The sequence below is a fragment of the Ambystoma mexicanum genome, unplaced genomic scaffold (genome assembly GCF_040938575.1).
Source record: "Ambystoma mexicanum isolate Mex_15411 unplaced genomic scaffold, UKY_AmexF1_1 Mex_scaf20, whole genome shotgun sequence".
Taxonomy (NCBI): domain Eukaryota; kingdom Metazoa; phylum Chordata; class Amphibia; order Caudata; family Ambystomatidae; genus Ambystoma; species Ambystoma mexicanum.
This window is the reverse complement of record NW_027182434.1, coordinates 573,365-642,334: the sequence shown is the minus strand read 5'-3', so window position 1 is coordinate 642,334 and position 68,970 is coordinate 573,365. Positions and strand designations below refer to the sequence as shown.

General features: G+C 51.3%; 14 non-coding genes across 14 annotated transcripts; all 14 read left to right on the top strand.

Moving 5' to 3' along the window:
• Positions 1-632: 632 nt before the first annotated feature.
• On the top strand, positions 633-704 carry TRNAD-GUC (transfer RNA aspartic acid (anticodon GUC)). The gene has a single exon. It is a non-coding gene; the product is annotated as a tRNA-Asp (tRNA).
• An 8,676-nt stretch (positions 705-9,380) lies between these two features.
• TRNAD-GUC (transfer RNA aspartic acid (anticodon GUC)) lies at positions 9,381-9,452 on the top strand. The gene has a single exon. It is a non-coding gene; the product is annotated as a tRNA-Asp (tRNA).
• Positions 9,453-16,663: 7,211 nt separating this feature from the next.
• On the top strand, positions 16,664-16,735 carry TRNAD-GUC (transfer RNA aspartic acid (anticodon GUC)). Its single transcript has one exon. It is a non-coding gene; the product is annotated as a tRNA-Asp (tRNA).
• A 10,123-nt stretch (positions 16,736-26,858) lies between these two features.
• On the top strand, positions 26,859-26,930 carry TRNAD-GUC (transfer RNA aspartic acid (anticodon GUC)). Its single transcript has one exon. It is a non-coding gene; the product is annotated as a tRNA-Asp (tRNA).
• A 4,305-nt stretch (positions 26,931-31,235) lies between these two features.
• On the top strand, positions 31,236-31,307 carry TRNAD-GUC (transfer RNA aspartic acid (anticodon GUC)). Its single transcript has one exon. It is a non-coding gene; the product is annotated as a tRNA-Asp (tRNA).
• A 1,395-nt stretch (positions 31,308-32,702) lies between these two features.
• On the top strand, positions 32,703-32,774 carry TRNAD-GUC (transfer RNA aspartic acid (anticodon GUC)). Its single transcript has one exon. It is a non-coding gene; the product is annotated as a tRNA-Asp (tRNA).
• Positions 32,775-37,078: 4,304 nt separating this feature from the next.
• TRNAD-GUC (transfer RNA aspartic acid (anticodon GUC)) lies at positions 37,079-37,150 on the top strand. Its single transcript has one exon. It is a non-coding gene; the product is annotated as a tRNA-Asp (tRNA).
• Positions 37,151-42,914: 5,764 nt separating this feature from the next.
• TRNAD-GUC (transfer RNA aspartic acid (anticodon GUC)) lies at positions 42,915-42,986 on the top strand. Its single transcript has one exon. It is a non-coding gene; the product is annotated as a tRNA-Asp (tRNA).
• A 1,395-nt stretch (positions 42,987-44,381) lies between these two features.
• Positions 44,382-44,453, top strand: TRNAD-GUC (transfer RNA aspartic acid (anticodon GUC)). The gene has a single exon. It is a non-coding gene; the product is annotated as a tRNA-Asp (tRNA).
• A 4,304-nt stretch (positions 44,454-48,757) lies between these two features.
• Positions 48,758-48,829, top strand: TRNAD-GUC (transfer RNA aspartic acid (anticodon GUC)). The gene has a single exon. It is a non-coding gene; the product is annotated as a tRNA-Asp (tRNA).
• A 1,396-nt stretch (positions 48,830-50,225) lies between these two features.
• Positions 50,226-50,297, top strand: TRNAD-GUC (transfer RNA aspartic acid (anticodon GUC)). Its single transcript has one exon. It is a non-coding gene; the product is annotated as a tRNA-Asp (tRNA).
• Positions 50,298-53,143: 2,846 nt separating this feature from the next.
• TRNAD-GUC (transfer RNA aspartic acid (anticodon GUC)) lies at positions 53,144-53,215 on the top strand. Its single transcript has one exon. It is a non-coding gene; the product is annotated as a tRNA-Asp (tRNA).
• Positions 53,216-64,814: 11,599 nt separating this feature from the next.
• Positions 64,815-64,886, top strand: TRNAD-GUC (transfer RNA aspartic acid (anticodon GUC)). The gene has a single exon. It is a non-coding gene; the product is annotated as a tRNA-Asp (tRNA).
• A 2,855-nt stretch (positions 64,887-67,741) lies between these two features.
• TRNAD-GUC (transfer RNA aspartic acid (anticodon GUC)) lies at positions 67,742-67,813 on the top strand. The gene has a single exon. It is a non-coding gene; the product is annotated as a tRNA-Asp (tRNA).
• Positions 67,814-68,970: the final 1,157 nt, after the last annotated feature.

The window sequence follows — 68,970 nt, the reverse complement described above, 5'->3', positions numbered from 1 at the left end:
CCAGGAAAAGTGGCAGCGGTGGGATTTGAACCCACGCCTCCGAAGAGACTGGAGCCTTAATCCAGCACCTTAGACCGCTCGGCCACGCTACCTCCCTGCTAGTCGCCGAAAGCGGAACTTGACCCGTTGCCCGGCCCGCTTTAGTGCTTTGCCTTTTCTCCTTGGAAAGTCTGGAGACAGGCAGTGGAAGGGCAGGCAAACTGTCAGGTGCGCAGAGGAGGGGAGACCATGAGGCAAGGTGGGAGATGGGGGCAAGAAGTGAGAAAAAAACTAATCGCAAGCTAGGGCAGGATTCGGAAAGTGAAGCCGAAAAGGGGCTTAGCATGCAGCCCAGGGGTTTCTTTGACTGTCCTAAGCCCACAGGGACTTTGCCGTCCTCAGCTCATGAGACTTGAGATGGGTAGCTTGATTTGCTGAGGAAATGCGGGATGACAGATTCAACTCTGGAGTCAAACATAGCCCGGAACTATCGCCTTAAACTGAGTTTTAAGCCTGGTGCCGATAAAAAGAAAGAAATTAGCCTTAGATCGGGCAAGCCGTTTGACGGGGGAAAATGAGACCCCCTAGGCCATCTAGGTGGTCGCTGGATGCTGTGCAGACATCAGCAGCTGTTCATTTCATGCCCTCACGTCTCCTCGTTAGTATAGTGGTCAGTATCCCCGCCTGTCACGCGGGAGACCGGGGTTCAATTCCCCGACGGGGAGGTTAAACCTTTTCTGGATTTTTTTTAGTTCTTGACAAATATTCTTGAAGATTAGGCTGAGTCAAGTAGGGAATGGGTGCCAAGAACTGACTCTTTAAGAAAAAAGCACCGGCAACGCTAGTCATCGTACAATATTTGTGCACAATTGCTTACATTAGGCGGCCGGTCCACTTTATTGAGTCCCCCTCAGCACCATTTAGTGCTCCTGTTGTCTGCGAAGTCCAAATTGTAACCCTGAATCAGTTCCTCTTCTGACCCTTTGTATCATGTTACATGACGAGTAATGATCACCTGTTAGCTTTATCCCTAATTATAACTCTCACTCTTTCCCTGCATCTAACCCTAGCTCTAATCCCATCATTAACCTCGGTCCGGGCACACGCGTGAACCCTTACTCTCATCTCAGCCTCTCCTGGTGATACAACACACCTGGGATCGTTTGCTCCCTGTGGGCTGTGGGAAATTTGCTACCAGCACGCCCTGGAAGTGGGGCTCATTCCGCTGCAACGGGAGGTCTTCCCAGGACGCGTCACAGCTCAACGCAAGAGCTCCTGGGTTTCGAAGGCTCTTGCAGCAAGCCTTCACAAAGCAGCAGGGAGCGCCGTTCCAGATGGGAAACTTGAGACTGGATGTCCAGAAAAGCAAGACGTCAGAAGCGAAACCTTTTTCCTGCAGGGTGTGGCATACCATCCGCTTGCTCATTGCGACAGAGCTGGCACTAATGAAGGAAGAGGTCAACGTTACGTTCTTCTTTAAAATGCAAGGCCAGGAAAAGTGGCAGCGGTGGGATTTGAACCCACGCCTCCGAAGAGACTGGAGCCTTAATCCAGCACCTTAGACCGCTCGGCCACGCTACCTCCCTGCTAGTCGCCGAAAGCGGAACTTGACCCGTTGCCCGGCCCGCTTTAGTGCTTTGCCTTTTCTCCTTGGAAAGTCTGGAGACAGGCAGTGGAAGGGCAGGCAAACTGTCAGGTGCGCAGAGGAGGGGAGACCATGAGGCAAGGTGGGAGTTGGGGGCAAGAAGTGAGAAAAAAACTAATCGCAAGCTAGGGCAGGATTCGGAAAGTGAAGCCGAAAAGGGGCTTAGCATGCAGCCCAGGGGTTTCTTTGACTGTCCTAAGCCCACAGGGACTTTGCCGTCCTCAGCTCATGAGACTTGAGATGGGTAGCTTGATTTGCTGAGGAAATGCGGGATGACAGATTCAACTCTGGAGTCAAACATAGCCCGGAACTATCGCCTTAAACTGAGTTTTAAGCCTGGTGCCGATAAAAAGAAAGAAATTAGCCTTAGATCGGGCAAGCCGTTTGACGGGGGAAAATGAGACCCCCTAGGCCATCTAGGTGGTCGCTGGATGCTGTGCAGACATCAGCAGCTGTTCATTTCATGCCCTCACGTCTCCTCGTTAGTATAGTGGTCAGTATCCCCGCCTGTCACGCGGGAGACCGGGGAGGTTCAACCTTTTCTGGATTTTTTTTAGTTCTTGACAAATATTCTTGAAGATTAGGCTGAGTCAAGTAGGGAATGGGTGCCAAGAACTGACTCTTTAAGAAAAAAGCACCGGCAACGCTAGTCATCGTACAATATTTGTGCACAATTGCTTACATTAGGCGGCCGGTCCACTTTATTGAGTCCCCCTCAGCACCATTTAGTGCTCCTGTTGTCTGCGAAGTCCAAATTGTAACCCTGAATCAGTTCCTCTTCTGACCCTTTGTATCATGTTACATGACGAGTAATGATCACCTGTTAGCTTTATCCCTAATTATAACTCTCACTCTTTCCCTGCATCTAACCCTAGCTCTAATCCCATCATTAACCTCGGTCCGGGCACACGCGTGAACCCTTACTCTCATCTCAGCCTCTCCTGGTGATACATCACACCTGGGATCGTTTGCTCCCTGTGGGCTGTGGGAAATTTGCTACCAGCACGCCCTGGAAGTGGGGCTCATTCCGCTGCAACGGGAGGTCTTCCCAGGACGCGTCACAGCTCAACGCAAGAGCTCCTGGGTTTCGAAGGCTCTTGCAGCAAGCCTTCACAAAGCAGCAGGGAGCGCCGTTCCAGATGGGAAACTTGAGACTGGATGTCCAGAAAAGCAAGACGTCAGAAGCGAAACCTTTTTCCTGCAGGGTGTGGCATACCATCCGCTTGCTCATTGCGACAGAGCTGGCACTAATGAAGGAAGAGGTCAACGTTACGTTCTTCTTTAAAATGCAAGGCCAGGAAAAGTGGCAGCGGTGGGATTTGAACCCACGCCTCCGAAGAGACTGGAGCCTTAATCCAGCACCTTAGACCGCTCGGCCACGCTACCTCCCTGCTAGTCGCCGAAAGCGGAACTTGACCCGTTGCCCGGCCCGCTTTAGTGCTTTGCCTTTTCTCCTTGGAAAGTCTGGAGACAGGCAGTGGAAGGGCAGGCAAACTGTCAGGTGCGCAGAGGAGGGGAGACCATGAGGCAAGGTGGGAGTTGGGGGCAAGAAGTGAGAAAAAAACTAATCGCAAGCTAGGGCAGGATTCGGAAAGTGAAGCCGAAAAGGGGCTTAGCATGCAGCCCAGGGGTTTCTTTGACTGTCCTAAGCCCACAGGGACTTTGCCGTCCTCAGCTCATGAGACTTGAGATGGGTAGCTTGATTTGCTGAGGAAATGCGGGATGACAGATTCAACTCTGGAGTCAAACATAGCCCGGAACTATCGCCTTAAACTGAGTTTTAAGCCTGGTGCCGATAAAAAGAAAGAAATTAGCCTTAGATCGGGCAAGCCGTTTGACGGGGGAAAATGAGACCCCCTAGGCCATCTAGGTGGTCGCTGGATGCTGTGCAGACATCAGCAGCTGTTCATTTCATGCCCTCACGTCTCCTCGTTAGTATAGTGGTCAGTATCCCCGCCTGTCACGCGGGAGACCGGCCCCGACGGGGAGGTTAAACCTTTTCTGGATTTTTTTTAGTTCTTGACAAATATTCTTGAAGATTAGGCTGAGTCAAGTAGGGAATGGGTGCCAAGAACTGACTCTTTAAGAAAAAAGCACCGGCAACGCTAGTCATCGTACAATATTTGTGCACAATTGCTTACATTAGGCGGCCGGTCCACTTTATTGAGTCCCCCTCAGCACCATTTAGTGCTCCTGTTGTCTGCGAAGTCCAAATTGTAACCCTGAATCAGTTCCTCTTCTGACCCTTTGTATCATGTTACATGACGAGTACTGATCACCTGTTAGCTTTATCCCTAATTATAACTCTCACTCTTTCCCTGCATCTAACCCTAGCTCTAATCCCATCATTAACCTCGGTCCGGGCACACGCGTGAACCCTTACTCTCATCTCAGCCTCTCCTGGTGATACATCACACCTGGGATCGTTTGCTCCCTGTGGGCTGTGGGAAATTTGCTACCAGCACGCCCTGGAAGTGGGGCTCATTCCGCTGCAACGGGAGGTCTTCCCAGGACGCGTCACAGCTCAACGCAAGAGCTCCTGGGTTTCGAAGGCTCTTGCAGCAAGTCTTCACAAAGCAGCAGGGAGCGCCGTTCCAGATGGGAAACTTGAGACTGGATGTCCAGAAAAGCAAGACGTCAGAAGCGAAACCTTTTTCCTGCAGGGTGTGGCATACCATCCGCTTGCTCATTGCGACAGAGGTGGCACTAATGAAGGAAGAGGTCAACGTTACGTTCTTCTTTAAAATGCAAGGCCAGGAAAAGTGGCAGCGGTGGGATTTGAACCCACGCCTCCGAAGAGACTGGAGCCTTAATCCAGCGCCTTAGACCGCTCGGCCACGCTACCTCCCTGCTAGTCGCCGAAAGCGGAACTTGACCCGTTGCCCGGCCCGCTTTAGTGCTTTGCCTTTTCTCCTTGGAAAGTCTGGAGACAGGCAGTGGAAGGGCAGGCAAACTGTCAGGTGCGCAGAGGAGGGGAGACCATGAGGCAAGGTGGGAGATGGGGGCAAGAAGTGAGAAAAAAACTAATCGCAAGCTAGGGCAGGATTCGGAAAGTGAAGCCGAAAAGGGGCTTAGCATGCAGCCCAGGGGTTTCTTTGACTGTCCTAAGCCCACAGGGACTTTGCCGTCCTCAGCTCATGAGACTTGAGATGGGTAGCTTGATTTGCTGAGGAAATGCGGGATGACAGATTCAACTCTGGAGTCAAACATAGCCCGGAACTATCGCCTTAAACTGAGTTTTAAGCCTGGTGCCGATAAAAAGAAAGAAATTAGCCTTAGATCGGGCAAGCCGTTTGACGGGGGAAAATGAGACCCCCTAGGCCATCTAGGTGGTCGCTGGATGCTGTGCAGACATCAGCAGCTGTTCATTTCATGCCCTCACGTCTCCTCGTTAGTATAGTGGTCAGTATCCCCGCCTGTCACGCGGGAGACCGGCCCCGACGGGGAGGTTAAACCTTTTCTGGATTTTTTTTAGTTCTTGACAAATATTCTTGAAGATTAGGCTGAGTCAAGTAGGGAATGGGTGCCAAGAACTGACTCTTTAAGAAAAAAGCACCGGCAACGCTAGTCATCGTACAATATTTGTGCACAATTGCTTACATTAGGCGGCCGGTCCACTTTATTGAGTCCCCCTCAGCACCATTTAGTGCTCCTGTTGTCTGCGAAGTCCAAATTGTAACCCTGAATCAGTTCCTCTTCTGACCCTTTGTATCATGTTACATGACGAGTAATGATCACCTGTTAGCTTTATCCCTAATTATAACTCTCACTCTTTCCCTGCATCTAACCCTAGCTCTAATCCCATCATTAACCTCGGTCCGGGCACACGCGTGAACCCTTACTCTCATCTCAGCCTCTCCTGGTGATACATCACACCTGGGATCGTTTGCTCCCTGTGGGCTGTGGGAAATTTGCTACCAGCACGCCCTGGAAGTGGGGCTCATTCCGCTGCAACGGGAGGTCTTCCCAGGACGCGTCACAGCTCAACGCAAGAGCTCCTGGGTTTCGAAGGCTCTTGCAGCAAGTCTTCACAAAGCAGCAGGGAGCGCCGTTCCAGATGGGAAACTTGAGACTGGATGTCCAGAAAAGCAAGACGTCAGAAGCGAAACCTTTTTCCTGCAGGGTGTGGCATACCATCCGCTTGCTCATTGCGACAGAGGTGGCACTAATGAAGGAAGAGGTCAACGTTACGTTCTTCTTTAAAATGCAAGGCCAGGAAAAGTGGCAGCGGTGGGATTTGAACCCACGCCTCCGAAGAGACTGGAGCCTTAATCCAGCGCCTTAGACCGCTCGGCCACGCTACCTCCCTGCTAGTCGCCGAAAGCGGAACTTGACCCGTTGCCCGGCCCGCTTTAGTGCTTTGCCTTTTCTCCTTGGAAAGTCTGGAGACAGGCAGTGGAAGGGCAGGCAAACTGTCAGGTGCGCAGAGGAGGGGAGACCATGAGGCAAGGTGGGAGATGGGGGCAAGAAGTGAGAAAAAAACTAATCGCAAGCTAGGGCAGGATTCGGAAAGTGAAGCCGAAAAGGGGCTTAGCATGCAGCCCAGGGGTTTCTTTGACTGTCCTAAGCCCACAGGGACTTTGCCGTCCTCAGCTCATGAGACTTGAGATGGGTAGCTTGATTTGCTGAGGAAATGCGGGATGACAGATTCAACTCTGGAGTCAAACATAGCCCGGAACTATCGCCTTAAACTGAGTTTTAAGCCTGGTGCCGATAAAAAGAAAGAAATTAGCCTTAGATCGGGCAAGCCGTTTGACGGGGGAAAATGAGACCCCCTAGGCCATCTAGGTGGTCGCTGGATGCTGTGCAGACATCAGCAGCTGTTCATTTCATGCCCTCACGTCTCCTCGTTAGTATAGTGGTCAGTATCCCCGCCTGTCACGCGGGAGACCGGGGTTCCCCGACGGGGAGGTTAAACCTTTTCTGGATTTTTTTTAGTTCTTGACAAATATTCTTGAAGATTAGGCTGAGTCAAGTAGGGAATGGGTGCCAAGAACTGACTCTTTAAGAAAAAAGCACCGGCAACGCTAGTCATCGTACAATATTTGTGCACAATTGCTTACATTAGGCGGCCGGTCCACTTTATTGAGTCCCCCTCAGCACCATTTAGTGCTCCTGTTGTCTGCGAAGTCCAAATTGTAACCCTGAATCAGTTCCTCTTCTGACCCTTTGTATCATGTTACATGACGAGTAATGATCACCTGTTAGCTTTATCCCTAATTATAACTCTCACTCTTTCCCTGCATCTAACCCTAGCTCTAATCCCATCATTAACCTCGGTCCGGGCACACGCGTGAACCCTTACTCTCATCTCAGCCTCTCCTGGTGATACATCACACCTGGGATCGTTTGCTCCCTGTGGGCTGTGGGAAATTTGCTACCAGCACGCCCTGGAAGTGGGGCTCATTCCGCTGCAACGGGAGGTCTTCCCAGGACGCGTCACAGCTCAACGCAAGAGCTCCTGGGTTTCGAAGGCTCTTGCAGCAAGTCTTCACAAAGCAGCAGGGAGCGCCGTTCCAGATGGGAAACTTGAGACTGGATGTCCAGAAAAGCAAGACGTCAGAAGCGAAACCTTTTTCCTGCAGGGTGTGGCATACCATCCGCTTGCTCATTGCGACAGAGGTGGCACTAATGAAGGAAGAGGTCAACGTTACGTTCTTCTTTAAAATTCAAGGCCAGGAAAAGTGGCAGCGGTGGGATTTGAACCCACGCCTCCGAAGAGACTGGAGCCTTAATCCAGCGCCTTAGACCGCTCGGCCACGCTACCTCCCTGCTAGTCGCCGAAAGCGGAACTTGACCCGTTGCCCGGCCCGCTTTAGTGCTTTGCCTTTTCTCCTTGGAAAGTCTGGAGACAGGCAGTGGAAGGGCAGGCAAACTGTCAGGTGCGCAGAGGAGGGGAGACCATGAGGCAAGGTGGGAGATGGGGGCAAGAAGTGAGGAAAAAACTAATCGCAAGCTAGGGCAGGATTCGGAAAGTGAAGCCGAAAAGGGGCTTAGCATGCAGCCCAGGGGTTTCTTTGACTGTCCTAAGCCCACAGGGACTTTGCCGTCCTCAGCTCATGAGACTTGAGATGGGTAGCTTGATTTGCTGAGGAAATGCGGGATGACAGATTCAACTCTGGAGTCAAACATAGCCCGGAACTATCGCCTTAAACTGAGTTTTAAGCCTGGTGCCGATAAAAAGAAAGAAATTAGCCTTAGATCGGGCAAGCCGTTTGACGGGGGAAAATGAGACCCCCTAGGCCATCTAGGTGGTCGCTGGATGCTGTGCAGACATCAGCAGCTGTTCATTTCATGCCCTCACGTCTCCTCGTTAGTATAGTGGTCAGTATCCCCGCCTGTCACGCGGGAGACCGGGAGGTTAAACCTTTTCTGGATTTTTTTTAGTTCTTGACAAATATTCTTGAAGATTAGGCTGAGTCAAGTAGGGAATGGGTGCCAAGAACTGACTCTTTAAGAAAAAAGCACCGGCAACGCTAGTCATCGTACAATATTTGTGCACAATTGCTTACATTAGGCGGCCGGTCCACTTTATTGAGTCCCCCTCAGCACCATTTAGTGCTCCTGTTGTCTGCGAAGTCCAAATTGTAACCCTGAATCAGTTCCTCTTCTGACCCTTTGTATCATGTTACATGACGAGTAATGATCACCTGTTAGCTTTATCCCTAATTATAACTCTCACTCTTTCCCTGCATCTAACCCTAGCTCTAATCCCATCATTAACCTCGGTCCGGGCACACGCGTGAACCCTTACTCTCATCTCAGCCTCTCCTGGTGATACATCACACCTGGGATCGTTTGCTCCCTGTGGGCTGTGGGAAATTTGCTACCAGCACGCCCTGGAAGTGGGGCTCATTCCGCTGCAACGGGAGGTCTTCCCAGGACGCGTCACAGCTCAACGCAAGAGCTCCTGGGTTTCGAAGGCTCTTGCAGCAAGCCTTCACAAAGCAGCAGGGAGCGCCGTTCCAGATGGGAAACTTGAGACTGGATGTCCAGAAAAGCAAGACGTCAGAAGCGAAACCTTTTTCCTGCAGGGTGTGGCATACCATCCGCTTGCTCATTGCGACAGAGGTGGCACTAATGAAGGAAGAGGTCAACGTTACGTTCTTCTTTAAAATGCAAGGCCAGGAAAAGTGGCAGCGGTGGGATTTGAACCCACGCCTCCGAAGAGACTGGAGCCTTAATCCAGCACCTTAGACCGCTCGGCCACGCTACCTCCCTGCTAGTCGCCGAAAGCGGAACTTGACCCGTTGCCCGGCCCGCTTTAGTGCTTTGCCTTTTCTCCTTGGAAAGTCTGGAGACAGGCAGTGGAAGGGCAGGCAAACTGTCAGGTGCGCAGAGGAGGGGAGACCATGAGGCAAGGTGGGAGATGGGGGCAAGAAGTGAGAAAAAAACTAATCGCAAGCTAGGGCAGGATTCGGAAAGTGAAGCCGAAAAGGGGCTTAGCATGCAGCCCAGGGGTTTCTTTGACTGTCCTAAGCCCACAGGGACTTTGCCGTCCTCAGCTCATGAGACTTGAGATGGGTAGCTTGATTTGCTGAGGAAATGCGGGATGACAGATTCAACTCTGGAGTCAAACATAGCCCGGAACTATCGCCTTAAACTGAGTTTTAAGCCTGGTGCCGATAAAAAGAAAGAAATTAGCCTTAGATCGGGCAAGCCGTTTGACGGGGGAAAATGAGACCCCCTAGGCCATCTAGGTGGTCGCTGGATGCTGTGCAGACATCAGCAGCTGTTCATTTCATGCCCTCACGTCTCCTCGTTAGTATAGTGGTCAGTATCCCCGCCTGTCACGCGGGAGACCGGGGTTCAATTCCCCGACGGGGAGGTTAAACCTTTTCTGGATTTTTTTTAGTTCTTGACAAATATTCTTGAAGATTAGGCTGAGTCAAGTAGGGAATGGGTGCCAAGAACTGACTCTTTAAGAAAAAAGCACCGGCAACGCTAGTCATCGTACAATATTTGTGCACAATTGCTTACATTAGGCGGCCGGTCCACTTTATTGAGTCCCCCTCAGCACCATTTAGTGCTCCTGTTGTCTGCGAAGTCCAAATTGTAACCCTGAATCAGTTCCTCTTCTGACCCTTTGTATCATGTTACATGACGAGTAATGATCACCTGTTAGCTTTATCCCTAATTATAACTCTCACTCTTTCCCTGCATCTAACCCTAGCTCTAATCCCATCATTAACCTCGGTCCGGGCACACGCGTGAACCCTTACTCTCATCTCAGCCTCTCCTGGTGATACAACACACCTGGGATCGTTTGCTCCCTGTGGGCTGTGGGAAATTTGCTACCAGCACGCCCTGGAAGTGGGGCTCATTCCGCTGCAACGGGAGGTCTTCCCAGGACGCGTCACAGCTCAACGCAAGAGCTCCTGGGTTTCGAAGGCTCTTGCAGCAAGCCTTCACAAAGCAGCAGGGAGCGCCGTTCCAGATGGGAAACTTGAGACTGGATGTCCAGAAAAGCAAGACGTCAGAAGCGAAACCTTTTTCCTGCAGGGTGTGGCATACCATCCGCTTGCTCATTGCGACAGAGCTGGCACTAATGAAGGAAGAGGTCAACGTTACGTTCTTCTTTAAAATGCAAGGCCAGGAAAAGTGGCAGCGGTGGGATTTGAACCCACGCCTCCGAAGAGACTGGAGCCTTAATCCAGCACCTTAGACCGCTCGGCCACGCTACCTCCCTGCTAGTCGCCGAAAGCGGAACTTGACCCGTTGCCCGGCCCGCTTTAGTGCTTTGCCTTTTCTCCTTGGAAAGTCTGGAGACAGGCAGTGGAAGGGCAGGCAAACTGTCAGGTGCGCAGAGGAGGGGAGACCATGAGGCAAGGTGGGAGTTGGGGGCAAGAAGTGAGAAAAAAACTAATCGCAAGCTAGGGCAGGATTCGGAAAGTGAAGCCGAAAAGGGGCTTAGCATGCAGCCCAGGGGTTTCTTTGACTGTCCTAAGCCCACAGGGACTTTGCCGTCCTCAGCTCATGAGACTTGAGATGGGTAGCTTGATTTGCTGAGGAAATGCGGGATGACAGATTCAACTCTGGAGTCAAACATAGCCCGGAACTATCGCCTTAAACTGAGTTTTAAGCCTGGTGCCGATAAAAAGAAAGAAATTAGCCTTAGATCGGGCAAGCCGTTTGACGGGGGAAAATGAGACCCCCTAGGCCATCTAGGTGGTCGCTGGATGCTGTGCAGACATCAGCAGCTGTTCATTTCATGCCCTCACGTCTCCTCGTTAGTATAGTGGTCAGTATCCCCGCCTGTCACGCGGGAGACCGGGGAGGTTAAACCTTTTCTGGATTTTTTTTAGTTCTTGACAAATATTCTTGAAGATTAGGCTGAGTCAAGTAGGGAATGGGTGCCAAGAACTGACTCTTTAAGAAAAAAGCACCGGCAACGCTAGTCATCGTACAATATTTGTGCACAATTGCTTACATTAGGCGGCCGGTCCACTTTATTGAGTCCCCCTCAGCACCATTTAGTGCTCCTGTTGTCTGCGAAGTCCAAATTGTAACCCTGAATCAGTTCCTCTTCTGACCCTTTGTATCATGTTACATGACGAGTAATGATCACCTGTTAGCTTTATCCCTAATTATAACTCTCACTCTTTCCCTGCATCTAACCCTAGCTCTAATCCCATCATTAACCTCGGTCCGGGCACACGCGTGAACCCTTACTCTCATCTCAGCCTCTCCTGGTGATACATCACACCTGGGATCGTTTGCTCCCTGTGGGCTGTGGGAAATTTGCTACCAGCACGCCCTGGAAGTGGGGCTCATTCCGCTGCAACGGGAGGTCTTCCCAGGACGCGTCACAGCTCAACGCAAGAGCTCCTGGGTTTCGAAGGCTCTTGCAGCAAGCCTTCACAAAGCAGCAGGGAGCGCCGTTCCAGATGGGAAACTTGAGACTGGATGTCCAGAAAAGCAAGACGTCAGAAGCGAAACCTTTTTCCTGCAGGGTGTGGCATACCATCCGCTTGCTCATTGCGACAGAGCTGGCACTAATGAAGGAAGAGGTCAACGTTACGTTCTTCTTTAAAATGCAAGGCCAGGAAAAGTGGCAGCGGTGGGATTTGAACCCACGCCTCCGAAGAGACTGGAGCCTTAATCCAGCACCTTAGACCGCTCGGCCACGCTACCTCCCTGCTAGTCGCCGAAAGCGGAACTTGACCCGTTGCCCGGCCCGCTTTAGTGCTTTGCCTTTTCTCCTTGGAAAGTCTGGAGACAGGCAGTGGAAGGGCAGGCAAACTGTCAGGTGCGCAGAGGAGGGGAGACCATGAGGCAAGGTGGGAGTTGGGGGCAAGAAGTGAGAAAAAAACTAATCGCAAGCTAGGGCAGGATTCGGAAAGTGAAGCCGAAAAGGGGCTTAGCATGCAGCCCAGGGGTTTCTTTGACTGTCCTAAGCCCACAGGGACTTTGCCGTCCTCAGCTCATGAGACTTGAGATGGGTAGCTTGATTTGCTGAGGAAATGCGGGATGACAGATTCAACTCTGGAGTCAAACATAGCCCGGAACTATCGCCTTAAACTGAGTTTTAAGCCTGGTGCCGATAAAAAGAAAGAAATTAGCCTTAGATCGGGCAAGCCGTTTGACGGGGGAAAATGAGACCCCCTAGGCCATCTAGGTGGTCGCTGGATGCTGTGCAGACATCAGCAGCTGTTCATTTCATGCCCTCACGTCTCCTCGTTAGTATAGTGGTCAGTATCCCCGCCTGTCACGCGGGAGACCGGCCCCGACGGGGAGGTTAAACCTTTTCTGGATTTTTTTTAGTTCTTGACAAATATTCTTGAAGATTAGGCTGAGTCAAGTAGGGAATGGGTGCCAAGAACTGACTCTTTAAGAAAAAAGCACCGGCAACGCTAGTCATCGTACAATATTTGTGCACAATTGCTTACATTAGGCGGCCGGTCCACTTTATTGAGTCCCCCTCAGCACCATTTAGTGCTCCTGTTGTCTGCGAAGTCCAAATTGTAACCCTGAATCAGTTCCTCTTCTGACCCTTTGTATCATGTTACATGACGAGTACTGATCACCTGTTAGCTTTATCCCTAATTATAACTCTCACTCTTTCCCTGCATCTAACCCTAGCTCTAATCCCATCATTAACCTCGGTCCGGGCACACGCGTGAACCCTTACTCTCATCTCAGCCTCTCCTGGTGATACATCACACCTGGGATCGTTTGCTCCCTGTGGGCTGTGGGAAATTTGCTACCAGCACGCCCTGGAAGTGGGGCTCATTCCGCTGCAACGGGAGGTCTTCCCAGGACGCGTCACAGCTCAACGCAAGAGCTCCTGGGTTTCGAAGGCTCTTGCAGCAAGTCTTCACAAAGCAGCAGGGAGCGCCGTTCCAGATGGGAAACTTGAGACTGGATGTCCAGAAAAGCAAGACGTCAGAAGCGAAACCTTTTTCCTGCAGGGTGTGGCATACCATCCGCTTGCTCATTGCGACAGAGGTGGCACTAATGAAGGAAGAGGTCAACGTTACGTTCTTCTTTAAAATGCAAGGCCAGGAAAAGTGGCAGCGGTGGGATTTGAACCCACGCCTCCGAAGAGACTGGAGCCTTAATCCAGCGCCTTAGACCGCTCGGCCACGCTACCTCCCTGCTAGTCGCCGAAAGCGGAACTTGACCCGTTGCCCGGCCCGCTTTAGTGCTTTGCCTTTTCTCCTTGGAAAGTCTGGAGACAGGCAGTGGAAGGGCAGGCAAACTGTCAGGTGCGCAGAGGAGGGGAGACCATGAGGCAAGGTGGGAGATGGGGGCAAGAAGTGAGAAAAAAACTAATCGCAAGCTAGGGCAGGATTCGGAAAGTGAAGCCGAAAAGGGGCTTAGCATGCAGCCCAGGGGTTTCTTTGACTGTCCTAAGCCCACAGGGACTTTGCCGTCCTCAGCTCATGAGACTTGAGATGGGTAGCTTGATTTGCTGAGGAAATGCGGGATGACAGATTCAACTCTGGAGTCAAACATAGCCCGGAACTATCGCCTTAAACTGAGTTTTAAGCCTGGTGCCGATAAAAAGAAAGAAATTAGCCTTAGATCGGGCAAGCCGTTTGACGGGGGAAAATGAGACCCCCTAGGCCATCTAGGTGGTCGCTGGATGCTGTGCAGACATCAGCAGCTGTTCATTTCATGCCCTCACGTCTCCTCGTTAGTATAGTGGTCAGTATCCCCGGTTCAATTCCCCGACGGGGAGGTTAAACCTTTTCTGGATTTTTTTTAGTTCTTGACAAATATTCTTGAAGATTAGGCTGAGTCAAGTAGGGAATGGGTGCCAAGAACTGACTCTTTAAGAAAAAAGCACCGGCAACGCTAGTCATCGTACAATATTTGTGCACAATTGCTTACATTAGGCGGCCGGTCCACTTTATTGAGTCCCCCTCAGCACCATTTAGTGCTCCTGTTGTCTGCGAAGTCCAAATTGTAACCCTGAATCAGTTCCTCTTCTGACCCTTTGTATCATGTTACATGACGAGTAATGATCACCTGTTAGCTTTATCCCTAATTATAACTCTCACTCTTTCCCTGCATCTAACCCTAGCTCTAATCCCATCATTAACCTCGGTCCGGGCACACGCGTGAACCCTTACTCTCATCTCAGCCTCTCCTGGTGATACATCACACCTGGGATCGTTTGCTCCCTGTGGGCTGTGGGAAATTTGCTACCAGCACGCCCTGGAAGTGGGGCTCATTCCGCTGCAACGGGAGGTCTTCCCAGGACGCGTCACAGCTCAACGCAAGAGCTCCTGGGTTTCGAAGGCTCTTGCAGCAAGCCTTCACAAAGCAGCAGGGAGCGCCGTTCCAGATGGGAAACTTGAGACTGGATGTCCAGAAAAGCAAGACGTCAGAAGCGAAACCTTTTTCCTGCAGGGTGTGGCATACCATCCGCTTGCTCATTGCGACAGAGCTGGCACTAATGAAGGAAGAGGTCAACGTTACGTTCTTCTTTAAAATGCAAGGCCAGGAAAAGTGGCAGCGGTGGGATTTGAACCCACGCCTCCGAAGAGACTGGAGCCTTAATCCAGCACCTTAGACCGCTCGGCCACGCTACCTCCCTGCTAGTCGCCGAAAGCGGAACTTGACCCGTTGCCCGGCCCGCTTTAGTGCTTTGCCTTTTCTCCTTGGAAAGTCTGGAGACAGGCAGTGGAAGGGCAGGCAAACTGTCAGGTGCGCAGAGGAGGGGAGACCATGAGGCAAGGTGGGAGTTGGGGGCAAGAAGTGAGAAAAAAACTAATCGCAAGCTAGGGCAGGATTCGGAAAGTGAAGCCGAAAAGGGGCTTAGCATGCAGCCCAGGGGTTTCTTTGACTGTCCTAAGCCCACAGGGACTTTGCCGTCCTCAGCTCATGAGACTTGAGATGGGTAGCTTGATTTGCTGAGGAAATGCGGGATGACAGATTCAACTCTGGAGTCAAACATAGCCCGGAACTATCGCCTTAAACTGAGTTTTAAGCCTGGTGCCGATAAAAAGAAAGAAATTAGCCTTAGATCGGGCAAGCCGTTTGACGGGGGAAAATGAGACCCCCTAGGCCATCTAGGTGGTCGCTGGATGCTGTGCAGACATCAGCAGCTGTTCATTTCATGCCCTCACGTCTCCTCGTTAGTATAGTGGTCAGTATCCCCGCCTGTCACGCGGGAGACCGGCCCCGACGGGGAGGTTAAACCTTTTCTGGATTTTTTTTAGTTCTTGACAAATATTCTTGAAGATTAGGCTGAGTCAAGTAGGGAATGGGTGCCAAGAACTGACTCTTTAAGAAAAAAGCACCGGCAACGCTAGTCATCGTACAATATTTGTGCACAATTGCTTACATTAGGCGGCCGGTCCACTTTATTGAGTCCCCCTCAGCACCATTTAGTGCTCCTGTTGTCTGCGAAGTCCAAATTGTAACCCTGAATCAGTTCCTCTTCTGACCCTTTGTATCATGTTACATGACGAGTACTGATCACCTGTTAGCTTTATCCCTAATTATAACTCTCACTCTTTCCCTGCATCTAACCCTAGCTCTAATCCCATCATTAACCTCGGTCCGGGCACACGCGTGAACCCTTACTCTCATCTCAGCCTCTCCTGGTGATACATCACACCTGGGATCGTTTGCTCCCTGTGGGCTGTGGGAAATTTGCTACCAGCACGCCCTGGAAGTGGGGCTCATTCCGCTGCAACGGGAGGTCTTCCCAGGACGCGTCACAGCTCAACGCAAGAGCTCCTGGGTTTCGAAGGCTCTTGCAGCAAGTCTTCACAAAGCAGCAGGGAGCGCCGTTCCAGATGGGAAACTTGAGACTGGATGTCCAGAAAAGCAAGACGTCAGAAGCGAAACCTTTTTCCTGCAGGGTGTGGCATACCATCCGCTTGCTCATTGCGACAGAGGTGGCACTAATGAAGGAAGAGGTCAACGTTACGTTCTTCTTTAAAATGCAAGGCCAGGAAAAGTGGCAGCGGTGGGATTTGAACCCACGCCTCCGAAGAGACTGGAGCCTTAATCCAGCGCCTTAGACCGCTCGGCCACGCTACCTCCCTGCTAGTCGCCGAAAGCGGAACTTGACCCGTTGCCCGGCCCGCTTTAGTGCTTTGCCTTTTCTCCTTGGAAAGTCTGGAGACAGGCAGTGGAAGGGCAGGCAAACTGTCAGGTGCGCAGAGGAGGGGAGACCATGAGGCAAGGTGGGAGATGGGGGCAAGAAGTGAGAAAAAAACTAATCGCAAGCTAGGGCAGGATTCGGAAAGTGAAGCCGAAAAGGGGCTTAGCATGCAGCCCAGGGGTTTCTTTGACTGTCCTAAGCCCACAGGGACTTTGCCGTCCTCAGCTCATGAGACTTGAGATGGGTAGCTTGATTTGCTGAGGAAATGCGGGATGACAGATTCAACTCTGGAGTCAAACATAGCCCGGAACTATCGCCTTAAACTGAGTTTTAAGCCTGGTGCCGATAAAAAGAAAGAAATTAGCCTTAGATCGGGCAAGCCGTTTGACGGGGGAAAATGAGACCCCCTAGGCCATCTAGGTGGTCGCTGGATGCTGTGCAGACATCAGCAGCTGTTCATTTCATGCCCTCACGTCTCCTCGTTAGTATAGTGGTCAGTATCCCCGCCTGTCACGCGGGAGACCGGGGTTCAATTCCCCGACGGGGAGGTTAAACCTTTTCTGGATTTTTTTTAGTTCTTGACAAATATTCTTGAAGATTAGGCTGAGTCAAGTAGGGAATGGGTGCCAAGAACTGACTCTTTAAGAAAAAAGCACCGGCAACGCTAGTCATCGTACAATATTTGTGCACAATTGCTTACATTAGGCGGCCGGTCCACTTTATTGAGTCCCCCTCAGCACCATTTAGTGCTCCTGTTGTCTGCGAAGTCCAAATTGTAACCCTGAATCAGTTCCTCTTCTGACCCTTTGTATCATGTTACATGACGAGTAATGATCACCTGTTAGCTTTATCCCTAATTATAACTCTCACTCTTTCCCTGCATCTAACCCTAGCTCTAATCCCATCATTAACCTCGGTCCGGGCACACGCGTGAACCCTTACTCTCATCTCAGCCTCTCCTGGTGATACATCACACCTGGGATCGTTTGCTCCCTGTGGGCTGTGGGAAATTTGCTACCAGCACGCCCTGGAAGTGGGGCTCATTCCGCTGCAACGGGAGGTCTTCCCAGGACGCGTCACAGCTCAACGCAAGAGCTCCTGGGTTTCGAAGGCTCTTGCAGCAAGCCTTCACAAAGCAGCAGGGAGCGCCGTTCCAGATGGGAAACTTGAGACTGGATGTCCAGAAAAGCAAGACGTCAGAAGCGAAACCTTTTTCCTGCAGGGTGTGGCATACCATCCGCTTGCTCATTGCGACAGAGCTGGCACTAATGAAGGAAGAGGTCAACGTTACGTTCTTCTTTAAAATGCAAGGCCAGGAAAAGTGGCAGCGGTGGGATTTGAACCCACGCCTCCGAAGAGACTGGAGCCTTAATCCAGCACCTTAGACCGCTCGGCCACGCTACCTCCCTGCTAGTCGCCGAAAGCGGAACTTGACCCGTTGCCCGGCCCGCTTTAGTGCTTTGCCTTTTCTCCTTGGAAAGTCTGGAGACAGGCAGTGGAAGGGCAGGCAAACTGTCAGGTGCGCAGAGGAGGGGAGACCATGAGGCAAGGTGGGAGTTGGGGGCAAGAAGTGAGAAAAAAACTAATCGCAAGCTAGGGCAGGATTCGGAAAGTGAAGCCGAAAAGGGGCTTAGCATGCAGCCCAGGGGTTTCTTTGACTGTCCTAAGCCCACAGGGACTTTGCCGTCCTCAGCTCATGAGACTTGAGATGGGTAGCTTGATTTGCTGAGGAAATGCGGGATGACAGATTCAACTCTGGAGTCAAACATAGCCCGGAACTATCGCCTTAAACTGAGTTTTAAGCCTGGTGCCGATAAAAAGAAAGAAATTAGCCTTAGATCGGGCAAGCCGTTTGACGGGGGAAAATGAGACCCCCTAGGCCATCTAGGTGGTCGCTGGATGCTGTGCAGACATCAGCAGCTGTTCATTTCATGCCCTCACGTCTCCTCGTTAGTATAGTGGTCAGTATCCCCGCCTGTCACGCGGGAGACCGGCCCCGACGGGGAGGTTAAACCTTTTCTGGATTTTTTTTAGTTCTTGACAAATATTCTTGAAGATTAGGCTGAGTCAAGTAGGGAATGGGTGCCAAGAACTGACTCTTTAAGAAAAAAGCACCGGCAACGCTAGTCATCGTACAATATTTGTGCACAATTGCTTACATTAGGCGGCCGGTCCACTTTATTGAGTCCCCCTCAGCACCATTTAGTGCTCCTGTTGTCTGCGAAGTCCAAATTGTAACCCTGAATCAGTTCCTCTTCTGACCCTTTGTATCATGTTACATGACGAGTAATGATCACCTGTTAGCTTTATCCCTAATTATAACTCTCACTCTTTCCCTGCATCTAACCCTAGCTCTAATCCCATCATTAACCTCGGTCCGGGCACACGCGTGAACCCTTACTCTCATCTCAGCCTCTCCTGGTGATACATCACACCTGGGATCGTTTGCTCCCTGTGGGCTGTGGGAAATTTGCTACCAGCACGCCCTGGAAGTGGGGCTCATTCCGCTGCAACGGGAGGTCTTCCCAGGACGCGTCACAGCTCAACGCAGGAGCTCCTGGGTTTCGAAGGCTCTTGCAGCAAGTCTTCACAAAGCAGCAGGGAGCGCCGTTCCAGATGGGAAACTTGAGACTGGATGTCCAGAAAAGCAAGACGTCAGAAGCGAAACCTTTTTCCTGCAGGGTGTGGCATACCATCCGCTTGCTCATTGCGACAGAGGTGGCACTAATGAAGGAAGAGGTCAACGTTACGTTCTTCTTTAAAATGCAAGGCCAGGAAAAGTGGCAGCGGTGGGATTTGAACCCACGCCTCCGAAGAGACTGGAGCCTTAATCCAGCGCCTTAGACCGCTCTGCCACGCTACCTCCCTGCTAGTCGCCGAAAGCGGAACTTGACCCGTTGCCCGGCCCGCTTTAGTGCTTTGCCTTTTCTCCTTGGAAAGTCTGGAGACAGGCAGTTGAAGGGCAGGCAAACTGTCAGGTGCGCAGAGGAGGGGAGACCATGAGGCAAGGTGGGAGTTGGGGGCAAGAAGTGAGAAAAAAACTAATCGCAGGCTAGGGCAGGATTCGGAAAGTGAAGCCGAAAAGGGGCTTAGCATGCAGCCCAGGGGTTTCTTTGACTGTCCTAAGCCCACAGGGACTTTGCCGTCCTCAGCTCATGAGACTTGAGATGGGTAGCTTGATTTGCTGAGGAAATGCGGGATGACAGATTCAACTCTGGAGTCAAACATAGCCCGGAACTATCGCCTTAAACTGAGTTTTAAGCCTGGTGCCGATAAAAAGAAAGAAATTAGCCTTAGATCGGGCAAGCCGTTTGACGGGGGAAAATGAGACCCCCTAGGCCATCTAGGTGGTCGCTGGATGCTGTGCAGACATCAGCAGCTGTTCATTTCATGCCCTCACGTCTCCTCGTTAGTATAGTGGTCAGTATCCCCGCCTGTCACGCGGGAGACCGGGGAGGTTAAACCTTTTCTGGATTTTTTTTAGTTCTTGACAAATATTCTTGAAGATTAGGCTGAGTCAAGTAGGGAATGGGTGCCAAGAACTGACTCTTTAAGAAAAAAGCACCGGCAACGCTAGTCATCGTACAATATTTGTGCACAATTGCTTACATTAGGCGGCCGGTCCACTTTATTGAGTCCCCCTCAGCACCATTTAGTGCTCCTGTTGTCTGCGAAGTCCAAATTGTAACCCTGAATCAGTTCCTCTTCTGACCCTTTGTATCATGTTACATGACGAGTAATGATCACCTGTTAGCTTTATCCCTAATTATAACTCTCACTCTTTCCCTGCATCTAACCCTAGCTCTAATCCCATCATTAACCTCGGTCCGGGCACACGCGTGAACCCTTACTCTCATCTCAGCCTCTCCTGGTGATACATCACACCTGGGATCGTTTGCTCCCTGTGGGCTGTGGGAAATTTGCTACCAGCACGCCCTGGAAGTGGGGCTCATTCCGCTGCAACGGGAGGTCTTCCCAGGACGCGTCACAGCTCAACGCAAGAGCTCCTGGGTTTCGAAGGCTCTTGCAGCAAGCCTTCACAAAGCAGCAGGGAGCGCCGTTCCAGATGGGAAACTTGAGACTGGATGTCCAGAAAAGCAAGACGTCAGAAGCGAAACCTTTTTCCTGCAGGGTGTGGCATACCATCCGCTTGCTCATTGCGACAGAGGTGGCACTAATGAAGGAAGAGGTCAACGTTACGTTCTTCTTTAAAATGCAAGGCCAGGAAAAGTGGCAGCGGTGGGATTTGAACCCACGCCTCCGAAGAGACTGGAGCCTTAATCCAGCGCCTTAGACCGCTCGGCCACGCTACCTCCCTGCTAGTCGCCGAAAGCGGAACTTGACCCGTTGCCCGGCCCGCTTTAGTGCTTTGCCTTTTCTCCTTGGAAAGTCTGGAGACAGGCAGTGGAAGGGCAGGCAAACTGTCAGGTGCGCAGAGGAGGGGAGACCATGAGGCAAGGTGGGAGATGGGGGCAAGAAGTGAGAAAAAAACTAATCGCAAGCTAGGGCAGGATTCGGAAAGTGAAGCCGAAAAGGGGCTTAGCATGCAGCCCAGGGGTTTCTTTGACTGTCCTAAGCCCACAGGGACTTTGCCGTCCTCAGCTCATGAGACTTGAGATGGGTAGCTTGATTTGCTGAGGAAATGCGGGATGACAGATTCAACTCTGGAGTCAAACATAGCCCGGAACTATCGCCTTAAACTGAGTTTTAAGCCTGGTGCCGATAAAAAGAAAGAAATTAGCCTTAGATCGGGCAAGCCGTTTGACGGGGGAAAATGAGACCCCCTAGGCCATCTAGGTGGTCGCTGGATGCTGTGCAGACATCAGCAGCTGTTCATTTCATGCCCTCACGTCTCCTCGTTAGTATAGTGGTCAGTATCCCCGGTTCAATTCCCCGACGGGGAGGTTAAACCTTTTCTGGATTTTTTTTAGTTCTTGACAAATATTCTTGAAGATTAGGCTGAGTCAAGTAGGGAATGGGTGCCAAGAACTGACTCTTTAAGAAAAAAGCACCGGCAACGCTAGTCATCGTACAATATTTGTGCACAATTGCTTACATTAGGCGGCCGGTCCACTTTATTGAGTCCCCCTCAGCACCATTTAGTGCTCCTGTTGTCTGCGAAGTCCAAATTGTAACCCTGAATCAGTTCCTCTTCTGACCCTTTGTATCATGTTACATGACGAGTAATGATCACCTGTTAGCTTTATCCCTAATTATAACTCTCACTCTTTCCCTGCATCTAACCCTAGCTCTAATCCCATCATTAACCTCGGTCCGGGCACACGCGTGAACCCTTACTCTCATCTCAGCCTCTCCTGGTGATACATCACACCTGGGATCGTTTGCTCCCTGTGGGCTGTGGGAAATTTGCTACCAGCACGCCCTGGAAGTGGGGCTCATTCCGCTGCAACGGGAGGTCTTCCCAGGACGCGTCACAGCTCAACGCAAGAGCTCCTGGGTTTCGAAGGCTCTTGCAGCAAGCCTTCACAAAGCAGCAGGGAGCGCCGTTCCAGATGGGAAACTTGAGACTGGATGTCCAGAAAAGCAAGACGTCAGAAGCGAAACCTTTTTCCTGCAGGGTGTGGCATACCATCCGCTTGCTCATTGCGACAGAGCTGGCACTAATGAAGGAAGAGGTCAACGTTACGTTCTTCTTTAAAATGCAAGGCCAGGAAAAGTGGCAGCGGTGGGATTTGAACCCACGCCTCCGAAGAGACTGGAGCCTTAATCCAGCACCTTAGACCGCTCGGCCACGCTACCTCCCTGCTAGTCGCCGAAAGCGGAACTTGACCCGTTGCCCGGCCCGCTTTAGTGCTTTGCCTTTTCTCCTTGGAAAGTCTGGAGACAGGCAGTGGAAGGGCAGGCAAACTGTCAGGTGCGCAGAGGAGGGGAGACCATGAGGCAAGGTGGGAGTTGGGGGCAAGAAGTGAGAAAAAAACTAATCGCAAGCTAGGGCAGGATTCGGAAAGTGAAGCCGAAAAGGGGCTTAGCATGCAGCCCAGGGGTTTCTTTGACTGTCCTAAGCCCACAGGGACTTTGCCGTCCTCAGCTCATGAGACTTGAGATGGGTAGCTTGATTTGCTGAGGAAATGCGGGATGACAGATTCAACTCTGGAGTCAAACATAGCCCGGAACTATCGCCTTAAACTGAGTTTTAAGCCTGGTGCCGATAAAAAGAAAGAAATTAGCCTTAGATCGGGCAAGCCGTTTGACGGGGGAAAATGAGACCCCCTAGGCCATCTAGGTGGTCGCTGGATGCTGTGCAGACATCAGCAGCTGTTCATTTCATGCCCTCACGTCTCCTCGTTAGTATAGTGGTCAGTATCCCCGCCTGTCACGCGGGAGACCGGCCCCGACGGGGAGGTTAAACCTTTTCTGGATTTTTTTTAGTTCTTGACAAATATTCTTGAAGATTAGGCTGAGTCAAGTAGGGAATGGGTGCCAAGAACTGACTCTTTAAGAAAAAAGCACCGGCAACGCTAGTCATCGTACAATATTTGTGCACAATTGCTTACATTAGGCGGCCGGTCCACTTTATTGAGTCCCCCTCAGCACCATTTAGTGCTCCTGTTGTCTGCGAAGTCCAAATTGTAACCCTGAATCAGTTCCTCTTCTGACCCTTTGTATCATGTTACATGACGAGTAATGATCACCTGTTAGCTTTATCCCTAATTATAACTCTCACTCTTTCCCTGCATCTAACCCTAGCTCTAATCCCATCATTAACCTCGGTCCGGGCACACGCGTGAACCCTTACTCTCATCTCAGCCTCTCCTGGTGATACATCACACCTGGGATCGTTTGCTCCCTGTGGGCTGTGGGAAATTTGCTACCAGCACGCCCTGGAAGTGGGGCTCATTCCGCTGCAACGGGAGGTCTTCCCAGGACGCGTCACAGCTCAACGCAAGAGCTCCTGGGTTTCGAAGGCTCTTGCAGCAAGTCTTCACAAAGCAGCAGGGAGCGCCGTTCCAGATGGGAAACTTGAGACTGGATGTCCAGAAAAGCAAGACGTCAGAAGCGAAACCTTTTTCCTGCAGGGTGTGGCATACCATCCGCTTGCTCATTGCGACAGAGGTGGCACTAATGAAGGAAGAGGTCAACGTTACGTTCTTCTTTAAAATGCAAGGCCAGGAAAAGTGGCAGCGGTGGGATTTGAACCCACGCCTCCGAAGAGACTGGAGCCTTAATCCAGCGCCTTAGACCGCTCGGCCACGCTACCTCCCTGCTAGTCGCCGAAAGCGGAACTTGACCCGTTGCCCGGCCCGCTTTAGTGCTTTGCCTTTTCTCCTTGGAAAGTCTGGAGACAGGCAGTGGAAGGGCAGGCAAACTGTCAGGTGCGCAGAGGAGGGGAGACCATGAGGCAAGGTGGGAGATGGGGGCAAGAAGTGAGAAAAAAACTAATCGCAAGCTAGGGCAGGATTCGGAAAGTGAAGCCGAAAAGGGGCTTAGCATGCAGCCCAGGGGTTTCTTTGACTGTCCTAAGCCCACAGGGACTTTGCCGTCCTCAGCTCATGAGACTTGAGATGGGTAGCTTGATTTGCTGAGGAAATGCGGGATGACAGATTCAACTCTGGAGTCAAACATAGCCCGGAACTATCGCCTTAAACTGAGTTTTAAGCCTGGTGCCGATAAAAAGAAAGAAATTAGCCTTAGATCGGGCAAGCCGTTTGACGGGGGAAAATGAGACCCCCTAGGCCATCTAGGTGGTCGCTGGATGCTGTGCAGACATCAGCAGCTGTTCATTTCATGCCCTCACGTCTCCTCGTTAGTATAGTGGTCAGTATCCCCGCCTGTCACGCGGGAGACCGGGGTTCCCCGACGGGGAGGTTAAACCTTTTCTGGATTTTTTTTAGTTCTTGACAAATATTCTTGAAGATTAGGCTGAGTCAAGTAGGGAATGGGTGCCAAGAACTGACTCTTTAAGAAAAAAGCACCGGCAACGCTAGTCATCGTACAATATTTGTGCACAATTGCTTACATTAGGCGGCCGGTCCACTTTATTGAGTCCCCCTCAGCACCATTTAGTGCTCCTGTTGTCTGCGAAGTCCAAATTGTAACCCTGAATCAGTTCCTCTTCTGACCCTTTGTATCATGTTACATGACGAGTAATGATCACCTGTTAGCTTTATCCCTAATTATAACTCTCACTCTTTCCCTGCATCTAACCCTAGCTCTAATCCCATCATTAACCTCGGTCCGGGCACACGCGTGAACCCTTACTCTCATCTCAGCCTCTCCTGGTGATACATCACACCTGGGATCGTTTGCTCCCTGTGGGCTGTGGGAAATTTGCTACCAGCACGCCCTGGAAGTGGGGCTCATTCCGCTGCAACGGGAGGTCTTCCCAGGACGCGTCACAGCTCAACGCAAGAGCTCCTGGGTTTCGAAGGCTCTTGCAGCAAGTCTTCACAAAGCAGCAGGGAGCGCCGTTCCAGATGGGAAACTTGAGACTGGATGTCCAGAAAAGCAAGACGTCAGAAGCGAAACCTTTTTCCTGCAGGGTGTGGCATACCATCCGCTTGCTCATTGCGACAGAGGTGGCACTAATGAAGGAAGAGGTCAACGTTACGTTCTTCTTTAAAATTCAAGGCCAGGAAAAGTGGCAGCGGTGGGATTTGAACCCACGCCTCCGAAGAGACTGGAGCCTTAATCCAGCGCCTTAGACCGCTCGGCCACGCTACCTCCCTGCTAGTCGCCGAAAGCGGAACTTGACCCGTTGCCCGGCCCGCTTTAGTGCTTTGCCTTTTCTCCTTGGAAAGTCTGGAGACAGGCAGTGGAAGGGCAGGCAAACTGTCAGGTGCGCAGAGGAGGGGAGACCATGAGGCAAGGTGGGAGATGGGGGCAAGAAGTGAGGAAAAAACTAATCGCAAGCTAGGGCAGGATTCGGAAAGTGAAGCCGAAAAGGGGCTTAGCATGCAGCCCAGGGGTTTCTTTGACTGTCCTAAGCCCACAGGGACTTTGCCGTCCTCAGCTCATGAGACTTGAGATGGGTAGCTTGATTTGCTGAGGAAATGCGGGATGACAGATTCAACTCTGGAGTCAAACATAGCCCGGAACTATCGCCTTAAACTGAGTTTTAAGCCTGGTGCCGATAAAAAGAAAGAAATTAGCCTTAGATCGGGCAAGCCGTTTGACGGGGGAAAATGAGACCCCCTAGGCCATCTAGGTGGTCGCTGGATGCTGTGCAGACATCAGCAGCTGTTCATTTCATGCCCTCACGTCTCCTCGTTAGTATAGTGGTCAGTATCCCCGCCTGTCACGCGGGAGACCGGGAGGTTAAACCTTTTCTGGATTTTTTTTAGTTCTTGACAAATATTCTTGAAGATTAGGCTGAGTCAAGTAGGGAATGGGTGCCAAGAACTGACTCTTTAAGAAAAAAGCACCGGCAACGCTAGTCATCGTACAATATTTGTGCACAATTGCTTACATTAGGCGGCCGGTCCACTTTATTGAGTCCCCCTCAGCACCATTTAGTGCTCCTGTTGTCTGCGAAGTCCAAATTGTAACCCTGAATCAGTTCCTCTTCTGACCCTTTGTATCATGTTACATGACGAGTAATGATCACCTGTTAGCTTTATCCCTAATTATAACTCTCACTCTTTCCCTGCATCTAACCCTAGCTCTAATCCCATCATTAACCTCGGTCCGGGCACACGCGTGAACCCTTACTCTCATCTCAGCCTCTCCTGGTGATACATCACACCTGGGATCGTTTGCTCCCTGTGGGCTGTGGGAAATTTGCTACCAGCACGCCCTGGAAGTGGGGCTCATTCCGCTGCAACGGGAGGTCTTCCCAGGACGCGTCACAGCTCAACGCAAGAGCTCCTGGGTTTCGAAGGCTCTTGCAGCAAGCCTTCACAAAGCAGCAGGGAGCGCCGTTCCAGATGGGAAACTTGAGACTGGATGTCCAGAAAAGCAAGACGTCAGAAGCGAAACCTTTTTCCTGCAGGGTGTGGCATACCATCCGCTTGCTCATTGCGACAGAGGTGGCACTAATGAAGGAAGAGGTCAACGTTACGTTCTTCTTTAAAATGCAAGGCCAGGAAAAGTGGCAGCGGTGGGATTTGAACCCACGCCTCCGAAGAGACTGGAGCCTTAATCCAGCACCTTAGACCGCTCGGCCACGCTACCTCCCTGCTAGTCGCCGAAAGCGGAACTTGACCCGTTGCCCGGCCCGCTTTAGTGCTTTGCCTTTTCTCCTTGGAAAGTCTGGAGACAGGCAGTGGAAGGGCAGGCAAACTGTCAGGTGCGCAGAGGAGGGGAGACCATGAGGCAAGGTGGGAGATGGGGGCAAGAAGTGAGAAAAAAACTAATCGCAAGCTAGGGCAGGATTCGGAAAGTGAAGCCGAAAAGGGGCTTAGCATGCAGCCCAGGGGTTTCTTTGACTGTCCTAAGCCCACAGGGACTTTGCCGTCCTCAGCTCATGAGACTTGAGATGGGTAGCTTGATTTGCTGAGGAAATGCGGGATGACAGATTCAACTCTGGAGTCAAACATAGCCCGGAACTATCGCCTTAAACTGAGTTTTAAGCCTGGTGCCGATAAAAAGAAAGAAATTAGCCTTAGATCGGGCAAGCCGTTTGACGGGGGAAAATGAGACCCCCTAGGCCATCTAGGTGGTCGCTGGATGCTGTGCAGACATCAGCAGCTGTTCATTTCATGCCCTCACGTCTCCTCGTTAGTATAGTGGTCAGTATCCCCGCCTGTCACGCGGGAGACCGGGGTTCAATTCCCCGACGGGGAGGTTAAACCTTTTCTGGATTTTTTTTAGTTCTTGACAAATATTCTTGAAGATTAGGCTGAGTCAAGTAGGGAATGGGTGCCAAGAACTGACTCTTTAAGAAAAAAGCACCGGCAACGCTAGTCATCGTACAATATTTGTGCACAATTGCTTACATTAGGCGGCCGGTCCACTTTATTGAGTCCCCCTCAGCACCATTTAGTGCTCCTGTTGTCTGCGAAGTCCAAATTGTAACCCTGAATCAGTTCCTCTTCTGACCCTTTGTATCATGTTACATGACGAGTAATGATCACCTGTTAGCTTTATCCCTAATTATAACTCTCACTCTTTCCCTGCATCTAACCCTAGCTCTAATCCCATCATTAACCTCGGTCCGGGCACACGCGTGAACCCTTACTCTCATCTCAGCCTCTCCTGGTGATACAACACACCTGGGATCGTTTGCTCCCTGTGGGCTGTGGGAAATTTGCTACCAGCACGCCCTGGAAGTGGGGCTCATTCCGCTGCAACGGGAGGTCTTCCCAGGACGCGTCACAGCTCAACGCAAGAGCTCCTGGGTTTCGAAGGCTCTTGCAGCAAGCCTTCACAAAGCAGCAGGGAGCGCCGTTCCAGATGGGAAACTTGAGACTGGATGTCCAGAAAAGCAAGACGTCAGAAGCGAAACCTTTTTCCTGCAGGGTGTGGCATACCATCCGCTTGCTCATTGCGACAGAGCTGGCACTAATGAAGGAAGAGGTCAACGTTACGTTCTTCTTTAAAATGCAAGGCCAGGAAAAGTGGCAGCGGTGGGATTTGAACCCACGCCTCCGAAGAGACTGGAGCCTTAATCCAGCACCTTAGACCGCTCGGCCACGCTACCTCCCTGCTAGTCGCCGAAAGCGGAACTTGACCCGTTGCCCGGCCCGCTTTAGTGCTTTGCCTTTTCTCCTTGGAAAGTCTGGAGACAGGCAGTGGAAGGGCAGGCAAACTGTCAGGTGCGCAGAGGAGGGGAGACCATGAGGCAAGGTGGGAGTTGGGGGCAAGAAGTGAGAAAAAAACTAATCGCAAGCTAGGGCAGGATTCGGAAAGTGAAGCCGAAAAGGGGCTTAGCATGCAGCCCAGGGGTTTCTTTGACTGTCCTAAGCCCACAGGGACTTTGCCGTCCTCAGCTCATGAGACTTGAGATGGGTAGCTTGATTTGCTGAGGAAATGCGGGATGACAGATTCAACTCTGGAGTCAAACATAGCCCGGAACTATCGCCTTAAACTGAGTTTTAAGCCTGGTGCCGATAAAAAGAAAGAAATTAGCCTTAGATCGGGCAAGCCGTTTGACGGGGGAAAATGAGACCCCCTAGGCCATCTAGGTGGTCGCTGGATGCTGTGCAGACATCAGCAGCTGTTCATTTCATGCCCTCACGTCTCCTCGTTAGTATAGTGGTCAGTATCCCCGCCTGTCACGCGGGAGACCGGGGAGGTTCAACCTTTTCTGGATTTTTTTTAGTTCTTGACAAATATTCTTGAAGATTAGGCTGAGTCAAGTAGGGAATGGGTGCCAAGAACTGACTCTTTAAGAAAAAAGCACCGGCAACGCTAGTCATCGTACAATATTTGTGCACAATTGCTTACATTAGGCGGCCGGTCCACTTTATTGAGTCCCCCTCAGCACCATTTAGTGCTCCTGTTGTCTGCGAAGTCCAAATTGTAACCCTGAATCAGTTCCTCTTCTGACCCTTTGTATCATGTTACATGACGAGTAATGATCACCTGTTAGCTTTATCCCTAATTATAACTCTCACTCTTTCCCTGCATCTAACCCTAGCTCTAATCCCATCATTAACCTCGGTCCGGGCACACGCGTGAACCCTTACTCTCATCTCAGCCTCTCCTGGTGATACATCACACCTGGGATCGTTTGCTCCCTGTGGGCTGTGGGAAATTTGCTACCAGCACGCCCTGGAAGTGGGGCTCATTCCGCTGCAACGGGAGGTCTTCCCAGGACGCGTCACAGCTCAACGCAAGAGCTCCTGGGTTTCGAAGGCTCTTGCAGCAAGCCTTCACAAAGCAGCAGGGAGCGCCGTTCCAGATGGGAAACTTGAGACTGGATGTCCAGAAAAGCAAGACGTCAGAAGCGAAACCTTTTTCCTGCAGGGTGTGGCATACCATCCGCTTGCTCATTGCGACAGAGCTGGCACTAATGAAGGAAGAGGTCAACGTTACGTTCTTCTTTAAAATGCAAGGCCAGGAAAAGTGGCAGCGGTGGGATTTGAACCCACGCCTCCGAAGAGACTGGAGCCTTAATCCAGCACCTTAGACCGCTCGGCCACGCTACCTCCCTGCTAGTCGCCGAAAGCGGAACTTGACCCGTTGCCCGGCCCGCTTTAGTGCTTTGCCTTTTCTCCTTGGAAAGTCTGGAGACAGGCAGTGGAAGGGCAGGCAAACTGTCAGGTGCGCAGAGGAGGGGAGACCATGAGGCAAGGTGGGAGTTGGGGGCAAGAAGTGAGAAAAAAACTAATCGCAAGCTAGGGCAGGATTCGGAAAGTGAAGCCGAAAAGGGGCTTAGCATGCAGCCCAGGGGTTTCTTTGACTGTCCTAAGCCCACAGGGACTTTGCCGTCCTCAGCTCATGAGACTTGAGATGGGTAGCTTGATTTGCTGAGGAAATGCGGGATGACAGATTCAACTCTGGAGTCAAACATAGCCCGGAACTATCGCCTTAAACTGAGTTTTAAGCCTGGTGCCGATAAAAAGAAAGAAATTAGCCTTAGATCGGGCAAGCCGTTTGACGGGGGAAAATGAGACCCCCTAGGCCATCTAGGTGGTCGCTGGATGCTGTGCAGACATCAGCAGCTGTTCATTTCATGCCCTCACGTCTCCTCGTTAGTATAGTGGTCAGTATCCCCGCCTGTCACGCGGGAGACCGGCCCCGACGGGGAGGTTAAACCTTTTCTGGATTTTTTTTAGTTCTTGACAAATATTCTTGAAGATTAGGCTGAGTCAAGTAGGGAATGGGTGCCAAGAACTGACTCTTTAAGAAAAAAGCACCGGCAACGCTAGTCATCGTACAATATTTGTGCACAATTGCTTACATTAGGCGGCCGGTCCACTTTATTGAGTCCCCCTCAGCACCATTTAGTGCTCCTGTTGTCTGCGAAGTCCAAATTGTAACCCTGAATCAGTTCCTCTTCTGACCCTTTGTATCATGTTACATGACGAGTACTGATCACCTGTTAGCTTTATCCCTAATTATAACTCTCACTCTTTCCCTGCATCTAACCCTAGCTCTAATCCCATCATTAACCTCGGTCCGGGCACACGCGTGAACCCTTACTCTCATCTCAGCCTCTCCTGGTGATACATCACACCTGGGATCGTTTGCTCCCTGTGGGCTGTGGGAAATTTGCTACCAGCACGCCCTGGAAGTGGGGCTCATTCCGCTGCAACGGGAGGTCTTCCCAGGACGCGTCACAGCTCAACGCAAGAGCTCCTGGGTTTCGAAGGCTCTTGCAGCAAGTCTTCACAAAGCAGCAGGGAGCGCCGTTCCAGATGGGAAACTTGAGACTGGATGTCCAGAAAAGCAAGACGTCAGAAGCGAAACCTTTTTCCTGCAGGGTGTGGCATACCATCCGCTTGCTCATTGCGACAGAGGTGGCACTAATGAAGGAAGAGGTCAACGTTACGTTCTTCTTTAAAATGCAAGGCCAGGAAAAGTGGCAGCGGTGGGATTTGAACCCACGCCTCCGAAGAGACTGGAGCCTTAATCCAGCGCCTTAGACCGCTCGGCCACGCTACCTCCCTGCTAGTCGCCGAAAGCGGAACTTGACCCGTTGCCCGGCCCGCTTTAGTGCTTTGCCTTTTCTCCTTGGAAAGTCTGGAGACAGGCAGTGGAAGGGCAGGCAAACTGTCAGGTGCGCAGAGGAGGGGAGACCATGAGGCAAGGTGGGAGATGGGGGCAAGAAGTGAGAAAAAAACTAATCGCAAGCTAGGGCAGGATTCGGAAAGTGAAGCCGAAAAGGGGCTTAGCATGCAGCCCAGGGGTTTCTTTGACTGTCCTAAGCCCACAGGGACTTTGCCGTCCTCAGCTCATGAGACTTGAGATGGGTAGCTTGATTTGCTGAGGAAATGCGGGATGACAGATTCAACTCTGGAGTCAAACATAGCCCGGAACTATCGCCTTAAACTGAGTTTTAAGCCTGGTGCCGATAAAAAGAAAGAAATTAGCCTTAGATCGGGCAAGCCGTTTGACGGGGGAAAATGAGACCCCCTAGGCCATCTAGGTGGTCGCTGGATGCTGTGCAGACATCAGCAGCTGTTCATTTCATGCCCTCACGTCTCCTCGTTAGTATAGTGGTCAGTATCCCCGCCTGTCACGCGGGAGACCGGGGTTCAATTCCCCGACGGGGAGGTTAAACCTTTTCTGGATTTTTTTTAGTTCTTGACAAATATTCTTGAAGATTAGGCTGAGTCAAGTAGGGAATGGGTGCCAAGAACTGACTCTTTAAGAAAAAAGCACCGGCAACGCTAGTCATCGTACAATATTTGTGCACAATTGCTTACATTAGGCGGCCGGTCCACTTTATTGAGTCCCCCTCAGCACCATTTAGTGCTCCTGTTGTCTGCGAAGTCCAAATTGTAACCCTGAATCAGTTCCTCTTCTGACCCTTTGTATCATGTTACATGACGAGTAATGATCACCTGTTAGCTTTATCCCTAATTATAACTCTCACTCTTTCCCTGCATCTAACCCTAGCTCTAATCCCATCATTAACCTCGGTCCGGGCACACGCGTGAACCCTTACTCTCATCTCAGCCTCTCCTGGTGATACATCACACCTGGGATCGTTTGCTCCCTGTGGGCTGTGGGAAATTTGCTACCAGCACGCCCTGGAAGTGGGGCTCATTCCGCTGCAACGGGAGGTCTTCCCAGGACGCGTCACAGCTCAACGCAAGAGCTCCTGGGTTTCGAAGGCTCTTGCAGCAAGCCTTCACAAAGCAGCAGGGAGCGCCGTTCCAGATGGGAAACTTGAGACTGGATGTCCAGAAAAGCAAGACGTCAGAAGCGAAACCTTTTTCCTGCAGGGTGTGGCATACCATCCGCTTGCTCATTGCGACAGAGGTGGCACTAATGAAGGAAGAGGTCAACGTTACGTTCTTCTTTAAAATGCAAGGCCAGGAAAAGTGGCAGCGGTGGGATTTGAACCCACGCCTCCGAAGAGACTGGAGCCTTAATCCAGCGCCTTAGACCGCTCGGCCACGCTACCTCCCTGCTAGTCGCCGAAAGCGGAACTTGACCCGTTGCCCGGCCCGCTTTAGTGCTTTGCCTTTTCTCCTTGGAAAGTCTGGAGACAGGCAGTGGAAGGGCAGGCAAACTGTCAGGTGCGCAGAGGAGGGGAGACCATGAGGCAAGGTGGGAGATGGGGGCAAGAAGTGAGAAAAAAACTAATCGCAAGCTAGGGCAGGATTCGGAAAGTGAAGCCGAAAAGGGGCTTAGCATGCAGCCCAGGGGTTTCTTTGACTGTCCTAAGCCCACAGGGACTTTGCCGTCCTCAGCTCATGAGACTTGAGATGGGTAGCTTGATTTGCTGAGGAAATGCGGGATGACAGATTCAACTCTGGAGTCAAACATAGCCCGGAACTATCGCCTTAAACTGAGTTTTAAGCCTGGTGCCGATAAAAAGAAAGAAATTAGCCTTAGATCGGGCAAGCCGTTTGACTGGGGAAAATGAGACCCCCTAGGCCATCTAGGTGGTCGCTGGATGCTGTGCAGACATCAGCAGCTGTTCATTTCATGCCCCACGTCTCCTCGTTAGTATAGTGGTCAGTATCCCCGCCTGTCACGCGGGAGACCGGGGTTCAATTCCCCGACGGGGAGGTTAAACCTTTTCTGGATTTTTTTAGTTCTTGACAAATATTCTTGAAGATTAGGCTGAGTCAAGTAGGGAATGGGTGCCAAGAACTGACTCTTTAAGAAAAAAGCACCGGCAACGCTAGTCATCGTACAATATTTGTGCACAATTGCTTACATTAGGCGGCCGGTCCACTTTATTGAGTCCCCCTCAGCACCATTTAGTGCTCCTGTTGTCTGCGAAGTCCAAATTGTAACCCTGAATCAGTTCCTCTTCTGACCCTTTGTATCATGTTACATGACGAGTAATGATCACCTGTTAGCTTTATCCCTAATTATAACTCTCACTCTTTCCCTGCATCTAACCCTAGCTCTAATCCCATCATTAACCTCGGTCCGGGCACACGCGTGAACCCTTACTCTCATCTCAGCCTCTCCTGGTGATACATCACACCTGGGATCGTTTGCTCCCTGTGGGCTGTGGGAAATTTGCTACCAGCACGCCCTGGAAGTGGGGCTCATTCCGCTGCAACGGGAGGTCTTCCCAGGACGCGTCACAGCTCAACGCAAGAGCTCCTGGGTTTCGAAGGCTCTTGCAGCAAGCCTTCACAAAGCAGCAGGGAGCGCCGTTCCAGATGGGAAACTTGAGACTGGATGTCCAGAAAAGCAAGACGTCAGAAGCGAAACCTTTTTCCTGCAGGGTGTGGCATACCATCCGCTTGCTCATTGCGACAGAGGTGGCACTAATGAAGGAAGAGGTCAACGTTACGTTCTTCTTTAAAATGCAAGGCCAGGAAAAGTGGCAGCGGTGGGATTTGAACCCACGCCTCCGAAGAGACTGGAGCCTTAATCCAGCGCCTTAGACCGCTCGGCCACGCTACCTCCCTGCTAGTCGCTGAAAGCGGAACTTGACCCGTTGCCCGGCCCGCTTTAGTGCTTTGCCTTTTCTCCTTGGAAAGTCTGGAGACAGGCAGTGGAAGGGCAGGCAAACTGTCAGGTGCGCAGAGGAGGGGAGACCATGAGGCAAGGTGGGAGATGGGGGCAAGAAGTGAGAAAAAAACTAATCGCAAGCTAGGGCAGGATTCGGAAAGTGAAGCCGAAAAGGGGCTTAGCATGCAGCCCAGGGGTTTCTTTGACTGTCCTAAGCCCACAGGGACTTTGCCGTCCTCAGCTCATGAGACTTGAGATGGGTAGCTTGATTTGCTGAGGAAATGCGGGATGACAGATTCAACTCTGGAGTCAAACATAGCCCGGAACTATCGCCTTAAACTGAGTTTTAAGCCTGGTGCCGATAAAAAGAAAGAAATTAGCCTTAGATCGGGCAAGCCGTTTGACGGGGGAAAATGAGACCCCCTAGGCCATCTAGGTGGTCGCTGGATGCTGTGCAGACATCAGCAGCTGTTCATTTCATGCCCTCACGTCTCCTCGTTAGTATAGTGGTCAGTATCCCCGCCTGTCACGCGGGAGACCGGGGTTCCCCGACGGGGAGGTTAAACCTTTTCTGGATTTTTTTTAGTTCTTGACAAATATTCTTGAAGATTAGGCTGAGTCAAGTAGGGAATGGGTGCCAAGAACTGACTCTTTAAGAAAAAAGCACCGGCAACGCTAGTCATCGTACAATATTTGTGCACAATTGCTTACATTAGGCGGCCGGTCCACTTTATTGAGTCCCCCTCAGCACCATTTAGTGCTCCTGTTGTCTGCGAAGTCCAAATTGTAACCCTGAATCAGTTCCTCTTCTGACCCTTTGTATCATGTTACATGACGAGTAATGATCACCTGTTAGCTTTATCCCTAATTATAACTCTCACTCTTTCCCTGCATCTAACCCTAGCTCTAATCCCATCATTAACCTCGGTCCGGGCACACGCGTGAACCCTTACTCTCATCTCAGCCTCTCCTGGTGATACATCACACCTGGGATCGTTTGCTCCCTGTGGGCTGTGGGAAATTTGCTACCAGCACGCCCTGGAAGTGGGGCTCATTCCGCTGCAACGGGAGGTCTTCCCAGGACGCGTCACAGCTCAACGCAAGAGCTCCTGGGTTTCGAAGGCTCTTGCAGCAAGTCTTCACAAAGCAGCAGGGAGCGCCGTTCCAGATGGGAAACTTGAGACTGGATGTCCAGAAAAGCAAGACGTCAGAAGCGAAACCTTTTTCCTGCAGGGTGTGGCATACCATCCGCTTGCTCATTGCGACAGAGGTGGCACTAATGAAGGAAGAGGTCAACGTTACGTTCTTCTTTAAAATGCAAGGCCAGGAAAAGTGGCAGCGGTGGGATTTGAACCCACGCCTCCGAAGAGACTGGAGCCTTAATCCAGCGCCTTAGACCGCTCGGCCACGCTACCTCCCTGCTAGTCGCCGAAAGCGGAACTTGACCCGTTGCCCGGCCCGCTTTAGTGCTTTGCCTTTTCTCCTTGGAAAGTCTGGAGACAGGCAGTGGAAGGGCAGGCAAACTGTCAGGTGCGCAGAGGAGGGGAGACCATGAGGCAAGGTGGGAGATGGGGGCAAGAAGTGAGGAAAAAACTAATCGCAAGCTAGGGCAGGATTCGGAAAGTGAAGCCGAAAAGGGGCTTAGCATGCAGCCCAGGGGTTTCTTTGACTGTCCTAAGCCCACAGGGACTTTGCCGTCCTCAGCTCATGAGACTTGAGATGGGTAGCTTGATTTGCTGAGGAAATGCGGGATGACAGATTCAACTCTGGAGTCAAACATAGCCCGGAACTATCGCCTTAAACTGAGTTTTAAGCCTGGTGCCGATAAAAAGAAAGAAATTAGCCTTAGATCGGGCAAGCCGTTTGACGGGGGAAAATGAGACCCCCTAGGCCATCTAGGTGGTCGCTGGATGCTGTGCAGACATCAGCAGCTGTTCATTTCATGCCCTCACGTCTCCTCGTTAGTATAGTGGTCAGTATCCGGGTTCAATTCCCCGACGGGGAGGTTAAACCTTTTCTGGATTTTTTTTAGTTCTTGACAAATATTCTTGAAGATTAGGCTGAGTCAAGTAGGGAATGGGTGCCAAGAACTGACTCTTTAAGAAAAAAGCACCGGCAACGCTAGTCATCGTACAATATTTGTGCACAATTGCTTACATTAGGCGGCCGGTCCACTTTATTGAGTCCCCCTCAGCACCATTTAGTGCTCCTGTTGTCTGCGAAGTCCAAATTGTAACCCTGAATCAGTTCCTCTTCTGACCCTTTGTATCATGTTACATGACGAGTAATGATCACCTGTTAGCTTTATCCCTAATTATAACTCTCACTCTTTCCCTGCATCTAACCCTAGCTCTAATCCCATCATTAACCTCGGTCCGGGCACACGCGTGAACCCTTACTCTCATCTCAGCCTCTCCTGGTGATACATCACACCTGGGATCGTTTGCTCCCTGTGGGCTGTGGGAAATTTGCTACCAGCACGCCCTGGAAGTGGGGCTCATTCCGCTGCAACGGGAGGTCTTCCCAGGACGCGTCACAGCTCAACGCAAGAGCTCCTGGGTTTCGAAGGCTCTTGCAGCAAGCCTTCACAAAGCAGCAGGGAGCGCCGTTCCAGATGGGAAACTTGAGACTGGATGTCCAGAAAAGCAAGACGTCAGAAGCGAAACCTTTTTCCTGCAGGGTGTGGCATACCATCCGCTTGCTCATTGCGACAGAGGTGGCACTAATGAAGGAAGAGGTCAACGTTACGTTCTTCTTTAAAATGCAAGGCCAGGAAAAGTGGCAGCGGTGGGATTTGAACCCACGCCTCCGAAGAGACTGGAGCCTTAATCCAGCACCTTAGACCGCTCGGCCACGCTACCTCCCTGCTAGTCGCCGAAAGCGGAACTTGACCCGTTGCCCGGCCCGCTTTAGTGCTTTGCCTTTTCTCCTTGGAAAGTCTGGAGACAGGCAGTGGAAGGGCAGGCAAACTGTCAGGTGCGCAGAGGAGGGGAGACCATGAGGCAAGGTGGGAGATGGGGGCAAGAAGTGAGAAAAAAACTAATCGCAAGCTAGGGCAGGATTCGGAAAGTGAAGCCGAAAAGGGGCTTAGCATGCAGCCCAGGGGTTTCTTTGACTGTCCTAAGCCCACAGGGACTTTGCCGTCCTCAGCTCATGAGACTTGAGATGGGTAGCTTGATTTGCTGAGGAAATGCGGGATGACAGATTCAACTCTGGAGTCAAACATAGCCCGGAACTATCGCCTTAAACTGAGTTTTAAGCCTGGTGCCGATAAAAAGAAAGAAATTAGCCTTAGATCGGGCAAGCCGTTTGACGGGGGAAAATGAGACCCCCTAGGCCATCTAGGTGGTCGCTGGATGCTGTGCAGACATCAGCAGCTGTTCATTTCATGCCCTCACGTCTCCTCGTTAGTATAGTGGTCAGTATCCCCGCCTGTCACGCGGGAGACCGGGGTTCAATTCCCCGACGGGGAGGTTAAACCTTTTCTGGATTTTTTTTAGTTCTTGACAAATATTCTTGAAGATTAGGCTGAGTCAAGTAGGGAATGGGTGCCAAGAACTGACTCTTTAAGAAAAAAGCACCGGCAACGCTAGTCATCGTACAATATTTGTGCACAATTGCTTACATTAGGCGGCCGGTCCACTTTATTGAGTCCCCCTCAGCACCATTTAGTGCTCCTGTTGTCTGCGAAGTCCAAATTGTAACCCTGAATCAGTTCCTCTTCTGACCCTTTGTATCATGTTACATGACGAGTAATGATCACCTGTTAGCTTTATCCCTAATTATAACTCTCACTCTTTCCCTGCATCTAACCCTAGCTCTAATCCCATCATTAACCTCGGTCCGGGCACACGCGTGAACCCCTACTCTCATCTCAGCCTCTCCTGGTGATACATCACACCTGGGATCGTTTGCTCCCTGTGGGCTGTGGGAAATTTGCTACCAGCACGCCCTGGAAGTGGGGCTCATTCCGCTGCAACGGGAGGTCTTCCCAGGACGCGTCACAGCTCAACGCAAGAGCTCCTGGGTTTCGAAGGCTCTTGCAGCAAGCCTTCACAAAGCAGCAGGGAGCGCCGTTCCAGATGGGAAACTTGAGACTGGATGTCCAGAAAAGCAAGACGTCAGAAGCGAAACCTTTTTCCTGCAGGGTGTGGCATACCATCCGCTTGCTCATTGCGACAGAGGTGGCACTAATGAAGGAAGAGGTCAACGTTACGTTCTTCTTTAAAATGCAAGGCCAGGAAAAGTGGCAGCGGTGGGATTTGAACCCACGCCTCCGAAGAGACTGGAGCCTTAATCCAGCGCCTTAGACCGCTCGGCCACGCTACCTCCCTGCTAGTCGCCGAAAGCGGAACTTGACCCGTTGCCCGGCCCGCTTTAGTGCTTTGCCTTTTCTCCTTGGAAAGTCTGGAGACAGGCAGTGGAAGGGCAGGCAAACTGTCAGGTGCGCAGAGGAGGGGAGACCATGAGGCAAGGTGGGAGATGGGGGCAAGAAGTGAGAAAAAAACTAATCGCAAGCTAGGGCAGGATTCGGAAAGTGAAGCCGAAAAGGGGCTTAGCATGCAGCCCAGGGGTTTCTTTGACTGTCCTAAGCCCACAGGGACTTTGCCGTCCTCAGCTCATGAGACTTGATATGGGTAGCTTGATTTGCTGAGGAAATGCGGGATGACAGATTCAACTCTGGAGTCAAACATAGCCCGGAACTATCGCCCTAAACTGAGTTTTAAGCCTGGTGCCGATAAAAAGAAAGAAATTAGCCTTAGATCGGGCAAGCCGTTTGACGGGGGAAAATGAGACCCCCTAGGCCAGCTAGGTGGTCGCTGGATGCTGTGCAGACATCAGCAGCTGTTCATTTCATGCCCTCACGTCTCCTCGTTAGTATAGTGGTCAGTATCCCCGCGGGAGACCGGGGTTCAATTCCCCGACGGGGAGGTTAAACCTTTTCTGGATTTTTTTTAGTTCTTGACAAATATTCTTGAAGATTAGGCTGAGTCAAGTAGGGAATGGGTGCCAAGAACTGACTCTTTAAGAAAAAAGCACCGGCAACGCTAGTCATCGTACAATATTTGTGCACAATTGCTTACATTAGGCGGCCGGTCCACTTTATTGAGTCCCCCTCAGCACCATTTAGTGCTCCTGTTGTCTGCGAAGTCCAAATTGTAACCCTGAATCAGTTCCTCTTCTGACCCTTTGTATCATGTTACATGACGAGTAATGATCACCTGTTAGCTTTATCCCTAATTATAACTCTCACTCTTTCCCTGCATCTAACCCTAGCTCTAATCCCATCATTAACCTCGGTCCGGGCACACGCGTGAACCCTTACTCTCATCTCAGCCTCTCCTGGTGATACATCACACCTGGGATCGTTTGCTCCCTGTGGGCTGTGGGAAATTTGCTACCAGCACGCCCTGGAAGTGGGGCTCATTCCGCTGCAACGGGAGGTCTTCCCAGGACGCGTCACAGCTCAACGCAAGAGCTCCTGGGTTTCGAAGGCTCTTGCAGCAAGCCTTCACAAAGCAGCAGGGAGCGCCGTTCCAGATGGGAAACTTGAGACTGGATGTCCAGAAAAGCAAGACGTCAGAAGCGAAACCTTTTTCCTGCAGGGTGTGGCATACCATCCGCTTGCTCATTGCGACAGAGCTGGCACTAATGAAGGAAGAGGTCAACGTTACGTTCTTCTTTAAAATGCAAGGCCAGGAAAAGTGGCAGCGGTGGGATTTGAACCCACGCCTCCGAAGAGACTGGAGCCTTAATCCAGCACCTTAGACCGCTCGGCCACGCTACCTCCCTGCTAGTCGCCGAAAGCGGAACTTGACCCGTTGCCCGGCCCGCTTTAGTGCTTTGCCTTTTCTCCTTGGAAAGTCTGGAGACAGGCAGTGGAAGGGCAGGCAAACTGTCAGGTGCGCAGAGGAGGGGAGACCATGAGGCAAGGTGGGAGTTGGGGGCAAGAAGTGAGAAAAAAACTAATCGCAAGCTAGGGCAGGATTCGGAAAGTGAAGCCGAAAAGGGGCTTAGCATGCAGCCCAGGGGTTTCTTTGACTGTCCTAAGCCCACAGGGACTTTGCCGTCCTCAGCTCATGAGACTTGAGATGGGTAGCTTGATTTGCTGAGGAAATGCGGGATGACAGATTCAACTCTGGAGTCAAACATAGCCCGGAACTATCGCCTTAAACTGAGTTTTAAGCCTGGTGCCGATAAAAAGAAAGAAATTAGCCTTAGATCGGGCAAGCCGTTTGACGGGGGAAAATGAGACCCCCTAGGCCATCTAGGTGGTCGCTGGATGCTGTGCAGACATCAGCAGCTGTTCATTTCATGCCCTCACGTCTCCTCGTTAGTATAGTGGTCAGTATCCCCGCCTGTCACGCGGGAGACCGGGGAGGTTAAACCTTTTCTGGATTTTTTTTAGTTCTTGACAAATATTCTTGAAGATTAGGCTGAGTCAAGTAGGGAATGGGTGCCAAGAACTGACTCTTTAAGAAAAAAGCACCGGCAACGCTAGTCATCGTACAATATTTGTGCACAATTGCTTACATTAGGCGGCCGGTCCACTTTATTGAGTCCCCCTCAGCACCATTTAGTGCTCCTGTTGTCTGCGAAGTCCAAATTGTAACCCTGAATCAGTTCCTCTTCTGACCCTTTGTATCATGTTACATGACGAGTAATGATCACCTGTTAGCTTTATCCCTAATTATAACTCTCACTCTTTCCCTGCATCTAACCCTAGCTCTAATCCCATCATTAACCTCGGTCCGGGCACACGCGTGAACCCTTACTCTCATCTCAGCCTCTCCTGGTGATACATCACACCTGGGATCGTTTGCTCCCTGTGGGCTGTGGGAAATTTGCTACCAGCACGCCCTGGAAGTGGGGCTCATTCCGCTGCAACGGGAGGTCTTCCCAGGACGCGTCACAGCTCAACGCAAGAGCTCCTGGGTTTCGAAGGCTCTTGCAGCAAGCCTTCACAAAGCAGCAGGGAGCGCCGTTCCAGATGGGAAACTTGAGACTGGATGTCCAGAAAAGCAAGACGTCAGAAGCGAAACCTTTTTCCTGCAGGGTGTGGCATACCATCCGCTTGCTCATTGCGACAGAGCTGGCACTAATGAAGGAAGAGGTCAACGTTACGTTCTTCTTTAAAATGCAAGGCCAGGAAAAGTGGCAGCGGTGGGATTTGAACCCACGCCTCCGAAGAGACTGGAGCCTTAATCCAGCACCTTAGACCGCTCGGCCACGCTACCTCCCTGCTAGTCGCCGAAAGCGGAACTTGACCCGTTGCCCGGCCCGCTTTAGTGCTTTGCCTTTTCTCCTTGGAAAGTCTGGAGACAGGCAGTGGAAGGGCAGGCAAACTGTCAGGTGCGCAGAGGAGGGGAGACCATGAGGCAAGGTGGGAGTTGGGGGCAAGAAGTGAGAAAAAAACTAATCGCAAGCTAGGGCAGGATTCGGAAAGTGAAGCCGAAAAGGGGCTTAGCATGCAGCCCAGGGGTTTCTTTGACTGTCCTAAGCCCACAGGGACTTTGCCGTCCTCAGCTCATGAGACTTGAGATGGGTAGCTTGATTTGCTGAGGAAATGCGGGATGACAGATTCAACTCTGGAGTCAAACATAGCCCGGAACTATCGCCTTAAACTGAGTTTTAAGCCTGGTGCCGATAAAAAGAAAGAAATTAGCCTTAGATCGGGCAAGCCGTTTGACGGGGGAAAATGAGACCCCCTAGGCCATCTAGGTGGTCGCTGGATGCTGTGCAGACATCAGCAGCTGTTCATTTCATGCCCTCACGTCTCCTCGTTAGTATAGTGGTCAGTATCCCCGCCTGTCACGCGGGAGACCGGCCCCGACGGGGAGGTTAAACCTTTTCTGGATTTTTTTTAGTTCTTGACAAATATTCTTGAAGATTAGGCTGAGTCAAGTAGGGAATGGGTGCCAAGAACTGACTCTTTAAGAAAAAAGCACCGGCAACGCTAGTCATCGTACAATATTTGTGCACAATTGCTTACATTAGGCGGCCGGTCCACTTTATTGAGTCCCCCTCAGCACCATTTAGTGCTCCTGTTGTCTGCGAAGTCCAAATTGTAACCCTGAATCAGTTCCTCTTCTGACCCTTTGTATCATGTTACATGACGAGTACTGATCACCTGTTAGCTTTATCCCTAATTATAACTCTCACTCTTTCCCTGCATCTAACCCTAGCTCTAATCCCATCATTAACCTCGGTCCGGGCACACGCGTGAACCCTTACTCTCATCTCAGCCTCTCCTGGTGATACATCACACCTGGGATCGTTTGCTCCCTGTGGGCTGTGGGAAATTTGCTACCAGCACGCCCTGGAAGTGGGGCTCATTCCGCTGCAACGGGAGGTCTTCCCAGGACGCGTCACAGCTCAACGCAAGAGCTCCTGGGTTTCGAAGGCTCTTGCAGCAAGTCTTCACAAAGCAGCAGGGAGCGCCGTTCCAGATGGGAAACTTGAGACTGGATGTCCAGAAAAGCAAGACGTCAGAAGCGAAACCTTTTTCCTGCAGGGTGTGGCATACCATCCGCTTGCTCATTGCGACAGAGGTGGCACTAATGAAGGAAGAGGTCAACGTTACGTTCTTCTTTAAAATGCAAGGCCAGGAAAAGTGGCAGCGGTGGGATTTGAACCCACGCCTCCGAAGAGACTGGAGCCTTAATCCAGCGCCTTAGACCGCTCGGCCACGCTACCTCCCTGCTAGTCGCCGAAAGCGGAACTTGACCCGTTGCCCGGCCCGCTTTAGTGCTTTGCCTTTTCTCCTTGGAAAGTCTGGAGACAGGCAGTGGAAGGGCAGGCAAACTGTCAGGTGCGCAGAGGAGGGGAGACCATGAGGCAAGGTGGGAGATGGGGGCAAGAAGTGAGAAAAAAACTAATCGCAAGCTAGGGCAGGATTCGGAAAGTGAAGCCGAAAAGGGGCTTAGCATGCAGCCCAGGGGTTTCTTTGACTGTCCTAAGCCCACAGGGACTTTGCCGTCCTCAGCTCATGAGACTTGAGATGGGTAGCTTGATTTGCTGAGGAAATGCGGGATGACAGATTCAACTCTGGAGTCAAACATAGCCCGGAACTATCGCCTTAAACTGAGTTTTAAGCCTGGTGCCGATAAAAAGAAAGAAATTAGCCTTAGATCGGGCAAGCCGTTTGACGGGGGAAAATGAGACCCCCTAGGCCATCTAGGTGGTCGCTGGATGCTGTGCAGACATCAGCAGCTGTTCATTTCATGCCCTCACGTCTCCTCGTTAGTATAGTGGTCAGTATCCCCGCCTGTCACGCGGGAGACCGGGGTTCAATTCCCCGACGGGGAGGTTAAACCTTTTCTGGATTTTTTTTAGTTCTTGACAAATATTCTTGAAGATTAGGCTGAGTCAAGTAGGGAATGGGTGCCAAGAACTGACTCTTTAAGAAAAAAGCACCGGCAACGCTAGTCATCGTACAATATTTGTGCACAATTGCTTACATTAGGCGGCCGGTCCACTTTATTGAGTCCCCCTCAGCACCATTTAGTGCTCCTGTTGTCTGCGAAGTCCAAATTGTAACCCTGAATCAGTTCCTCTTCTGACCCTTTGTATCATGTTACATGACGAGTAATGATCACCTGTTAGCTTTATCCCTAATTATAACTCTCACTCTTTCCCTGCATCTAACCCTAGCTCTAATCCCATCATTAACCTCGGTCCGGGCACACGCGTGAACCCTTACTCTCATCTCAGCCTCTCCTGGTGATACATCACACCTGGGATCGTTTGCTCCCTGTGGGCTGTGGGAAATTTGCTACCAGCACGCCCTGGAAGTGGGGCTCATTCCGCTGCAACGGGAGGTCTTCCCAGGACGCGTCACAGCTCAACGCAAGAGCTCCTGGGTTTCGAAGGCTCTTGCAGCAAGCCTTCACAAAGCAGCAGGGAGCGCCGTTCCAGATGGGAAACTTGAGACTGGATGTCCAGAAAAGCAAGACGTCAGAAGCGAAACCTTTTTCCTGCAGGGTGTGGCATACCATCCGCTTGCTCATTGCGACAGAGGTGGCACTAATGAAGGAAGAGGTCAACGTTACGTTCTTCTTTAAAATGCAAGGCCAGGAAAAGTGGCAGCGGTGGGATTTGAACCCACGCCTCCGAAGAGACTGGAGCCTTAATCCAGCGCCTTAGACCGCTCGGCCACGCTACCTCCCTGCTAGTCGCCGAAAGCGGAACTTGACCCGTTGCCCGGCCCGCTTTAGTGCTTTGCCTTTTCTCCTTGGAAAGTCTGGAGACAGGCAGTGGAAGGGCAGGCAAACTGTCAGGTGCGCAGAGGAGGGGAGACCATGAGGCAAGGTGGGAGATGGGGGCAAGAAGTGAGAAAAAAACTAATCGCAAGCTAGGGCAGGATTCGGAAAGTGAAGCCGAAAAGGGGCTTAGCATGCAGCCCAGGGGTTTCTTTGACTGTCCTAAGCCCACAGGGACTTTGCCGTCCTCAGCTCATGAGACTTGAGATGGGTAGCTTGATTTGCTGAGGAAATGCGGGATGACAGATTCAACTCTGGAGTCAAACATAGCCCGGAACTATCGCCTTAAACTGAGTTTTAAGCCTGGTGCCGATAAAAAGAAAGAAATTAGCCTTAGATCGGGCAAGCCGTTTGACGGGGGAAAATGAGACCCCCTAGGCCATCTAGGTGGTCGCTGGATGCTGTGCAGACATCAGCAGCTGTTCATTTCATGCCCCACGTCTCCTCGTTAGTATAGTGGTCAGTATCCCCGCCTGTCACGCGGGAGACCGGGGTTCAATTCCCCGACGGGGAGGTTAAACTTTTTCTGGATTTTTTTAGTTCTTGACAAATATTCTTGAAGATTAGGCTGAGTCAAGTAGGGAATGGGTGCCAAGAACTGACTCTTTAAGAAAAAAGCACCGGCAACGCTAGTCATCGTACAATATTTGTGCACAATTGCTTACATTAGGCGGCCGGTCCACTTTATTGAGTCCCCCTCAGCACCATTTAGTGCTCCTGTTGTCTGCGAAGTCCAAATTGTAACCCTGAATCAGTTCCTCTTCTGACCCTTTGTATCATGTTACATGACGAGTAATGATCACCTGTTAGCTTTATCCCTAATTATAACTCTCACTCTTTCCCTGCATCTAACCCTAGCTCTAATCCCATCATTAACCTCGGTCCGGGCACACGCGTGAACCCTTACTCTCATCTCAGCCTCTCCTGGTGATACATCACACCTGGGATCGTTTGCTCCCTGTGGGCTGTGGGAAATTTGCTACCAGCACGCCCTGGAAGTGGGGCTCATTCCGCTGCAACGGGAGGTCTTCCCAGGACGCGTCACAGCTCAACGCAAGAGCTCCTGGGTTTCGAAGGCTCTTGCAGCAAGCCTTCACAAAGCAGCAGGGAGCGCCGTTCCAGATGGGAAACTTGAGACTGGATGTCCAGAAAAGCAAGACGTCAGAAGCGAAACCTTTTTCCTGCAGGGTGTGGCATACCATCCGCTTGCTCATTGCGACAGAGGTGGCACTAATGAAGGAAGAGGTCAACGTTACGTTCTTCTTTAAAATGCAAGGCCAGGAAAAGTGGCAGCGGTGGGATTTGAACCCACGCCTCCGAAGAGACTGGAGCCTTAATCCAGCGCCTTAGACCGCTCGGCCACGCTACCTCCCTGCTAGTCGCTGAAAGCGGAACTTGACCCGTTGCCCGGCCCGCTTTAGTGCTTTGCCTTTTCTCCTTGGAAAGTCTGGAGACAGGCAGTGGAAGGGCAGGCAAACTGTCAGGTGCGCAGAGGAGGGGAGACCATGAGGCAAGGTGGGAGATGGGGGCAAGAAGTGAGAAAAAAACTAATCGCAAGCTAGGGCAGGATTCGGAAAGTGAAGCCGAAAAGGGGCTTAGCATGCAGCCCAGGGGTTTCTTTGACTGTCCTAAGCCCACAGGGACTTTGCCGTCCTCAGCTCATGAGACTTGAGATGGGTAGCTTGATTTGCTGAGGAAATGCGGGATGACAGATTCAACTCTGGAGTCAAACATAGCCCGGAACTATCGCCTTAAACTGAGTTTTAAGCCTGGTGCCGATAAAAAGAAAGAAATTAGCCTTAGATCGGGCAAGCCGTTTGACGGGGGAAAATGAGACCCCCTAGGCCATCTAGGTGGTCGCTGGATGCTGTGCAGACATCAGCAGCTGTTCATTTCATGCCCTCACGTCTCCTCGTTAGTATAGTGGTCAGTATCCCCGCCTGTCACGCGGGAGACCGGGGTTCCCCGACGGGGAGGTTAAACCTTTTCTGGATTTTTTTTAGTTCTTGACAAATATTCTTGAAGATTAGGCTGAGTCAAGTAGGGAATGGGTGCCAAGAACTGACTCTTTAAGAAAAAAGCACCGGCAACGCTAGTCATCGTACAATATTTGTGCACAATTGCTTACATTAGGCGGCCGGTCCACTTTATTGAGTCCCCCTCAGCACCATTTAGTGCTCCTGTTGTCTGCGAAGTCCAAATTGTAACCCTGAATCAGTTCCTCTTCTGACCCTTTGTATCATGTTACATGACGAGTAATGATCACCTGTTAGCTTTATCCCTAATTATAACTCTCACTCTTTCCCTGCATCTAACCCTAGCTCTAATCCCATCATTAACCTCGGTCCGGGCACACGCGTGAACCCTTACTCTCATCTCAGCCTCTCCTGGTGATACATCACACCTGGGATCGTTTGCTCCCTGTGGGCTGTGGGAAATTTGCTACCAGCACGCCCTGGAAGTGGGGCTCATTCCGCTGCAACGGGAGGTCTTCCCAGGACGCGTCACAGCTCAACGCAAGAGCTCCTGGGTTTCGAAGGCTCTTGCAGCAAGTCTTCACAAAGCAGCAGGGAGCGCCGTTCCAGATGGGAAACTTGAGACTGGATGTCCAGAAAAGCAAGACGTCAGAAGCGAAACCTTTTTCCTGCAGGGTGTGGCATACCATCCGCTTGCTCATTGCGACAGAGGTGGCACTAATGAAGGAAGAGGTCAACGTTACGTTCTTCTTTAAAATGCAAGGCCAGGAAAAGTGGCAGCGGTGGGATTTGAACCCACGCCTCCGAAGAGACTGGAGCCTTAATCCAGCGCCTTAGACCGCTCGGCCACGCTACCTCCCTGCTAGTCGCCGAAAGCGGAACTTGACCCGTTGCCCGGCCCGCTTTAGTGCTTTGCCTTTTCTCCTTGGAAAGTCTGGAGACAGGCAGTGGAAGGGCAGGCAAACTGTCAGGTGCGCAGAGGAGGGGAGACCATGAGGCAAGGTGGGAGATGGGGGCAAGAAGTGAGGAAAAAACTAATCGCAAGCTAGGGCAGGATTCGGAAAGTGAAGCCGAAAAGGGGCTTAGCATGCAGCCCAGGGGTTTCTTTGACTGTCCTAAGCCCACAGGGACTTTGCCGTCCTCAGCTCATGAGACTTGAGATGGGTAGCTTGATTTGCTGAGGAAATGCGGGATGACAGATTCAACTCTGGAGTCAAACATAGCCCGGAACTATCGCCTTAAACTGAGTTTTAAGCCTGGTGCCGATAAAAAGAAAGAAATTAGCCTTAGATCGGGCAAGCCGTTTGACGGGGGAAAATGAGACCCCCTAGGCCATCTAGGTGGTCGCTGGATGCTGTGCAGACATCAGCAGCTGTTCATTTCATGCCCTCACGTCTCCTCGTTAGTATAGTGGTCAGTATCCGGGTTCAATTCCCCGACGGGGAGGTTAAACCTTTTCTGGATTTTTTTTAGTTCTTGACAAATATTCTTGAAGATTAGGCTGAGTCAAGTAGGGAATGGGTGCCAAGAACTGACTCTTTAAGAAAAAAGCACCGGCAACGCTAGTCATCGTACAATATTTGTGCACAATTGCTTACATTAGGCGGCCGGTCCACTTTATTGAGTCCCCCTCAGCACCATTTAGTGCTCCTGTTGTCTGCGAAGTCCAAATTGTAACCCTGAATCAGTTCCTCTTCTGACCCTTTGTATCATGTTACATGACGAGTATTGATCACCTGTTAGCTTTATCCCTAATTATAACTCTCACTCTTTCCCTGCATCTAACCCTAGCTCTAATCCCATCATTAACCTCGGTCCGGGCACACGCGTGAACCCTTACTCTCATCTCAGCCTCTCCTGGTGATACATCACACCTGGGATCGTTTGCTCCCTGTGGGCTGTGGGAAATTTGCTACCAGCACGCCCTGGAAGTGGGGCTCATTCCGCTGCAACGGGAGGTCTTCCCAGGACGCGTCACAGCTCAACGCAAGAGCTCCTGGGTTTCGAAGGCTCTTGCAGCAAGCCTTCACAAAGCAGCAGGGAGCGCCGTTCCAGATGGGAAACTTGAGACTGGATGTCCAGAAAAGCAAGACGTCAGAAGCGAAACCTTTTTCCTGCAGGGTGTGGCATACCATCCGCTTGCTCATTGCGACAGAGGTGGCACTAATGAAGGAAGAGGTCAACGTTACGTTCTTCTTTAAAATGCAAGGCCAGGAAAAGTGGCAGCGGTGGGATTTGAACCCACGCCTCCGAAGAGACTGGAGCCTTAATCCAGCACCTTAGACCGCTCGGCCACGCTACCTCCCTGCTAGTCGCCGAAAGCGGAACTTGACCCGTTGCCCGGCCCGCTTTAGTGCTTTGCCTTTTCTCCTTGGAAAGTCTGGAGACAGGCAGTGGAAGGGCAGGCAAACTGTCAGGTGCGCAGAGGAGGGGAGACCATGAGGCAAGGTGGGAGATGGGGGCAAGAAGTGAGAAAAAAACTAATCGCAAGCTAGGGCAGGATTCGGAAAGTGAAGCCGAAAAGGGGCTTAGCATGCAGCCCAGGGGTTTCTTTGACTGTCCTAAGCCCACAGGGACTTTGCCGTCCTCAGCTCATGAGACTTGAGATGGGTAGCTTGATTTGCTGAGGAAATGCGGGATGACAGATTCAACTCTGGAGTCAAACATAGCCCGGAACTATCGCCTTAAACTGAGTTTTAAGCCTGGTGCCGATAAAAAGAAAGAAATTAGCCTTAGATCGGGCAAGCCGTTTGACGGGGGAAAATGAGACCCCCTAGGCCATCTAGGTGGTCGCTGGATGCTGTGCAGACATCAGCAGCTGTTCATTTCATGCCCTCACGTCTCCTCGTTAGTATAGTGGTCAGTATCCCCGCCTGTCACGCGGGAGACCGGGGTTCAATTCCCCGACGGGGAGGTTAAACCTTTTCTGGATTTTTTTTAGTTCTTGACAAATATTCTTGAAGATTAGGCTGAGTCAAGTAGGGAATGGGTGCCAAGAACTGACTCTTTAAGAAAAAAGCACCGGCAACGCTAGTCATCGTACAATATTTGTGCACAATTGCTTACATTAGGCGGCCGGTCCACTTTATTGAGTCCCCCTCAGCACCATTTAGTGCTCCTGTTGTCTGCGAAGTCCAAATTGTAACCCTGAATCAGTTCCTCTTCTGACCCTTTGTATCATGTTACATGACGAGTAATGATCACCTGTTAGCTTTATCCCTAATTATAACTCTCACTCTTTCCCTGCATCTAACCCTAGCTCTAATCCCATCATTAACCTCGGTCCGGGCACACGCGTGAACCCCTACTCTCATCTCAGCCTCTCCTGGTGATACATCACACCTGGGATCGTTTGCTCCCTGTGGGCTGTGGGAAATTTGCTACCAGCACGCCCTGGAAGTGGGGCTCATTCCGCTGCAACGGGAGGTCTTCCCAGGACGCGTCACAGCTCAACGCAAGAGCTCCTGGGTTTCGAAGGCTCTTGCAGCAAGCCTTCACAAAGCAGCAGGGAGCGCCGTTCCAGATGGGAAACTTGAGACTGGATGTCCAGAAAAGCAAGACGTCAGAAGCGAAACCTTTTTCCTGCAGGGTGTGGCATACCATCCGCTTGCTCATTGCGACAGAGGTGGCACTAATGAAGGAAGAGGTCAACGTTACGTTCTTCTTTAAAATGCAAGGCCAGGAAAAGTGGCAGCGGTGGGATTTGAACCCACGCCTCCGAAGAGACTGGAGCCTTAATCCAGCGCCTTAGACCGCTCGGCCACGCTACCTCCCTGCTAGTCGCCGAAAGCGGAACTTGACCCGTTGCCCGGCCCGCTTTAGTGCTTTGCCTTTTCTCCTTGGAAAGTCTGGAGACAGGCAGTGGAAGGGCAGGCAAACTGTCAGGTGCGCAGAGGAGGGGAGACCATGAGGCAAGGTGGGAGATGGGGGCAAGAAGTGAGAAAAAAACTAATCGCAAGCTAGGGCAGGATTCGGAAAGTGAAGCCGAAAAGGGGCTTAGCATGCAGCCCAGGGGTTTCTTTGACTGTCCTAAGCCCACAGGGACTTTGCCGTCCTCAGCTCATGAGACTTGATATGGGTAGCTTGATTTGCTGAGGAAATGCGGGATGACAGATTCAACTCTGGAGTCAAACATAGCCCGGAACTATCGCCTTAAACTGAGTTTTAAGCCTGGTGCCGATAAAAAGAAAGAAATTAGCCTTAGATCGGGCAAGCCGTTTGACGGGGGAAAATGAGACCCCCTAGGCCAGCTAGGTGGTCGCTGGATGCTGTGCAGACATCAGCAGCTGTTCATTTCATGCCCTCACGTCTCCTCGTTAGTATAGTGGTCAGTATCCCCGCCTGTCACGCGGGAGACCGGGGTTCAATTCCCCGACGGGGAGGTTAAACCTTTTCTGGATTTTTTTTAGTTCTTGACAAATATTCTTGAAGATTAGGCTGAGTCAAGTAGGGAATGGGTGCCAAGAACTGACTCTTTAAGAAAAAAGCACCGGCAACGCTAGTCATCGTACAATATTTGTGCACAATTGCTTACATTAGGCGGCCGGTCCACTTTATTGAGTCCCCCTCAGCACCATTTAGTGCTCCTGTTGTCTGCGAAGTCCAAATTGTAACCCTGAATCAGTTCCTCTTCTGACCCTTTGTATCATGTTACATGACGAGTAATGATCACCTGTTAGCTTTATCCCTAATTATAACTCTCACTCTTTCCCTGCATCTAACCCTAGCTCTAATCCCATCATTAACCTCGGTCCGGGCACACGCGTGAACCCTTACTCTCATCTCAGCCTCTCCTGGTGATACATCACACCTGGGATCGTTTGCTCCCTGTGGGCTGTGGGAAATTTGCTACCAGCACGCCCTGGAAGTGGGGCTCATTCCGCTGCAACGGGAGGTCTTCCCAGGACGCGTCACAGCTCAACGCAAGAGCTCCTGGGTTTCGAAGGCTCTTGCAGCAAGCCTTCACAAAGCAGCAGGGAGCGCCGTTCCAGATGGGAAACTTGAGACTGGATGTCCAGAAAAGCAAGACGTCAGAAGCGAAACCTTTTTCCTGCAGGGTGTGGCATACCATCCGCTTGCTCATTGCGACAGAGCTGGCACTAATGAAGGAAGAGGTCAACGTTACGTTCTTCTTTAAAATGCAAGGCCAGGAAAAGTGGCAGCGGTGGGATTTGAACCCACGCCTCCGAAGAGACTGGAGCCTTAATCCAGCACCTTAGACCGCTCGGCCACGCTACCTCCCTGCTAGTCGCCGAAAGCGGAACTTGACCCGTTGCCCGGCCCGCTTTAGTGCTTTGCCTTTTCTCCTTGGAAAGTCTGGAGACAGGCAGTGGAAGGGCAGGCAAACTGTCAGGTGCGCAGAGGAGGGGAGACCATGAGGCAAGGTGGGAGTTGGGGGCAAGAAGTGAGAAAAAAACTAATCGCAAGCTAGGGCAGGATTCGGAAAGTGAAGCCGAAAAGGGGCTTAGCATGCAGCCCAGGGGTTTCTTTGACTGTCCTAAGCCCACAGGGACTTTGCCGTCCTCAGCTCATGAGACTTGAGATGGGTAGCTTGATTTGCTGAGGAAATGCGGGATGACAGATTCAACTCTGGAGTCAAACATAGCCCGGAACTATCGCCTTAAACTGAGTTTTAAGCCTGGTGCCGATAAAAAGAAAGAAATTAGCCTTAGATCGGGCAAGCCGTTTGACGGGGGAAAATGAGACCCCCTAGGCCATCTAGGTGGTCGCTGGATGCTGTGCAGACATCAGCAGCTGTTCATTTCATGCCCTCACGTCTCCTCGTTAGTATAGTGGTCAGTATCCCCGCCTGTCACGCGGGAGACCGGGGAGGTTAAACCTTTTCTGGATTTTTTTTAGTTCTTGACAAATATTCTTGAAGATTAGGCTGAGTCAAGTAGGGAATGGGTGCCAAGAACTGACTCTTTAAGAAAAAAGCACCGGCAACGCTAGTCATCGTACAATATTTGTGCACAATTGCTTACATTAGGCGGCCGGTCCACTTTATTGAGTCCCCCTCAGCACCATTTAGTGCTCCTGTTGTCTGCGAAGTCCAAATTGTAACCCTGAATCAGTTCCTCTTCTGACCCTTTGTATCATGTTACATGACGAGTAATGATCACCTGTTAGCTTTATCCCTAATTATAACTCTCACTCTTTCCCTGCATCTAACCCTAGCTCTAATCCCATCATTAACCTCGGTCCGGGCACACGCGTGAACCCTTACTCTCATCTCAGCCTCTCCTGGTGATACATCACACCTGGGATCGTTTGCTCCCTGTGGGCTGTGGGAAATTTGCTACCAGCACGCCCTGGAAGTGGGGCTCATTCCGCTGCAACGGGAGGTCTTCCCAGGACGCGTCACAGCTCAACGCAAGAGCTCCTGGGTTTCGAAGGCTCTTGCAGCAAGCCTTCACAAAGCAGCAGGGAGCGCCGTTCCAGATGGGAAACTTGAGACTGGATGTCCAGAAAAGCAAGACGTCAGAAGCGAAACCTTTTTCCTGCAGGGTGTGGCATACCATCCGCTTGCTCATTGCGACAGAGGTGGCACTAATGAAGGAAGAGGTCAACGTTACGTTCTTCTTTAAAATGCAAGGCCAGGAAAAGTGGCAGCGGTGGGATTTGAACCCACGCCTCCGAAGAGACTGGAGCCTTAATCCAGCGCCTTAGACCGCTCGGCCACGCTACCTCCCTGCTAGTCGCCGAAAGCGGAACTTGACCCGTTGCCCGGCCCGCTTTAGTGCTTTGCCTTTTCTCCTTGGAAAGTCTGGAGACAGGCAGTGGAAGGGCAGGCAAACTGTCAGGTGCGCAGAGGAGGGGAGACCATGAGGCAAGGTGGGAGATGGGGGCAAGAAGTGAGAAAAAAACTAATCGCAAGCTAGGGCAGGATTCGGAAAGTGAAGCCGAAAAGGGGCTTAGCATGCAGCCCAGGGGTTTCTTTGACTGTCCTAAGCCCACAGGGACTTTGCCGTCCTCAGCTCATGAGACTTGAGATGGGTAGCTTGATTTGCTGAGGAAATGCGGGATGACAGATTCAACTCTGGAGTCAAACATAGCCCGGAACTATCGCCTTAAACTGAGTTTTAAGCCTGGTGCCGATAAAAAGAAAGAAATTAGCCTTAGATCTGGCAAGCCGTTTGACGGGGGAAAATGAGACCCCCTAGGCCATCTAGGTGGTCGCTGGATGCTGTGCAGACATCAGCAGCTGTTCATTTCATGCCCTCACGTCTCCTCGTTAGTATAGTGGTCAGTATCCCCGCCTGTCACGCGGGAGACCGGGGTTCAATTCCCCGACGGGGAGGTTAAACCTTTTCTGGATTTTTTTTAGTTCTTGACAAATATTCTTGAAGATTAGGCTGAGTCAAGTAGGGAATGGGTGCCAAGAACTGACTCTTTAAGAAAAAAGCACCGGCAACGCTAGTCATCGTACAATATTTGTGCACAATTGCTTACATTAGGCGGCCGGTCCACTTTATTGAGTCCCCCTCAGCACCATTTAGTGCTCCTGTTGTCTGCGAAGTCCAAATTGTAACCCTGAATCAGTTCCTCTTCTGACCCTTTGTATCATGTTACATGACGAGTAATGATCACCTGTTAGCTTTATCCCTAATTATAACTCTCACTCTTTCCCTGCATCTAACCCTAGCTCTAATCCCATCATTAACCTCGGTCCGGGCACACGCGTGAACCCTTACTCTCATCTCAGCCTCTCCTGGTGATACATCACACCTGGGATCGTTTGCTCCCTGTGGGCTGTGGGAAATTTGCTACCAGCACGCCCTGGAAGTGGGGCTCATTCCGCTGCAACGGGAGGTCTTCCCAGGACGCGTCACAGCTCAACGCAAGAGCTCCTGGGTTTCGAAGGCTCTTGCAGCAAGCCTTCACAAAGCAGCAGGGAGCGCCGTTCCAGATGGGAAACTTGAGACTGGATGTCCAGAAAAGCAAGACGTCAGAAGCGAAACCTTTTTCCTGCAGGGTGTGGCATACCATCCGCTTGCTCATTGCGACAGAGCTGGCACTAATGAAGGAAGAGGTCAACGTTACGTTCTTCTTTAAAATGCAAGGCCAGGAAAAGTGGCAGCGGTGGGATTTGAACCCACGCCTCCGAAGAGACTGGAGCCTTAATCCAGCACCTTAGACCGCTCGGCCACGCTACCTCCCTGCTAGTCGCCGAAAGCGGAACTTGACCCGTTGCCCGGCCCGCCTTAGTGCTTTGCCTTTTCTCCTTGGAAAGTCTGGAGACAGGCAGTGGAAGGGCAGGCAAACTGTCAGGTGCGCAGAGGAGGGGAGACCATGAGGCAAGGTGGGAGTTGGGGGCAAGAAGTGAGAAAAAAACTAATCGCAAGCTAGGGCAGGATTCGGAAAGTGAAGCCGAAAAGGGGCTTAGCATGCAGCCCAGGGGTTTCTTTGACTGTCCTAAGCCCACAGGGACTTTGCCGTCCTCAGCTCATGAGACTTGAGATGGGTAGCTTGATTTGCTGAGGAAATGCGGGATGACAGATTCAACTCTGGAGTCAAACATAGCCCGGAACTATCGCCTTAAACTGAGTTTTAAGCCTGGTGCCGATAAAAAGAAAGAAATTAGCCTTAGATCGGGCAAGCCGTTTGACGGGGGAAAATGAGACCCCCTAGGCCATCTAGGTGGTCGCTGGATGCTGTGCAGACATCAGCAGCTGTTCATTTCATGCCCTCACGTCTCCTCGTTAGTATAGTGGTCAGTATCCCCGCCTGTCACGCGGGAGACCGGGGAGGTTAAACCTTTTCTGGATTTTTTTTAGTTCTTGACAAATATTCTTGAAGATTAGGCTGAGTCAAGTAGGGAATGGGTGCCAAGAACTGACTCTTTAAGAAAAAAGCACCGGCAACGCTAGTCATCGTACAATATTTGTGCACAATTGCTTACATTAGGCGGCCGGTCCACTTTATTGAGTCCCCCTCAGCACCATTTAGTGCTCCTGTTGTCTGCGAAGTCCAAATTGTAACCCTGAATCAGTTCCTCTTCTGACCCTTTGTATCATGTTACATGACGAGTAATGATCACCTGTTAGCTTTATCCCTAATTATAACTCTCACTCTTTCCCTGCATCTAACCCTAGCTCTAATCCCATCATTAACCTCGGTCCGGGCACACGCGTGAACCCTTACTCTCATCTCAGCCTCTCCTGGTGATACATCACACCTGGGATCGTTTGCTCCCTGTGGGCTGTGGGAAATTTGCTACCAGCACGCCCTGGAAGTGGGGCTCATTCCGCTGCAACGGGAGGTCTTCCCAGGACGCGTCACAGCTCAACGCAAGAGCTCCTGGGTTTCGAAGGCTCTTGCAGCAAGCCTTCACAAAGCAGCAGGGAGCGCCGTTCCAGATGGGAAACTTGAGACTGGATGTCCAGAAAAGCAAGACGTCAGAAGCGAAACCTTTTTCCTGCAGGGTGTGGCATACCATCCGCTTGCTCATTGCGACAGAGGTGGCACTAATGAAGGAAGAGGTCAACGTTACGTTCTTCTTTAAAATGCAAGGCCAGGAAAAGTGGCAGCGGTGGGATTTGAACCCACGCCTCCGAAGAGACTGGAGCCTTAATCCAGCGCCTTAGACCGCTCGGCCACGCTACCTCCCTGCTAGTCGCCGAAAGCGGAACTTGACCCGTTGCCCGGCCCGCTTTAGTGCTTTGCCTTTTCTCCTTGGAAAGTCTGGAGACAGGCAGTGGAAGGGCAGGCAAACTGTCAGGTGCGCAGAGGAGGGGAGACCATGAGGCAAGGTGGGAGATGGGGGCAAGAAGTGAGAAAAAAACTAATCGCAAGCTAGGGCAGGATTCGGAAAGTGAAGCCGAAAAGGGGCTTAGCATGCAGCCCAGGGGTTTCTTTGACTGTCCTAAGCCCACAGGGACTTTGCCGTCCTCAGCTCATGAGACTTGAGATGGGTAGCTTGATTTGCTGAGGAAATGCGGGATGACAGATTCAACTCTGGAGTCAAACATAGCCCGGAACTATCGCCTTAAACTGAGTTTTAAGCCTGGTGCCGATAAAAAGAAAGAAATTAGCCTTAGATCGGGCAAGCCGTTTGACGGGGGAAAATGAGACCCCCTAGGCCATCTAGGTGGTCGCTGGATGCTGTGCAGACATCAGCAGCTGTTCATTTCATGCCCTCACGTCTCCTCGTTAGTATAGTGGTCAGTATCCCCGCCTGTCACGCGGGAGACGGGGTTCAATTCCCCGACGGGGAGGTTAAACCTTTTCTGGATTTTTTTTAGTTCTTGACAAATATTCTTGAAGATTAGGCTGAGTCAAGTAGGGAATGGGTGCCAAGAACTGACTCTTTAAGAAAAAAGCACCGGCAACGCTAGTCATCGTACAATATTTGTGCACAATTGCTTACATTAGGCGGCCGGTCCACTTTATTGAGTCCCCCTCAGCACCATTTAGTGCTCCTGTTGTCTGCGAAGTCCAAATTGTAACCCTGAATCAGTTCCTCTTCTGACCCTTTGTATCATGTTACATGACGAGTAATGATCACCTGTTAGCTTTATCCCTAATTATAACTCTCACTCTTTCCCTGCATCTAACCCTAGCTCTAATCCCATCATTAACCTCGGTCCGGGCACACGCGTGAACCCTTACTCTCATCTCAGCCTCTCCTGGTGATACAACACACCTGGGATCGTTTGCTCCCTGTGGGCTGTGGGAAATTTGCTACCAGCACGCCCTGGAAGTGGGGCTCATTCCGCTGCAACGGGAGGTCTTCCCAGGACGCGTCACAGCTCAACGCAAGAGCTCCTGGGTTTCGAAGGCTCTTGCAGCAAGCCTTCACAAAGCAGCAGGGAGCGCCGTTCCAGATGGGAAACTTGAGACTGGATGTCCAGAAAAGCAAGACGTCAGAAGCGAAACCTTTTTCCTGCAGGGTGTGGCATACCATCCGCTTGCTCATTGCGACAGAGCTGGCACTAATGAAGGAAGAGGTCAACGTTACGTTCTTCTTTAAAATGCAAGGCCAGGAAAAGTGGCAGCGGTGGGATTTGAACCCACGCCTCCGAAGAGACTGGAGCCTTAATCCAGCACCTTAGACCGCTCGGCCACGCTACCTCCCTGCTAGTCGCCGAAAGCGGAACTTGACCCGTTGCCCGGCCCGCTTTAGTGCTTTGCCTTTTCTCCTTGGAAAGTCTGGAGACAGGCAGTGGAAGGGCAGGCAAACTGTCAGGTGCGCAGAGGAGGGGAGACCATGAGGCAAGGTGGGAGTTGGGGGCAAGAAGTGAGAAAAAAACTAATCGCAAGCTAGGGCAGGATTCGGAAAGTGAAGCCGAAAAGGGGCTTAGCATGCAGCCCAGGGGTTTCTTTGACTGTCCTAAGCCCACAGGGACTTTGCCGTCCTCAGCTCATGAGACTTGAGATGGGTAGCTTGATTTGCTGAGGAAATGCGGGATGACAGATTCAACTCTGGAGTCAAACATAGCCCGGAACTATCGCCTTAAACTGAGTTTTAAGCCTGGTGCCGATAAAAAGAAAGAAATTAGCCTTAGATCGGGCAAGCCGTTTGACGGGGGAAAATGAGACCCCCTAGGCCATCTAGGTGGTCGCTGGATGCTGTGCAGACATCAGCAGCTGTTCATTTCATGCCCTCACGTCTCCTCGTTAGTATAGTGGTCAGTATCCCCGCCTGTCACGCGGGAGACCGGGGAGGTTAAACCTTTTCTGGATTTTTTTTAGTTCTTGACAAATATTCTTGAAGATTAGGCTGAGTCAAGTAGGGAATGGGTGCCAAGAACTGACTCTTTAAGAAAAAAGCACCGGCAACGCTAGTCATCGTACAATATTTGTGCACAATTGCTTACATTAGGCGGCCGGTCCACTTTATTGAGTCCCCCTCAGCACCATTTAGTGCTCCTGTTGTCTGCGAAGTCCAAATTGTAACCCTGAATCAGTTCCTCTTCTGACCCTTTGTATCATGTTACATGACGAGTAATGATCACCTGTTAGCTTTATCCCTAATTATAACTCTCACTCTTTCCCTGCATCTAACCCTAGCTCTAATCCCATCATTAACCTCGGTCCGGGCACACGCGTGAACCCTTACTCTCATCTCAGCCTCTCCTGGTGATACATCACACCTGGGATCGTTTGCTCCCTGTGGGCTGTGGGAAATTTGCTACCAGCACGCCCTGGAAGTGGGGCTCATTCCGCTGCAACGGGAGGTCTTCCCAGGACGCGTCACAGCTCAACGCAAGAGCTCCTGGGTTTCGAAGGCTCTTGCAGCAAGCCTTCACAAAGCAGCAGGGAGCGCCGTTCCAGATGGGAAACTTGAGACTGGATGTCCAGAAAAGCAAGACGTCAGAAGCGAAACCTTTTTCCTGCAGGGTGTGGCATACCATCCGCTTGCTCATTGCGACAGAGCTGGCACTAATGAAGGAAGAGGTCAACGTTACGTTCTTCTTTAAAATGCAAGGCCAGGAAAAGTGGCAGCGGTGGGATTTGAACCCACGCCTCCGAAGAGACTGGAGCCTTAATCCAGCACCTTAGACCGCTCGGCCACGCTACCTCCCTGCTAGTCGCCGAAAGCGGAACTTGACCCGTTGCCCGGCCCGCTTTAGTGCTTTGCCTTTTCTCCTTGGAAAGTCTGGAGACAGGCAGTGGAAGGGCAGGCAAACTGTCAGGTGCGCAGAGGAGGGGAGACCATGAGGCAAGGTGGGAGTTGGGGGCAAGAAGTGAGAAAAAAACTAATCGCAAGCTAGGGCAGGATTCGGAAAGTGAAGCCGAAAAGGGGCTTAGCATGCAGCCCAGGGGTTTCTTTGACTGTCCTAAGCCCACAGGGACTTTGCCGTCCTCAGCTCATGAGACTTGAGATGGGTAGCTTGATTTGCTGAGGAAATGCGGGATGACAGATTCAACTCTGGAGTCAAACATAGCCCGGAACTATCGCCTTAAACTGAGTTTTAAGCCTGGTGCCGATAAAAAGAAAGAAATTAGCCTTAGATCGGGCAAGCCGTTTGACGGGGGAAAATGAGACCCCCTAGGCCATCTAGGTGGTCGCTGGATGCTGTGCAGACATCAGCAGCTGTTCATTTCATGCCCTCACGTCTCCTCGTTAGTATAGTGGTCAGTATCCCCGCCTGTCACGCGGGAGACCGGCCCCGACGGGGAGGTTAAACCTTTTCTGGATTTTTTTTAGTTCTTGACAAATATTCTTGAAGATTAGGCTGAGTCAAGTAGGGAATGGGTGCCAAGAACTGACTCTTTAAGAAAAAAGCACCGGCAACGCTAGTCATCGTACAATATTTGTGCACAATTGCTTACATTAGGCGGCCGGTCCACTTTATTGAGTCCCCCTCAGCACCATTTAGTGCTCCTGTTGTCTGCGAAGTCCAAATTGTAACCCTGAATCAGTTCCTCTTCTGACCCTTTGTATCATGTTACATGACGAGTACTGATCACCTGTTAGCTTTATCCCTAATTATAACTCTCACTCTTTCCCTGCATCTAACCCTAGCTCTAATCCCATCATTAACCTCGGTCCGGGCACACGCGTGAACCCTTACTCTCATCTCAGCCTCTCCTGGTGATACATCACACCTGGGATCGTTTGCTCCCTGTGGGCTGTGGGAAATTTGCTACCAGCACGCCCTGGAAGTGGGGCTCATTCCGCTGCAACGGGAGGTCTTCCCAGGACGCGTCACAGCTCAACGCAAGAGCTCCTGGGTTTCGAAGGCTCTTGCAGCAAGCCTTCACAAAGCAGCAGGGAGCGCCGTTCCAGATGGGAAACTTGAGACTGGATGTCCAGAAAAGCAAGACGTCAGAAGCGAAACCTTTTTCCTGCAGGGTGTGGCATACCATCCGCTTGCTCATTGCGACAGAGCTGGCACTAATGAAGGAAGAGGTCAACGTTACGTTCTTCTTTAAAATGCAAGGCCAGGAAAAGTGGCAGCGGTGGGATTTGAACCCACGCCTCCGAAGAGACTGGAGCCTTAATCCAGCACCTTAGACCGCTCGGCCACGCTACCTCCCTGCTAGTCGCCGAAAGCGGAACTTGACCCGTTGCCCGGCCCGCTTTAGTGCTTTGCCTTTTCTCCTTGGAAAGTCTGGAGACAGGCAGTGGAAGGGCAGGCAAACTGTCAGGTGCGCAGAGGAGGGGAGACCATGAGGCAAGGTGGGAGTTGGGGGCAAGAAGTGAGAAAAAAACTAATCGCAAGCTAGGGCAGGATTCGGAAAGTGAAGCCGAAAAGGGGCTTAGCATGCAGCCCAGGGGTTTCTTTGACTGTCCTAAGCCCACAGGGACTTTGCCGTCCTCAGCTCATGAGACTTGAGATGGGTAGCTTGATTTGCTGAGGAAATGCGGGATGACAGATTCAACTCTGGAGTCAAACATAGCCCGGAACTATCGCCTTAAACTGAGTTTTAAGCCTGGTGCCGATAAAAAGAAAGAAATTAGCCTTAGATCGGGCAAGCCGTTTGACGGGGGAAAATGAGACCCCCTAGGCCATCTAGGTGGTCGCTGGATGCTGTGCAGACATCAGCAGCTGTTCATTTCATGCCCTCACGTCTCCTCGTTAGTATAGTGGTCAGTATCCCCGCCTGTCACGCGGGAGACCGGGGAGGTTAAACCTTTTCTGGATTTTTTTTAGTTCTTGACAAATATTCTTGAAGATTAGGCTGAGTCAAGTAGGGAATGGGTGCCAAGAACTGACTCTTTAAGAAAAAAGCACCGGCAACGCTAGTCATCGTACAATATTTGTGCACAATTGCTTACATTAGGCGGCCGGTCCACTTTATTGAGTCCCCCTCAGCACCATTTAGTGCTCCTGTTGTCTGCGAAGTCCAAATTGTAACCCTGAATCAGTTCCTCTTCTGACCCTTTGTATCATGTTACATGACGAGTACTGATCACCTGTTAGCTTTATCCCTAATTATAACTCTCACTCTTTCCCTGCATCTAACCCTAGCTCTAATCCCATCATTAACCTCGGTCCGGGCACACGCGTGAACCCTTACTCTCATCTCAGCCTCTCCTGGTGATACATCACACCTGGGATCGTTTGCTCCCTGTGGGCTGTGGGAAATTTGCTACCAGCACGCCCTGGAAGTGGGGCTCATTCCGCTGCAACGGGAGGTCTTCCCAGGACGCGTCACAGCTCAACGCAAGAGCTCCTGGGTTTCGAAGGCTCTTGCAGCAAGCCTTCACAAAGCAGCAGGGAGCGCCGTTCCAGATGGGAAACTTGAGACTGGATGTCCAGAAAAGCAAGACGTCAGAAGCGAAACCTTTTTCCTGCAGGGTGTGGCATACCATCCGCTTGCTCATTGCGACAGAGGTGGCACTAATGAAGGAAGAGGTCAACGTTACGTTCTTCTTTAAAATGCAAGGCCAGGAAAAGTGGCAGCGGTGGGATTTGAACCCACGCCTCCGAAGAGACTGGAGCCTTAATCCAGCGCCTTAGACCGCTCGGCCACGCTACCTCCCTGCTAGTCGCCGAAAGCGGAACTTGACCCGTTGCCCGGCCCGCTTTAGTGCTTTGCCTTTTCTCCTTGGAAAGTCTGGAGACAGGCAGTGGAAGGGCAGGCAAACTGTCAGGTGCGCAGAGGAGGGGAGACCATGAGGCAAGGTGGGAGATGGGGGCAAGAAGTGAGAAAAAAACTAATCGCAAGCTAGGGCAGGATTCGGAAAGTGAAGCCGAAAAGGGGCTTAGCATGCAGCCCAGGGGTTTCTTTGACTGTCCTAAGCCCACAGGGACTTTGCCGTCCTCAGCTCATGAGACTTGAGATGGGTAGCTTGATTTGCTGAGGAAATGCGGGATGACAGATTCAACTCTGGAGTCAAACATAGCCCGGAACTATCGCCTTAAACTGAGTTTTAAGCCTGGTGCCGATAAAAAGAAAGAAATTAGCCTTAGATCGGGCAAGCCGTTTGACGGGGGAAAATGAGACCCCCTAGGCCATCTAGGTGGTCGCTGGATGCTGTGCAGACATCAGCAGCTGTTCATTTCATGCCCTCACGTCTCCTCGTTAGTATAGTGGTCAGTATCCCCGCCTGTCACGCGGGAGACCGGGGCTCAATTCCCCGACGGGGAGGTTAAACCTTTTCTGGATTTTTTTTAGTTCTTGACAAATATTCTTGAAGATTAGGCTGAGTCAAGTAGGGAATGGGTGCCAAGAACTGACTCTTTAAGAAAAAAGCACCGGCAACGCTAGTCATCGTACAATATTTGTGCACAATTGCTTACATTAGGCGGCCGGTCCACTTTATTGAGTCCCCCTCAGCACCATTTAGTGCTCCTGTTGTCTGCGAAGTCCAAATTGTAACCCTGAATCAGTTCCTCTTCTGACCCTTTGTATCATGTTACATGACGAGTAATGATCACCTGTTAGCTTTATCCCTAATTATAACTCTCACTCTTTCCCTGCATCTAACCCTAGCTCTAATCCCATCATTAACCTCGGTCCGGGCACACGCGTGAACCCTTACTCTCATCTCAGCCTCTCCTGGTGATACATCACACCTGGGATCGTTTGCTCCCTGTGGGCTGTGGGAAATTTGCTACCAGCACGCCCTGGAAGTGGGGCTCATTCCGCTGCAACGGGAGGTCTTCCCAGGACGCGTCACAGCTCAACGCAAGAGCTCCTGGGTTTCGAAGGCTCTTGCAGCAAGCCTTCACAAAGCAGCAGGGAGCGCCGTTCCAGATGGGAAACTTGAGACTGGATGTCCAGAAAAGCAAGACGTCAGAAGCGAAACCTTTTTCCTGCAGGGTGTGGCATACCATCCGCTTGCTCATTGCGACAGAGCTGGCACTAATGAAGGAAGAGGTCAACGTTACGTTCTTCTTTAAAATGCAAGGCCAGGAAAAGTGGCAGCGGTGGGATTTGAACCCACGCCTCCGAAGAGACTGGAGCCTTAATCCAGCACCTTAGACCGCTCGGCCACGCTACCTCCCTGCTAGTCGCCGAAAGCGGAACTTGACCCGTTGCCCGGCCCGCTTTAGTGCTTTGCCTTTTCTCCTTGGAAAGTCTGGAGACAGGCAGTGGAAGGGCAGGCAAACTGTCAGGTGCGCAGAGGAGGGGAGACCATGAGGCAAGGTGGGAGTTGGGGGCAAGAAGTGAGAAAAAAACTAATCGCAAGCTAGGGCAGGATTCGGAAAGTGAAGCCGAAAAGGGGCTTAGCATGCAGCCCAGGGGTTTCTTTGACTGTCCTAAGCCCACAGGGACTTTGCCGTCCTCAGCTCATGAGACTTGAGATGGGTAGCTTGATTTGCTGAGGAAATGCGGGATGACAGATTCAACTCTGGAGTCAAACATAGCCCGGAACTATCGCCTTAAACTGAGTTTTAAGCCTGGTGCCGATAAAAAGAAAGAAATTAGCCTTAGATCGGGCAAGCCGTTTGACGGGGGAAAATGAGACCCCCTAGGCCATCTAGGTGGTCGCTGGATGCTGTGCAGACATCAGCAGCTGTTCATTTCATGCCCTCACGTCTCCTCGTTAGTATAGTGGTCAGTATCCCCGCCTGTCACGCGGGAGACCGGCCCCGACGGGGAGGTTAAACCTTTTCTGGATTTTTTTTAGTTCTTGACAAATATTCTTGAAGATTAGGCTGAGTCAAGTAGGGAATGGGTGCCAAGAACTGACTCTTTAAGAAAAAAGCACCGGCAACGCTAGTCATCGTACAATATTTGTGCACAATTGCTTACATTAGGCGGCCGGTCCACTTTATTGAGTCCCCCTCAGCACCATTTAGTGCTCCTGTTGTCTGCGAAGTCCAAATTGTAACCCTGAATCAGTTCCTCTTCTGACCCTTTGTATCATGTTACATGACGAGTACTGATCACCTGTTAGCTTTATCCCTAATTATAACTCTCACTCTTTCCCTGCATCTAACCCTAGCTCTAATCCCATCATTAACCTCGGTCCGGGCACACGCGTGAACCCTTACTCTCATCTCAGCCTCTCCTGGTGATACATCACACCTGGGATCGTTTGCTCCCTGTGGGCTGTGGGAAATTTGCTACCAGCACGCCCTGGAAGTGGGGCTCATTCCGCTGCAACGGGAGGTCTTCCCAGGACGCGTCACAGCTCAACGCAAGAGCTCCTGGGTTTCGAAGGCTCTTGCAGCAAGTCTTCACAAAGCAGCAGGGAGCGCCGTTCCAGATGGGAAACTTGAGACTGGATGTCCAGAAAAGCAAGACGTCAGAAGCGAAACCTTTTTCCTGCAGGGTGTGGCATACCATCCGCTTGCTCATTGCGACAGAGGTGGCACTAATGAAGGAAGAGGTCAACGTTACGTTCTTCTTTAAAATGCAAGGCCAGGAAAAGTGGCAGCGGTGGGATTTGAACCCACGCCTCCGAAGAGACTGGAGCCTTAATCCAGCGCCTTAGACCGCTCGGCCACGCTACCTCCCTGCTAGTCGCCGAAAGCGGAACTTGACCCGTTGCCCGGCCCGCTTTAGTGCTTTGCCTTTTCTCCTTGGAAAGTCTGGAGACAGGCAGTGGAAGGGCAGGCAAACTGTCAGGTGCGCAGAGGAGGGGAGACCATGAGGCAAGGTGGGAGATGGGGGCAAGAAGTGAGAAAAAAACTAATCGCAAGCTAGGGCAGGATTCGGAAAGTGAAGCCGAAAAGGGGCTTAGCATGCAGCCCAGGGGTTTCTTTGACTGTCCTAAGCCCACAGGGACTTTGCCGTCCTCAGCTCATGAGACTTGAGATGGGTAGCTTGATTTGCTGAGGAAATGCGGGATGACAGATTCAACTCTGGAGTCAAACATAGCCCGGAACTATCGCCTTAAACTGAGTTTTAAGCCTGGTGCCGATAAAAAGAAAGAAATTAGCCTTAGATCGGGCAAGCCGTTTGACGGGGGAAAATGAGACCCCCTAGGCCATCTAGGTGGTCGCTGGATGCTGTGCAGACATCAGCAGCTGTTCATTTCATGCCCTCACGTCTCCTCGTTAGTATAGTGGTCAGTATCCCCGCCTGTCACGCGGGAGACCGGGGTTCAATTCCCCGACGGGGAGGTTAAACCTTTTCTGGATTTTTTTTAGTTCTTGACAAATATTCTTGAAGATTAGGCTGAGTCAAGTAGGGAATGGGTGCCAAGAACTGACTCTTTAAGAAAAAAGCACCGGCAACGCTAGTCATCGTACAATATTTGTGCACAATTGCTTACATTAGGCGGCCGGTCCACTTTATTGAGTCCCCCTCAGCACCATTTAGTGCTCCTGTTGTCTGCGAAGTCCAAATTGTAACCCTGAATCAGTTCCTCTTCTGACCCTTTGTATCATGTTACATGACGAGTAATGATCACCTGTTAGCTTTATCCCTAATTATAACTCTCACTCTTTCCCTGCATCTAACCCTAGCTCTAATCCCATCATTAACCTCGGTCCGGGCACACGCGTGAACCCTTACTCTCATCTCAGCCTCTCCTGGTGATACATCACACCTGGGATCGTTTGCTCCCTGTGGGCTGTGGGAAATTTGCTACCAGCACGCCCTGGAAGTGGGGCTCATTCCGCTGCAACGGGAGGTCTTCCCAGGACGCGTCACAGCTCAACGCAAGAGCTCCTGGGTTTCGAAGGCTCTTGCAGCAAGCCTTCACAAAGCAGCAGGGAGCGCCGTTCCAGATGGGAAACTTGAGACTGGATGTCCAGAAAAGCAAGACGTCAGAAGCGAAACCTTTTTCCTGCAGGGTGTGGCATACCATCCGCTTGCTCATTGCGACAGAGCTGGCACTAATGAAGGAAGAGGTCAACGTTACGTTCTTCTTTAAAATGCAAGGCCAGGAAAAGTGGCAGCGGTGGGATTTGAACCCACGCCTCCGAAGAGACTGGAGCCTTAATCCAGCACCTTAGACCGCTCGGCCACGCTACCTCCCTGCTAGTCGCCGAAAGCGGAACTTGACCCGTTGCCCGGCCCGCTTTAGTGCTTTGCCTTTTCTCCTTGGAAAGTCTGGAGACAGGCAGTGGAAGGGCAGGCAAACTGTCAGGTGCGCAGAGGAGGGGAGACCATGAGGCAAGGTGGGAGTTGGGGGCAAGAAGTGAGAAAAAAACTAATCGCAAGCTAGGGCAGGATTCGGAAAGTGAAGCCGAAAAGGGGCTTAGCATGCAGCCCAGGGGTTTCTTTGACTGTCCTAAGCCCACAGGGACTTTGCCGTCCTCAGCTCATGAGACTTGAGATGGGTAGCTTGATTTGCTGAGGAAATGCGGGATGACAGATTCAACTCTGGAGTCAAACATAGCCCGGAACTATCGCCTTAAACTGAGTTTTAAGCCTGGTGCCGATAAAAAGAAAGAAATTAGCCTTAGATCGGGCAAGCCGTTTGACGGGGGAAAATGAGACCCCCTAGGCCATCTAGGTGGTCGCTGGATGCTGTGCAGACATCAGCAGCTGTTCATTTCATGCCCTCACGTCTCCTCGTTAGTATAGTGGTCAGTATCCCCGCCTGTCACGCGGGAGACCGGCCCCGACGGGGAGGTTAAACCTTTTCTGGATTTTTTTTAGTTCTTGACAAATATTCTTGAAGATTAGGCTGAGTCAAGTAGGGAATGGGTGCCAAGAACTGACTCTTTAAGAAAAAAGCACCGGCAACGCTAGTCATCGTACAATATTTGTGCACAATTGCTTACATTAGGCGGCCGGTCCACTTTATTGAGTCCCCCTCAGCACCATTTAGTGCTCCTGTTGTCTGCGAAGTCCAAATTGTAACCCTGAATCAGTTCCTCTTCTGACCCTTTGTATCATGTTACATGACGAGTACTGATCACCTGTTAGCTTTATCCCTAATTATAACTCTCACTCTTTCCCTGCATCTAACCCTAGCTCTAATCCCATCATTAACCTCGGTCCGGGCACACGCGTGAACCCTTACTCTCATCTCAGCCTCTCCTGGTGATACATCACACCTGGGATCGTTTGCTCCCTGTGGGCTGTGGGAAATTTGCTACCAGCACGCCCTGGAAGTGGGGCTCATTCCGCTGCAACGGGAGGTCTTCCCAGGACGCGTCACAGCTCAACGCAAGAGCTCCTGGGTTTCGAAGGCTCTTGCAGCAAGCCTTCACAAAGCAGCAGGGAGCGCCGTTCCAGATGGGAAACTTGAGACTGGATGTCCAGAAAAGCAAGACGTCAGAAGCGAAACCTTTTTCCTGCAGGGTGTGGCATACCATCCGCTTGCTCATTGCGACAGAGGTGGCACTAATGAAGGAAGAGGTCAACGTTACGTTCTTCTTTAAAATGCAAGGCCAGGAAAAGTGGCAGCGGTGGGATTTGAACCCACGCCTCCGAAGAGACTGGAGCCTTAATCCAGCGCCTTAGACCGCTCGGCCACGCTACCTCCCTGCTAGTCGCCGAAAGCGGAACTTGACCCGTTGCCCGGCCCGCTTTAGTGCTTTGCCTTTTCTCCTTGGAAAGTCTGGAGACAGGCAGTGGAAGGGCAGGCAAACTGTCAGGTGCGCAGAGGAGGGGAGACCATGAGGCAAGGTGGGAGATGGGGGCAAGAAGTGAGAAAAAAACTAATCGCAAGCTAGGGCAGGATTCGGAAAGTGAAGCCGAAAAGGGGCTTAGCATGCAGCCCAGGGGTTTCTTTGACTGTCCTAAGCCCACAGGGACTTTGCCGTCCTCAGCTCATGAGACTTGAGATGGGTAGCTTGATTTGCTGAGGAAATGCGGGATGACAGATTCAACTCTGGAGTCAAACATAGCCCGGAACTATCGCCTTAAACTGAGTTTTAAGCCTGGTGCCGATAAAAAGAAAGAAATTAGCCTTAGATCGGGCAAGCCGTTTGACGGGGGAAAATGAGACCCCCTAGGCCATCTAGGTGGTCGCTGGATGCTGTGCAGACATCAGCAGCTGTTCATTTCATGCCCTCACGTCTCCTCGTTAGTATAGTGGTCAGTATCCCCGCCTGTCACGCGGGAGACCGGGGTTCAATTCCCCGACGGGGAGGTTAAACCTTTTCTGGATTTTTTTAGTTCTTGACAAATATTCTTGAAGATTAGGCTGAGTCAAGTAGGGAATGGGTGCCAAGAACTGACTCTTTAAGAAAAAAGCACCGGCAACGCTAGTCATCGTACAATATTTGTGCACAATTGCTTACATTAGGCGGCCGGTCCACTTTATTGAGTCCCCCTCAGCACCATTTAGTGCTCCTGTTGTCTGCGAAGTCCAAATTGTAACCCTGAATCAGTTCCTCTTCTGACCCTTTGTATCATGTTACATGACGAGTAATGATCACCTGTTAGCTTTATCCCTAATTATAACTCTCACTCTTTCCCTGCATCTAACCCTAGCTCTAATCCCATCATTAACCTCGGTCCGGGCACACGCGTGAACCCTTACTCTCATCTCAGCCTCTCCTGGTGATACATCACACCTGGGATCGTTTGCTCCCTGTGGGCTGTGGGAAATTTGCTACCAGCACGCCCTGGAAGTGGGGCTCATTCCGCTGCAACGGGAGGTCTTCCCAGGACGCGTCACAGCTCAACGCAAGAGCTCCTGGGTTTCGAAGGCTCTTGCAGCAAGCCTTCACAAAGCAGCAGGGAGCGCCGTTCCAGATGGGAAACTTGAGACTGGATGTCCAGAAAAGCAAGACGTCAGAAGCGAAACCTTTTTCCTGCAGGGTGTGGCATACCATCCGCTTGCTCATTGCGACAGAGCTGGCACTAATGAAGGAAGAGGTCAACGTTACGTTCTTCTTTAAAATGCAAGGCCAGGAAAAGTGGCAGCGGTGGGATTTGAACCCACGCCTCCGAAGAGACTGGAGCCTTAATCCAGCACCTTAGACCGCTCGGCCACGCTACCTCCCTGCTAGTCGCCGAAAGCGGAACTTGACCCGTTGCCCGGCCCGCTTTAGTGCTTTGCCTTTTCTCCTTGGAAAGTCTGGAGACAGGCAGTGGAAGGGCAGGCAAACTGTCAGGTGCGCAGAGGAGGGGAGACCATGAGGCAAGGTGGGAGTTGGGGGCAAGAAGTGAGAAAAAAACTAATCGCAAGCTAGGGCAGGATTCGGAAAGTGAAGCCGAAAAGGGGCTTAGCATGCAGCCCAGGGGTTTCTTTGACTGTCCTAAGCCCACAGGGACTTTGCCGTCCTCAGCTCATGAGACTTG